This window comes from Chenopodium album, chromosome 26 (assembly GCF_948465745.1).
Source record: "Chenopodium album chromosome 26, dcCheAlbu1.1, whole genome shotgun sequence".
Taxonomy (NCBI): Eukaryota; Viridiplantae; Streptophyta; class Magnoliopsida; order Caryophyllales; family Amaranthaceae; genus Chenopodium; species Chenopodium album.
The window spans coordinates 13,740,415-13,812,503 of NC_137859.1; the positions used below are offsets into that span (position 1 = coordinate 13,740,415).

The 72,089-nt window shown below is 33.1% G+C and overlaps 6 protein-coding genes, 1 long non-coding RNA gene and 2 pseudogenes across 9 annotated transcripts; 4 read left to right on the top strand and 5 right to left on the bottom strand.

Annotated features, from left to right (window-relative positions):
- Window positions 1–939: 939 nt before the first annotated feature.
- Window positions 940–1,489, bottom strand: LOC145618080 (glutaredoxin-C11 pseudogene; annotated as a pseudogene).
- Window positions 1,490–3,434: 1,945 nt separating this feature from the next.
- On the top strand, window positions 3,435–4,969 carry LOC145617945 (uncharacterized). Its single transcript, XR_014107817.1, has 2 exons — window positions 3,435–3,797; window positions 4,123–4,969. It is a non-coding gene; the product is annotated as an uncharacterized LOC145617945 (long non-coding RNA).
- A 5,573-nt stretch (window positions 4,970–10,542) lies between these two features.
- On the top strand, window positions 10,543–11,913 carry LOC145618646 (uncharacterized). The gene is made up of 2 exons (XM_081673420.1): window positions 10,543–10,771; window positions 10,870–11,913. The coding sequence occupies exons 1-2, from the start codon at window positions 10,614–10,616 to the stop codon at window positions 11,351–11,353; spliced, it is 642 nt and encodes a 213-aa protein (XP_081529546.1). The 5' UTR covers window positions 10,543–10,613; the 3' UTR covers window positions 11,354–11,913.
- A 1,150-nt stretch (window positions 11,914–13,063) lies between these two features.
- LOC145617846 (F-box protein At5g03970-like) lies at window positions 13,064–17,746 on the bottom strand. The gene is made up of 3 exons (XM_081672600.1): window positions 17,656–17,746; window positions 15,177–16,530; window positions 13,064–13,922 (listed from the first exon to the last, which is right to left on the bottom strand). Exons 2-3 carry the CDS (start codon window positions 16,452–16,454, stop codon window positions 13,878–13,880), a joined length of 1,323 nt encoding a protein of 440 aa, XP_081528726.1. The 5' UTR covers window positions 16,455–16,530; window positions 17,656–17,746; the 3' UTR covers window positions 13,064–13,877.
- An 11,999-nt stretch (window positions 17,747–29,745) lies between these two features.
- Window positions 29,746–31,310, bottom strand: LOC145616232 (protein NETWORKED 3A-like; annotated as a pseudogene).
- LOC145616231 (F-box protein At5g03970-like) lies at window positions 29,746–36,213 on the bottom strand. 2 transcript variants are annotated; one of them, XM_081670926.1, is made up of 4 exons: window positions 36,191–36,213; window positions 33,717–35,066; window positions 31,842–32,459; window positions 29,746–31,303 (listed from the first exon to the last, which is right to left on the bottom strand). In XM_081670926.1, the coding sequence occupies exons 2-3, from the start codon at window positions 34,992–34,994 to the stop codon at window positions 32,415–32,417; spliced, it is 1,323 nt and encodes a 440-aa protein (XP_081527052.1). In that variant the 5' UTR covers window positions 34,995–35,066; window positions 36,191–36,213; the 3' UTR covers window positions 29,746–31,303; window positions 31,842–32,414. The 2 variants fall into 2 exon arrangements, with proteins under 2 accessions (XP_081527052.1, XP_081527051.1); XM_081670925.1 differs by having other exon boundaries at window positions 31,719–32,459.
- A 9,148-nt stretch (window positions 36,214–45,361) lies between these two features.
- Window positions 45,362–49,426, bottom strand: LOC145616230 (F-box protein At5g07610-like). Of its 2 annotated transcripts, XM_081670923.1 has the most exons (3): window positions 49,296–49,426; window positions 46,799–48,133; window positions 45,362–45,534 (listed from the first exon to the last, which is right to left on the bottom strand). In XM_081670923.1, exons 2-3 carry the CDS (start codon window positions 48,074–48,076, stop codon window positions 45,490–45,492), a joined length of 1,323 nt encoding a protein of 440 aa, XP_081527049.1. In that variant the 5' UTR covers window positions 48,077–48,133; window positions 49,296–49,426; the 3' UTR covers window positions 45,362–45,489. The 2 variants fall into 2 exon arrangements, with proteins under 2 accessions (XP_081527049.1, XP_081527048.1); XM_081670922.1 differs by having other exon boundaries at window positions 46,799–49,403.
- Window positions 49,427–57,863: 8,437 nt separating this feature from the next.
- LOC145616856 (uncharacterized) lies at window positions 57,864–59,342 on the top strand. The gene has a single exon (XM_081671576.1). The coding sequence runs from the start codon at window positions 57,864–57,866 to the stop codon at window positions 59,340–59,342; it is 1,479 nt and encodes a 492-aa protein (XP_081527702.1).
- Window positions 59,343–65,470: 6,128 nt separating this feature from the next.
- Window positions 65,471–70,259, top strand: LOC145616623 (zinc finger protein CONSTANS-LIKE 13-like). Its single transcript, XM_081671378.1, has 4 exons — window positions 65,471–66,275; window positions 67,136–67,345; window positions 68,939–69,219; window positions 69,818–70,259. Exons 1-4 carry the CDS (start codon window positions 65,676–65,678, stop codon window positions 69,921–69,923), a joined length of 1,197 nt encoding a protein of 398 aa, XP_081527504.1. The 5' UTR covers window positions 65,471–65,675; the 3' UTR covers window positions 69,924–70,259.
- Window positions 70,260–72,089: the final 1,830 nt, after the last annotated feature.

Genomic DNA, 72,089 nt, shown 5'->3' on the forward strand with positions numbered 1-72,089 from the left:
TATTTACTATTTACTATTTAATTACATTTCTCAATAAACTTTTATATTTCAGTTACTATTAATTTCAAAAAGCTCAGATCAGAATATATCTAATAATAACTACAATACAAGTGATACAAACATACAAGTGATGAATCACATACACCCATAGTCAAAACTCAAAAGTCCTTTATTCAACATAGAGAATCTCTCCTTTGGCCTCCAAATCCAGATCATCACACGTCATCAAGCTAAGGGGATTCTTCTAAAAAAAAAAAAAAAAAAAAGAAAAAAAAAAAAAAAACCCAAACTTTGTTGCAGCAATTTTCATATTAAAAATATATGTTGGACCATAATGTTTTCTTCTAGTGAAGTGATTCTGAGTGTCACAATGTCTGCGTTTAACTGGTTGATGTTTACGTCCAAATTCTACAGATTCTTTCATCAATAAGGACATGTTTTGTTGACTTCCAATTTACAAGTCAGCTACCAAAAAAAGTCAATTTATTGAACAATGATAAAAATTAGGTTACAATATTTGTACTAATTAGTATCTAATTGACTTATTAGCAATAGAATTACATTATGAAGTACTGCCTCCGATATTCTTTGGTGGGAAGAGAAAAAATGATTGTAGAGAATAATACTTTTTATTGTCGATATCTATTACCTAACGAGCTAAATTAATACATGTGTTGATCTCTATTCGAATTGCTCAAAGTTTCGGTAGTGTTCATATATTGCTTTAATAAGTGAAAACATAGACACTTGTTAACTCGATCAAATTATTATCTCAAAGTAGTTGAATTGAAATTAGACATTAATTAACCCAGCCCAAAGTCAACTCAAAAGACTCATCACCCAAATAAACCAGGATTAAACCCAATTTAATGACTATTTTGCCCCCTCAAAATAATCAAATAAATTTAGGAGATAGTAAATATTTTAAGTGCTCTTGTATATATAGTACTTCGTATATGTAACCGATATTCATAATATGCCTAGTTACATTTCTTGTTCATCTGAGTATATATGCAGCTATATCAAGAGCTTACAAAAAGAAAAGCCCTATGAACAATGCTGCAATTAAAAAAAAAAAAAGGCGTTCGAGTTTTACGAACAAGTAAATATAGTTAGAGCCAAATAGCCTTAGCAGCAATAAGCATTTCTTTGAGGGAGCCAGTAAGATGGGCAGCAAGAACATCCTTAGTAGAACCGACGAATCGGCCTCCAATGAACACTGCAGGGACAATAGGCTTACACCCTAACTTCTGCAATGCAGATTCGAGCTCCCGACCTCTAGGATCACGATCAATCTCGTACACTGCAGGACTTGCACCCATGTCATAGAGTAGTGTCTTGATGCTATGACACATACAATCTGAGCTTTTGACAAGTATAACAACTGCCTTTGATTTTGCTAACTCATTCACTCTTTCCATTGTATTATAGCTTAATTAATAAGATTTTCTTCTCTAAGTAAAGGTTGATATATACTTAGTAGTATAATAGTGTATTATTAGTTGATGAGATGATATAAACAATAAGATTATTGGTTATTTATAGGGAGGGAAGATAGAGGATTGACATTGGATATTGCAAAAAAGGGTAAAGGGGAATTATGATAATTTAATTAAATAAAATGGAGTTTTATTGGATAAGAATATTAAGGAAGAATTGATATTCCAATGGATAATAATTAATATGACTTGTATTTGTATTTGGTCATGGACAAGGAAGATATTATAGTACAATGAATCTGCATGATATGCTTCTTGATCAATAAGATTGCACCTTGTGATATTGTATATATATGTTTATTTTCTCATAATTGTGATGGGTAAAAAGATCGTTGTTTATTATATTGTACAATCGGTTGTATCACGATTATAGTACTACAACTGATTTGTTAGTTGTTTCGTGTGCATAGTATAATTAAGGTTATTTTTAAACTTATTTACTGATATTTTTTTTTTATTGAAACACAACTTATTTACTTAAATAAAGATTTGTTAAATATGCAAATGAGCATTAAATGGTCATAGGTACAATTTGAAGACCATATAAATAAAAGTAAACACTATATTATGATATAGAGACAATAATGTTTATTCGACTTATTATTGATTTTCTTCAAAAGTAATTTATTTAAAAAAATAATATTCAGAAAAAAAAAACCCTAAGCTATGTTGCCTAAGCTATATATGTAAACTAGATGAAGCCCGTGCGACGTACGGTTTGTTTGATTTTTTTTTTTTTTTTATTAATGAGCTAAAATTTGTTGTATATTTAGATAAATTCCTAATATTAAAAGATAATATTTTATATTTAATTAATTTAAACTTAAAAATTTCATTCGCCGATTTTGCTTACATGACATTTGAATTATTTAATTTTAAAAGAAATTATAATCTCTTATTTAATTGGCTACCACTAAGATTTATAATTTTACATGGCGCGCTGAGAAAATTAGATCCTACGTGGCTCTCTAAAAACTCGGGAAAAAACTCTCCTTTAAATATATATATTAGATTGGAGTACAAGTAATTTATGTTAAATAGAATTTTTTTATTTTTTTTTAAACAAAAAAAATTCTTAGTAAAAAACACTATTGTTATTAACCAATTCTTACACCCTTTGCATCTTACAATATTTTTTCTTATAACAATGTAAATTATATTTCCCTAAATTTCTAAAAGGGGGTGTGTAAAGAATACATTTAAGATAAAGTTTGTGAAGAAAGGAATATATTCTATTTATGTTAAAATAAAGAATGTTGCACTAAGAATCTAAGTGGCCCTGGATAAGTTTAGCTCATTGTTTAAATAGGAAAGTAAGCTTTTAGGAGGGTGGTCGACTGGGTCGGTCATCCAAATCTATTGCCATATAGGCCTCAAATCATTTATGTCTTAATTAAGCATGCAAAGCTCTATTTTGTTATCCTTATTTTCACTTCAAAAACTTAGGCCTAAGCGATGTCGCGACTAGAGCTGTCAATTCGGGTAAATGGATCGGGTTTGAGTCGGTTTAGTGTGGGTCGGGTCATATCGGGTCGAGTCAGTAGTACGGGTTAATGTCGGGACCTATACGGGTCGGGTTTGGGTTGGGTCATACATGAGTCGGGTCACGTCGGGTCATACATCTTATCGGGTTTGGGTCGGGTCAATAACAAGTCGGGTTACATTCGAGTCGGGTGAAAAACAGGTCGGGTGGGTTCGGTTCAAGTCAATTATTTACGGGTTATAATCAGGTCGGGTCATTATCGGGTTCGGTTCGAGTCAATAATAATCAAGTCGGGTCATTCTCGAGTTCGAGTCGGGTTCGGTTCGAGTCAATAAATTTTTTTAAATTTTTTTTTAAAGCTCCAAATCAAATTGCATAATTTAAAACATTTAAAAAATATAAAAATAAACAAGTGAATACTAAAATTTGAAAAATAGGATCAATAAAAGGATTATAAGTAGTTAAATGGAAGTTTATTTTGAAGATAAATTTAGAAAAAAAAAAAAAAACAAAAAAAATACATTTAGCTATACATTGACAGCTCACAGACTCACATAGCTCATTGCTCATATAGGAAGTTGAAGATAATTAGGAAAAATAAAATCAATCACAATAGAGATTTCATGGGGGAAAATTTCATCAATCTCGCCATTAGAGTGCAACCTTACTTAATATACTAAGATTCAGTGATTTTCCTATGCCTATAAGTTGTATTCTTCAAAAATCCAGAATTGCGCCTCTGCTGGGCCGCCAACTCTACCACCTCTCATTGTCGCCTTTTCTCTTCAACAAGGAGAAATCACTCCAAATTCCTGGTAATCAATTTTTACAATTATATTAGCTATTTAAATTTGAGGATCTATTCATTATAATTGGCTAATTGGTTTTACATATTTTTTTGCTTAATTAACCGGTTTAATGTTTATAAATTGAAGTTAATTTTAACATTTTAAATTTAATCTTCATATATTAATGTTGAATAATTTTTAGATATTTAATTGGGTTGTCTGTATACAATTTTTAGATACAATTTGAAGTTGATTTTTACAATTTGGTTGCTTGTTGTTGATGTAAATCATATTAATATGCATTTTTTTATTGATCTTACTCCTAATCTTGCTTGATTGTTTGGTGTAGCAGGGGACTTTGAGCTTGAGCAAGCATCAATTACATGTATCAGTGTTGGAAATGCATCAATTACATGTATCAGTGTTGGACTTTGAGCTTGAGCAAGCATCAATTACATGTATCAATCAATATCTCCAATTCAAGGAAAGCGATCTCCTATTTGGCAGAATTTTGAGGTTAATGGTTATTCTTTAAGTATTGTTGAACATGAGGGGTTTAGGAAATTGCATACATATTTGAATCCCAAGGTTAGAACTATTTCTAGAAACACAATATTGAAATGGTGCATGATGTGTTAAAGCAATATGTTCGTAATACGCTTAAGGCCTTATCAAGTAAAGTTTCCTTGACTTGTGATGTATGGACATCTTGTACTACTCGTGGTTATTTGTCTCTTACGGCCCATTTTGTGGATAATGACTGGAAATTACAGTCTAAGGTACTCAACTTTAGGCATTTTCCACCTCCCCATACTGGTCATGAAATTTAGTTTGATCAAAGATTGGGGTATTGAAAGAAATGTTTGTAGTATGACTATTGACAATGCAAGTAATATGGATTCTATGGTTGGGAAACTCCAAATTGAATTGGATGCAATGGCTAAATTACCTCTTGATGGCAAATATTTTCATGTTAATATCTTAAACTTAATTGTCAAAGAAGGTTTGAAAGTCATTGATGAATCTGTTTCGGGAGAATGTGAAGTATATTGATTCTTCTGAAACTAGACTTAATAAGTTTGAGCGGTGTGTTACTAGTTGTAAGTTAGCTACAGGTGATGATGTATTGCTATCATTTGGTGGTCTAAAATAATTGTAATTGCTATCACTCTTTCTATAATAAAGTGCTACTTCTAATACATCATGGCCTATTTTGGTTAAATTTTTTTTTTCTGTAGTATATTGTTGGATATTTTTCTGTAGTATAATAAAGTGCTCCTATCCCTGTTGGCATACAAAATCGCTAGATCCCCCCTGCTGCAGACACCATTAAGGTGAATACAGATGCTCACATGGCTGCTGGAAATGTCATTGGACTGAGTGTGTGTTTGCGTGATGAGAATGGTGGTCTGGTGGCTGCTGCGAAGCAGGTCGTGTGTGAAAATAGGCTATTGAACACGCTGAAGTTGCTGCTACCAAGTTGCTACTGCCTGTTAGCATTGCTGCACGTTTGGTTTGGGCAGCTGACAGAATTGGTAAATCGGAGATTGTGTTGCTCTCAAAATGAGCTCTTTTATCTCTCCCTTCTTTTTTTTTCTATGTTTTTGTAGTGGTGTAAGAGAATATTGTAGATAGAGTCTTGGTTGGGTGTGTGTTTTGCTTTACATTGATAAAGTCATTTTGTTTTCCAGCATTGGTTTATTTACTGTCTGCTATATCTTGTTGAGCTACCTTGAACCAGTGATTTGTTAGAAGTACTCGTGTCGAGGATGTGGTGTACCCTGACTGTTTGAGTGGCGCACACTTTGGCACCTAGGCACACCTCTTACCTACTTTTTATGTGGGGGACCTGGGCAGCTGATATTTGTTTATGAAGAAGGGAAAATAAAGAGCTACAATAACATTGTCTTGGATAACTGGAGCATCTTTCAGTTCTCATTAAAATACCCACAAAATGAGATCTAGTCCTCACGGCAAAGGAGGCATTTGATATGGTTTATTTCACGCTTTTCTATAGATCATTGTTACATTGTACAGGCTTTTTCTTCTCTTAAGCAGGGATTAATTAGAATTAAATGCATTGTTGGATTGATTTGCTCTTATGCAAACCTGTTACCATGTCATATGCTTTTCTATGAGCAACATGAGTTTTAGATAAAAAACATAAATTGTTGACTAGTTTATTTTCCTAATTGGTTAATTATAATATGTAGTTTTACTAATTGGTTAATTTAGTTTCAAACTTTATTTTAAACATTCTCTTGAAGCAATGGTTTTATTTTGTCTTATATAGGTGGGAAATCATCTTCTTGTTCTACTGTAATTGTTGAATTAATATTTCTCCAAAGTTCTTAATGCTGAAACCTGTTATATGTAAGAGATAAGTTAAGTAAGATGGGAAAGACCATTTTTGTTTTATAATTGGAATCTATGTTAATAAATTGAAAAAAAAGCCTGAAACTAAATAGTCAATACGGAGTACTCTTTTTATCCTAAAAACTCCTAAATCCTAAAATTCGAGTTAGTAATAGGTCGAGTTTAAATTCGGGTCGGGTCAATAACAAGTTGGGTTGAATTTGAGTCGGGTCAATAACAACTCGGGTTGATTTTGGGTCGGGTTTGTAACAGGTAGGGTTAGTAACATGTCGGGTTGAATTCGGGTTTTGACGGGTTAAATCGGGTTTGGGTCATTCTTGGGTCATTCGGGTCGGGTCCTCTCTAGGTCGGGTCATGGTCGGGTTCGGGTCTCAAATACTCTGGTCAACTTGGGTCTAGGGTTGGTGTTAGGTCGGGATCGGGTCACCATTTTTCCCGGGTTCAGATGGGTTAGGGTTAGGGTTAGGGTCGGTATTTCGGGTCGGGTTAGCTTTTGATAGCTCTAATTGGGACTAAAAAATTTTGTTATATCACACGTTTTTTTTTTTTTTTTTGAAAATTAAGTCACAATTCCAATATAATTAATCAATCCAATATTGTCAAAAATAGATTGATTAAGGGTCTGTTCACATTTACTTAATTTCAGTTCAGTTCAGTTCAGCTCAGCTCCAATCAGTTCAGTTCAGTTCAGTTCAGTTCCAATCAGTTCAGTTCAGTTCAGTTCAGCTCTTAATTTCCCTCTCACATAAAATATTCATTTCAGCTCAATTCAGTTCAGTTCAGTTCAGTTCCAATCAGTTCAGTTCAGCTCCAATCAGTTCAGTTCAGCTCAATTTAGTAAATATGAACAGGCCCTAAATCTTTTTGCAACTTGTCCATTCTACACTCAAGTTAATTTTTTTATACAAAAATAAAATACCCAATCTAATTATACAAATATAATATTAAAAAATTCATACAACACAAATTAAAAGAAAAACCACTTAATGTAATTTCTTAACAGCACAAAACATAACAACATAACAATATTGAAGGATAATCAAATTAATCACATGATAATCAAATAATCATAAGTTCTTAACTAGGTAATGCTGCTATAGTAAATAATATGAAGAAAAAAAAAATTCAAATAATCACATGAAAATTAATAAATCACATAACCATAGGGAAAAAAAAAAAAAAAGAACAAAAAACCACTAAACTAAACTAAAAAAAGAAAATAAATTGTTTTATAAGTATGCTAAAGTGGAAGAGAGAGAATGACAGGAAGAAAGAGGAGTGTGAAAATAAATTCATAACCATTTAAATAATAATAATAATAATAATAAGATTGAAGGAATAAAAAAAAATAAAATAAAATAAAATAAAATAAAATAAAAAATAAAAATGCAAGCAACCATGCTTGAACTATACAATCTATGTATCTATAAATAAACTAAAACAACAACCGCTGACATCATCACTTTTTAAAATTGTACACATGTCAAGCTGTTGTTAAAATTCTTCCCGTCTAAATCAATTGCTGACATCATATTCTTATTTATTTATTTACCTTAAATTATAACAATATTTTTGTAAGACAATTATTTTTATTATTATATTATATTATACTCCATATTTTATATTATGAATTTATGAGTGACTATGTGGCTTCAAAATATAATTACTCTCGGTTATAGGGTACCCCATAATGCATAGTTTGCTTAAGTTTTTTCTCTTCTACAAAATTAATAGGATCTAAATATCATTGCAAATGGCAATTAATGGTTATGTTTCTATAATTTATATCATATGAGGGACATATATAAAATATATATTTATTTCAATGAATTTTTTTATGTCGTGCATCGCACGGGGCTTATCTAGTACTTCGTACAAATTAAAAGAGAAACCACTTAATGTAACTTCTTAACAACACATAACATAACAACATAACAATATTAAAGGATAATCAAATTAATCACATGATAATCAAATAATTATAATTTTTTTTCTTTTTGACACAAAATAATCATAAGTTCTTTATGAGCTAATGCTGCTATATATAGTGAATTAAATGAAGAAAAAAAATTCAAATAATCACATGAAAATCAATAAATCACATAACCATAGAGAGAAAAAAGAAACTAAACTAAAAAAATAAAAATAAAAATAAAATAAAATAAAATTGATTTATAAGTCTGCAAACAACCATGCTTGAACTTACACGATTGATTTTTTGGCTTTGTCTCAATCACTCTAACCAGTACGCTATAAGTTTGCATGTTAAATTATATCTTGAAATAATCTTTATATCTTATTTTCTTATGGGAGCCTCTTTTTTTTTAAATTAAGATTTTTTTAAAAAAAATTTTCTCTAGGTCATGTGACCCTGCATGACCAATGCTGGGTCCGTCACTACATGAAGGACAATGAAAATGCAATTCCATGAGAATAGTAGTTCAGAGTCTTAGTAGAAATTAATTTGACCATATCGACAAAAGTCAAAGGTAATACACGAGATAAGAAATTGGATTACTAGTATAAAGTGGTCGACAAGAGTTACGAAAGCATAGAGAAACTTAAGAAATGACAAAGAGTATTATGTTCTGCTTAATTTCAGTTTTGTTCAGTTCAATTCGATTCAACTTTAATCAATTTGTTCAGTTCAGTTCAGTTCCTACTTTCTTTCATAAACAATTCATTTCAGCTCCATTCATTTTAGTTCAATACAGTTCAGCCTTAATAAGTTCAATTTAGTTGTTTTTTCAGTAAATAGGAACAGACTTAAGATATAACAAAATAAGCAATACATCCAACCATCACCACAACACACGGTGATAAGAAATGACATGAGAATAGGCAAATAAAAGAACATTTTACCAACATATTATCGAAATTAAATAGCTTAAGAAATGACACGTAATTGAAAAAAACAAAGACATATACTCATAATTTTCTTCAAATTAACTGGTATAATATCGAGTCTTATACAAGTAATATACTAGGAGTACAAAGTAAAAATCTGGTAAAAAATGGATAAATTTGAATAAAAAATGGATGAATTTGAATAAAAAATGAAAGAGGATAAAAATAAATTATAAAAATAAGTTGTAAAAGTAGAAGAATTACTACTACAATACTACTATATATACAAGAAAACGATTTGGCGCCATTGTAACTCTTTTAAACATTACTCTTATTCACAGGTTCAATTTTGCTCTCTCTTAATTCATCATATTTCAGTTTTCTCTCTCTTAATTCATCATATTCAATTTTCTTGATAATTCTTGCTTCATTCATCTCAATTAAATCAACATTTTTCATCAGATTTTGCAGAAATTGAAAGAATCGAACAACTTTCTCGCGCTCTAATATCAATCGAGGTACTCTTTTCACTTTCTAATTCAGTTGCATTTGAAGTTTAATTTCTTTGATTTCATGTTGAATTGTTGCAATTCATCTCAATTAAATCAACATTTTTCATCAGATTTTGCAGAAATTGAAAGAATCGGACAATTTTCTCGCGCTCTAATATCAATCGAGGTACTCTTTTCACTTTCTAATTCAGTTGCATTTGAAGTTTAATTTCTTTGATTTCATGTTGAATTATTGCAATGCATATCAATTTAATCAACTAATCTCATCATATTTTGCAGGAATTGAAAGAATCGAACTACTTTCTTGCGCTCTAATATTTTGCGAGGTATTCTTTCACTTTCTCATTCAACTGCATTTGATGTTTAATTTGTTATTCAATTTCAACCAAAATTTCCTAAATTAAAATTTGCTGAAATTTCTACTGTTCGCGTTCATTATTTCCTCTTAGTGATGGAGATTGTTGATGCAATGACTAATAAAGTTGTACAAGAAATGAAAATTGGACCTAGCGGATTCGTATCACGATTGAAGACTGATTTTGAAGAAGTAGAGCTGCTTGGGTTCGGTGGGTATGGATGTGTGATTTTGGTGCGAAATAAAATTGATGGAGAATCTTATGCGGTGAAAAAAGTCAAGCTCAGCGTCGTCTCGGAAATATCATATGATGAGGCCGTCAGGTATTGTGAATCTTATTCTTGTTAAATGGCATTGAGAATCAGTATTTGTTAGAATATTTCCTCAAACAATATACTGTATTATAACTTATAAGGGAATTTGCTAGATATATTTTTGATATCTTGAATGAATATTATTGATCGACACATTGATGTATATATATATATATATATATATATATATATATATATATATATATATATATATATATATATATATATATATATATATATATATAGTACAAGTAAGGAAACACCTACTGAGATTAGAATAGCCAAATATAGATTGTCAAAAAAAAAAAAGGACATGATGTATCTATAGTACAAGTAAGGAAACCTAATGAGAATCTACTTTACAGGAGAATCTCAAATTTATCTTCAGTTCATATGATAGATAGTCTATACCTTGGTATTATGCAGGGAAGCTCGAACTATGGCCAGATTAAACCATCCAAACGTTGTTAGGTATTATGCAGCTTGGTTGGAAAAGGACATAATTGGATTTGGCAATGATGAAGAGGGTAATTTTGTAGTGGCTGATGGCGAAGAAGCCGGCTCCATGTTATGCATCCTTCAAGAGTTATGTTATGGGTATGGAAATCATTTACATGCTATAATTCTACAAATTAATATTATTGATTATGTTTGTATTGAATTACTGACCTTTTTCTTTCTTGAATTTGGCGAAGGTCGCTGAATGATATTATTAAAGACTTGACAGCAGAAAAGGCTCACTCACTGTTTAGGCAAATGTTAGAGGCTGTTCAATACATACACAATGAGGGCATAGCTCATGGTGATTTAAGTCCATTAAATATTTTCTTGAATTCAACCAAAGAGATTGTGAAGATAGGTGATTTTGGGATTGCACAGCTATCAAACGAGTTACATCAACGTCCAACAACAATCTACCGTGCTCCAGAGTTGAGTGATCCTTGCAAATTTACTGCCAGCAGTGACATCTATAGTTTAGGCATTATTGCTCTCGAGATGTATGCTAGGTTTGGAAGTGATATGGAGAAATACAATGATTTGCAAGAATTCAAAAAGCACAGAACCTGGCCAAAGTCAATCACCAATTCTATTAAGATTCTCATCAACATCATGACAAGAGATAGCCCAGAGGAGAGGCCTACAGCAAATACCATTCTCGGAGAGCTTGATTCCATTTGACTTGCTGTTAAGTGAAAATAATGGGTTGTGCACGAATTATGATTTACTTCTCAGTTTCTGAAGTGTTTCCAATTACAATGGCTTAGCAGATGTTGTGATCCTTCAAACGGCAGCCATGACACCAGAGGTCAAACTTAGATCCAATACCAGATTTTGCAAATTGCTATATACACATATAATATGCAGTTTATGGTGAGTTTTCCTGTTTCAATTTCATTCCTTGGTTAACATAGTTAGGAAAGTGAAGCTGCTTAGTGGCACATTGAGACATGTATTGTCATGGATGTGATTCTGTAGGTATTATATCATTTCATGTTTGTCAGCTTGCAAGAGCAATACTTCAAAAGATACTAGTACATAGATAAGGGAAGAAAATTTTGCTTCAAGACAAGAGGCTGCATCGCTGCATCATGGTATTATTAGTTAGTGTACATCGTAACTGAATGGTTGTCTACCTTGGCTACTTATCTTTCTGTATATGTTGTGATGTTGAGATGTAACCTTCTGTCCTGGTCTTTGCTCCTTACGATCATAGTAGCATTATTTCTCTTCTAAGTGAATATGACAGTAAATAATTTTTGACCTGTACAATCTGAATTAATGGATTGTCAGAAGTTCTACAGTACTGAATAATCTTCTTCTGAATGGCTCATCTTAGAATTTATATGGAAATTTTCTTAAATTTTGATATGGGTTTCCTCTTATATGATTTTGGCATCTATACATGAGAAATAATATATCTATGAGAAGTCATATTAGACTTGAGTACTTCATGGCTTAAGTAACAAGATGGTTAACCTTGAAAGGCTTATTTCTTTCTTTTCTTTTTGTTGAAAAACACTTTCAAATCAGAACCAATACAAATCATGAGAATTCTTATTGTGCAAAAGATTATCTGTCAACCAAAATTGAATTTTGTCCTTCGACTAGCTTTTTTGTCTGATGTAGTTACTAATCTCTAATCAATGAGTACTAGAATCGATCTTACTGAAAACAATTGTATAACATGAGTCGATCTTACTGAAAACAATTGTATAACATGAGTACAGGACCTTGTTCAGCTCTACACAAATATGATGGTACTGCACAGGTATACATATTTACAACATAATATGAATTGGTTATGTACCAATCTAGAAACTACATGATAAACTTGACAAGCAAAAACATAATTATTACGAAACATATCTATTATTCAAGATAATATATGGAAATACAAAGATTATGAAATCGATTTTATAAATAAATTATAAGTACTTTGTATAATAAATCTTATTGCCATATTGCTAGCTATGTTTGCTCGTACTATAGCGACTTGCTTGCTTTCTTGTTTACCTTCATGTCACAACATTGTAATGTTTTGAGAACGTGAAAGGGGTTCTTTCAAGCTCCAACATCGCGGTTAGCCATGTGCAGACTTCTGCAGTTTCTTAGTGTAAGGACCTAAGCTTGTATAAGCACCACTCTGTGAGACTTGAGACCATATGTAGTCACATATATACTATCTTTACCAAGTGTTTTGAAGCTTGAGTTCTTAGCACAGGGTAACATACCCATTATAGCCCCTGAAAGTAAGATTCTGGAATCCAAGTGAGGTAAGGTTTTTTACAGTTTGCCCTCCATGACCATTCGCAACAACTTCATCAGCCGAAAGCTAAATTAAAATTAAAAGAAAATTAAGAGAGGTTATAATTCCTCAGTAAACAAGGGAAAAGAAAATAAACAGTTGAATTGAAGAAAGTAAGCAGTGTTGTTTGCACTTGATGAGCCATTCGCAGTGTAGCTGATGCAAAACTTATAAACTGAGGGGAATAAAATGGAACAGAATGCTTTAATAAATAAAATCTTGTAGCAGCAAGTATGGTTAGATTCTTTCATTCTTATTCAAGACACAATCTCCTCAACCACCTCAAGATCAAGTAACATTCAGGTACTTAAATAAGAATCTAACCTTTGCCACCATTCCACTAAAACCAAGCTAGGCCTCTGACACTATCATAGCTAAAATTGAGCATAGATATTTTCTGCAAGAAACTTAAGCTCGTTGAAATTGAGCATAGATGGTGCCTCCAAGTTGGTGATTGAAACCGAGATGGTACTTTTGCCTGCACCCTCACTATGAACAGCAGAAGTCGCTCCTTATTTCAAACTGAACTGTGTCACTCTCTCAAGTTTGAAGGTAGTCATGAACTTGCTATGCCCACTGTAGGTACTTGGATGTTTTCAAAACAAATTAGAGGTTTTCACCCCAATTACCCCACTATTATTCTTCTCTTGAGTACCAACCATGAAGAGGTCAAGGTCAATCAAAATACTATAAAGTAATAAAGAGCTCATGAGCTTCCAAATAATATTCATCTAAACTGAGATAGAAGACTTCTACAAGAAGAAACACATTTCATGTCAAACATTATTGTTGAATCTAAAGCAATGCCAAAACACTAGTAAATCGCCTGTGGCAGACAAACTGAAATAAACCATAAGCTTCATCTCATTTTTATTCTTTTTTTGCTTCAATAAATGATCACTGATCTGTGTAACACCAACGGTCATGTATGTCTTCATAGTTCTGTCCATCATAATCAAGAAGGTAACATTAGCAAAACAGACATAAGCACACAACAAAACAAAAGTTCACTTGGTTTAGTAACAGTAAATGAAGATAAAATGCAGTAGAAGGTTTTATATATATTATATGAGAGGAAAATAAACATATTAGTTTGACTCTAAACTAACGAATAGAGTATCAAACGAGTATGTGCAGTCCAAGCAAGAGACATGGCGGCTCAATTTCCGGGTCAGGGAGCTCAGAGATGGACCAAAAGTTTGTGGGTGAGAAGGCAAATGTCAAGTCAAGTTGTAAACTGATTTTTAGTTTAGGAAAGACAAACATACAGTTCACCCAGGCCTTTCAGTTCTACAAATAGTAAAAATAATGGCAAGAGTTTGATTTATATCTGATAACAGCGCCTCAGAAATAATATCAAACGATCAAGAACACAACAAGCAATTACATTTAATCATTTTCTGTATGTCTTACAAATCATGGAATGCTCAAATTCATTCACAATGCACGTAAACAAGGATGCTCAATGTTTGTTACAGATGAGTCAACTGTATGACCACTAAAAAGTCTCAAGAAGAGTAATGTACAGACGAAGCAACTTTACACAAGACGGTGAAAGGCCCTCTTCAGCTGTGCGACAATGTTCTTCACATTTGACACAACAGCATGAGTTCGTTTCACTCCTAAAAATGACAATATCGGTTCTATTACATCCTCTAAGATAATTATTGAGGAAAAGAAACCAGAATGACAGCATATGCAAGCATACAAAATATAAATTGCACCACCGACATGCCTGATGTCACACAATTTGTGATGCACTCCCATACCATACAAAATAAAGAAGAAACACAAGGCCAACACCAACTGTATGCTTTCAAAAAACTAATAGTCCTACATGTAAAATGGTCAGCATTCACACTCTGATACAACTTTGTTTTCTGGACATTATTGACAAAAATTAGACAGATATGCATCCTACTAGCGACAACATTCAACCCATAACGTGTCACAGCTACATGAAATATATTATGTATCAGAGGAAATAAGACCTTTAATTAGATAAAATCTACACCATGAAGAACATGGACAGTGATGAAGCAGCAACCCAAAACAGAAAAGAATCAATCATGAATCAGAATATAACAAAAAAAGGCATGTACGATAAGCCTAGAATTAATTAATTAAACTCACTGCAGATTTGTAGAAAAGTGGGAGATAGGCCATAACAAATCAAATGAAGTAGTGAATATTTACATCGATAATGTTGGTAATACCTCTGGACCAGTCCTTCAACGTGACAAATACATTTTTGTGCAAAAAGAGAGGGAAAAAGTCCCCACAATGTGCTTCAGTAAGGTTTAAATACCGCACTCCTTCAAAGCGATCACTTCCGATATGATACATAAAGATTGAACATGCAGAACCCATAAATAAGATGTCAGAGGTAGGATGAAAAGAACAACATCGCAACCAGACATAACGCGAAGACCAGTCATTTTTTCGTGCATACTTCCAAAGGTATTGCAAGCAAATCTTATGCTTCAAACTCCATTCACTGGAGTCATTGGGATAGTCAAGCAACCACACACACACATACCCATCTTCATTCCTGACATAACAGAGAGATCCATTCGACACCCCAATACATCCTGGCGGAGGTTGATCTTTTTCATTTGTTGGATGTGCAGGAGGACTTTTCTGACTTGGGCAGTTAATTACACAGGCTTTCATACATTTGAGGTCAAAGGATATTATCACAGCATACATGGATAATCTATGCACTACACCTCTCAAGTAAATAGAGTGCCTGAGCAACTTAAAACACTCAGCAAAAGGAGGCAGCTCTATTTTCACCTCATACGACTTCCAGTCTCCAGTTTGGGAATCAAATAAATGGATACACTGTGGCTGGTTGCTAAGAGATGAAATGACCACTCTGTAGTGAATGGACTCGGAAGGGTCAAAAGCTAATGATGCGTAGAGGGTCGACAACTGGATTGAAGGAGGAGGTGGAGGGACAGGCACGCATTGTCCTATTACAGGATTACACACGTAAAACAGGGGTTTAGGACGTTGAACAAACAAAACTAAGCCATTACAACAGTCCAAGAAACTGGCACCACGATGTTCAAATGGCAATAAACTTGAAAGTGACATTCCATATGAATCAGCTTTTTCATCAGAATAGCTTCTGGCGCTGGTAAAAGGCATGAGGTGTGGTTCCAGAGGAGCGCTGTCAACATAATGAATAGAATCACTATAGGCCACCAGGTGCTGCAAATATTCTTTTGTGTCTTGAGGACAGGTTGTTGTTACATAAGGCAAGCCATGATCTCGAATAGCACGATAATAAACTCCAGAAACAGGAGGATCCTCAGCTGACAACATGGGAATACAAACTTGAGAGACTACTGTCAGCCATTCTTTTGACACACACTTGCACTTCAGAAGATCTTTCACATGGAGTCTGCAGAAAATGTTAACCAACAAATCCTCGCATAATAGCCCAAAGTTCTTTTCTTGATTAACCATCCTCTACGACACCAACAACTAACTTTATACTCTTCAATCCCTTGAGATTTTAAACTTACTTTTTTTCAAAAAGCACCTGTAGGTTAAGGTGTACACGTTACTACTTACTAGGACACATTACAAACTGAAAAATGTATGCATATTGTATAGAATTTACCGAAACAGTGAAGCTTAAGCACGGTGTCATTTATAAACATATCGAAAAGATTGACATATATGACTGTTTGCAACGGATAATGAGATAGGAAAGTTATACAATAAGCATGTCTTTACTAAATACGAGTAAGTAATTAGGATACATAATACTTCCTCCGTTCCAAATTTTGTGAGCAAACTCCAGTTAGGGTGGCAGAAATTGTTTCTTTACTCATTAGACTGCCATCTCTCTCCCCTCACCTTATCACATGCCTCAATTCCTCTCTGTCCTATTCACACTCATTCACTAACAACTACAATTAGCCTAGAAATCAGTGACAACTTGAAACGAAAGAATCAATTAATAGACTAATCTAAAGGAATAACAAAATGATCCTGAATACTCGGAAAGAGTTGGCATGCATTATAGTCATGACATGAAAGTTAACAAGCATAAGCAATCATTGGTCATAAACATGAAAGTTGACAGAGATATATTAATACAAACCATACAATATGAATAGTACTCTAAGTAGCATGTCAAAAATATCAAAGAAAGATCCATAAAGATCAAATCTTTTTGCTTGGAAAACAATTATACAATAGTTTTTCGATCAAAGCTACAAAATTTTTTACCCAAACTGCCAAAGCTGAATTCTTTACCAATAAATTCAACTCAAAGATGTGAGCTTTGGGAGAAATTCAGCAACCATACAAATTGAAATCAATAAGAAACAACACTAACACTAATAAAATTTTAATTAACAACACTAACCAAATTATAGAGATCAATGCTTCTGCAGGGCAGGAGGGGAAAAGAGATCTAATTTCATATTCAATTATCTCGAAAAATACATAATTTTAGGGGTATTTGATTCACTAATCAAATTAGGCTCATAATTTTCTATTCTTTTGGTTATAATCTTTTCGTAATCTAAGAATTTAGAACCAATAAGTGAGATTTACGAACCCCAAACTTAAAGCACTGATAATTAAATTAAATTGGATAAAAAATAAACCCTAGATTGTGAAATTGATATGATGATAACAACAATAAACAACTTACCTTAGAAGCTGCTTCAATGGGGGGTACAAGAATCAACGAAATAACTAAAACTGACTGAGAGAGGTAGGATTTGATGCCGTTTAAAAGCGATGAACCGCCACAATTATAATACGGGTTAGATCCGTCTAATAAATAAATAGGCGGGTCTTCGTGTGATTGTCTAATTATGGGAGAGGGTGGATTACTCAAAAAAAAGTAGAGGTGATCATTTGCGGGCTTGGACAGGTAGTGGGCCGGGTCTATGTTTATTTTTTGTCCAACGGGCTTTATATAGCAAACCTGTACAAATTTTTACCTAGACTCTACGGCAGGGAAAACTGCCTGCACCCCCCACCCCTACGTGCGTGCCCCACTCCCGCCCCTTTTCATTTATGAATTTTCTGTAAATTTTTATAATATGTTCATTTTTATATTGGTAAATGTTCATTTATAAATCATTAGATGTTCATTTATATAATAAGGAATTTTTGTTCAAACTAATACGAAGTACATTTCATGAATTGCATTTTAAGAATTTTTTATCAATAAAAATGAGAGCAAATTTATTTATTTATATGGATTGCTGCGTTCAAATCATTTTTATTATTAGAAGTATTGCATCATCCAATGTACATTTTTGTTCATTCGTGTTTCAACATATGTTCATTTTTGTATCATTAAATGTTCATTTCAAGAGCCATGTGTAAGTTTTATAGTAAGATGTATAAAAATACATACGTCTTAGAATTGTATTTATATAAATAAAGAGTTGTTAATAATAATTTCCAATATAAAATAAATTCAATTTAATTACAATAATAATGCATTTCCATACAGCTATACTATTACATGTAATTGTTTCATAAACACGAAAGTGAACCTTTCCATCATCCAATGTTCATTTATGTTTAATGTTTGTTTTCAGTAGTTAACTATAGGTTTATTGTAGTTGTATTTGAATATAAATGTTGTACACGTGAATTTCAATGATTTTTATTCTTTTAAAGACGCTCATACATATTTTAACTAGTGAACATATTTTAATATTTATTCCCTAAAAAAAAATAGTTTAACATTTGTTATTCTGTTTTGTTGTAATAATGTTCAATTATGCAATTATAAATGTTCATTTATATATACACTTGTGTTTATGGAATTATAAGTTGTACATGCAGCTTTTAATAATTATCACTGTTTTGTAGTTTCATTAATAATGTTCAGTTATGTAACTATAGATGATCATATATATTTTTACATATGGTAATTTTACTGTAATTGATCAAATGCATTATTGTAATTGACCATTATTGCTATTGTATTTGTTCATTTATTACATGTTTAATTATTGCAGTGGGAATAGAGGATGCTGTTATTTTTGAAGAAGCAAGTCACTTTGATTTTTGGAGGAAACAATTTCCTTCGGTAGATGATGCTTATGAAATGTATAATGAGTATGCTTTTATGAAAGGTTTGGGATCAGAGTTAGGAGGAGTAAGAGGCGAAGGGATGGCTCATTTTTTATGAAAGGATTTATTTGTTCTAATAAGGGGTTATAAAGATAATAAGTGTAGAAATATTAAATCCTATGAGTGACTTGATACAAGAACTTAGTGCTGTCAAATTTCAAACCGAAACCGTTTAACTGCCCGATACCGACCGACCCAAATGAGTACCGAACCGATTAAAAACCGATTTTTTTGAAACCGAAAACCGACCGCAACCGTATTTAATAAACCCGAAACCGAATCGACCCGAATAATGTTAAACCGTATAAGAACCGAACCCGTTAACAAACCGAACCAAATATAAACCGAACTAAAAGAAAACCGAACCGAAAAAGAACCGAACCGTATCTAACCCGAAACCGTTTAAACTAGCAAAAAAAAATGTTTACACCAGACCGTTAGCAAACTGCTACCCGTTTGCACTGAACCATTTGAAAATGAACTGATTGTAAGCCGAACTGGTTATAAACCGAACCGTTTATGAACCAAACCGCTTCTAAATCGAACCGTTTACCACTACAAGAAATCAGGCAAATAACGACGTCGGAAAACACGTTTCCGACGGAATTCCGTCGTAATCGGTTGTCGCAATACCCTTTGTTGGAAAATCAGCCTTTTCCGACGGAAATTCCGTCGGAAATACTATTCCGACGGAAAAGGGTTTGTCAGAATAGATTTTCAAGCTCAACAAAGTCCGTCGGAAATTTCCGACGGATTGTATCCGTCGAAACATTTTGATAAAAAAACAAAAAAAAAAGGGTCTGCCGCGCCACCACTCCCTTCTAAAATCACCTTAACACCTCCTCAACAAACCCCGCCCTCCACTAAAACCACCACCGTGATTCACCCTACCCACCACCGCAATTCTCCACAACCCGACTTACAAAGACCCACCACCACAACCCATAACCAACCCAGATCCACCTACCTAACCCTAACCCAAAGATAGATCCACCAATCTAAACCTAACCCAAACCGTAACCCACCCACCTAACCCAAACCCCAACTCAGATCTACTCAACTAAACCAGAACCTGATTGAACCATAACTAAAATATCACAAAAATTCCCACCAAAAAAAAATAAAACACAAAACATCAAAAAAAATCCCCAAAACCCAAACTTCAACAGTGACCACCATAGATTTCTAAAAAATCCGAAAAGGACAATTAAAATAAAAATTAAGAAAAAAAATAGATACATACTTGAATTTGATCACTCAAAACCTCGGAATTGGGTTTACAAGGCCAAATTCGACCATGAAAATTCTAGATCTAGAGTTTTCATGGTCGAATTTGACCTTAAAACCGTCGTTTTGCACCATTGATGTTGATGTAGAGTCTGTGTTGGTGTTGTTCACGACGGTGTTGTGGCATCTGGTGGTTGATAGAGTGTGCGGTGGTAGTATAGTCGATGGCGGCGTGGTAAATCAAAAGAGGGGGGAAAGAAGATAAGGAAGATGAGAGGCGAGAGAGGCGAGAAGAAGAAGAAGATGAAAGAGAAAGGGTTTCAAAAGGGTTTCATGTAAATCTAACCATTGATTTTTTAACCTATGGTTTAGATTGGTGATCTGTGTGTGTTATGGGAGAAAGAATCTAACCATCGATTTTTTTTAATCTATGGTTGAGAGTGGTGATCCGTGTGTGTTGTGGGAGAAAAAATCTAACCATTGATTTTTTAATATATGGTTGAGAGTAGTGATCCGTGTGTGTTTGTGTGTTGTTCATTCATCTACAAAAATATTATTCCCTCAATTCTTTAGTATTTTTTTGCCCCATTTGATCGGGATCAGTGCCCAAGACATGTATTAAAACATCTACTAGTATATCTTTATTTTCATACACGTAAAAATTATAAAAACGTTATATTAATAAAATGTATAAATAGATAAATTTAAAAAGATCACTAATGAGTCTATAACTTTGTACTAATACATACGAATAACGATGATACGAATATTTAACTATGAGATGGTTAGATGCCATGTGTTGCCTGTTCTCTTACGTTGAAATTCAGTTCAGTTCAGTTCAGCTGAGTTCAGTTCAGTTCAGTTCAGCTCAATTCAGTTCAGTTCAGTTCAGTTCAGTTCAGTTCAGTTTAGTTCAGCTCCTAATTTCCTTCTCTTATAAAATATTCATTTCAGTTCAGTTCAGTTCAGTTCAGTTTAGTCCAGCTCCTAATTTCCTTCTCTTATAAAATATTCATTTTAGTTCAGTTCAGTTCAGCTGAGTTCAGTTGAGTTCAGTTTAGTTCAGTTCAGTTTAGCTGAGTTCAATTCAGTTCAGCTCAGTTCAGTTCAGCTGAGTTCAGTCAATGAGAACAGGCCCTAATAATGTGTACATATGATCAATTGAACTAATCAATATTACCTTGTTAATTAGTCATTAGTGTTTTCTTTCATTATACAAATCAAAGCACTTTGTAATATCTTCATAATTTCATGAAAATATGTAATGATAAACGAGTCATAATTATCAGTCTTGTTGACTAATCAAGTATCGAATTACCAAATTGCGAATTTCCATTTCACAAGAAGTCAAGAACTCATCAAATCATGATTATGATACTATGCGTAGTATATAAATGATTAAATAAGAAGCATATAATAACCTAATTGTAAAACAATAATACATTAATACACTAACTCTTATAATCTACTTCGTAATATACTAGTAAAATCAGTATGACTAAACTTGAAACAGAACATAATATGTATTTATAAAATCAATGAGAAAATGTTTATAATATGATGCCTAAATAAGAAATGATTCGCGACTTGCCGACTTTATATAAAACTTGTGAACGCAAAAGGTTAGCAAGTACTATCAAATTTCAAACCAAAACTATTTAACTGCCCGAATCCAAACAACTCGATAAACAATTTATTTTTTGAAACCGAAAACCGACCTGAACCGTAATTTAGTAAACTTGAAATGGAACCGATATGAATAACGTTAAAGTGGTTAAACCATCGAAGAACCGAACCAGTTATAAACTGAACCGAAAAAGAACCGAACCAGTTATAAACTGAACCAAAAAAGAACCGAATTGTTTCTAACCCGAAACCATTTCCAACCCAAACCTGTTTGAATCGGGATAAAAACCGTTTACACCGCACCGTTAACAAACCGCAACCCGCCTGCACCGAACCGTTTACTACCCGGACTGTTTGCAACCCGAACCGAATCAAAACCGCTTAAGAATAAATCGAATCCGAATCGAACCGATAACTATTTAAACCGAACCAAAACCGACCCGTGAGACAATTAAACCGATTCCAAACCGACCCAATTAACTACCGAACCGATTTCAAACTGAACCGAAACCGAACTGTCAAACCGTTTTGACAGTGCTACAAGAACTGAATGTTTAACTTTTGTACAGTTTCCTATTGATCGTTAAGGTGTGTTTATAAACATATTCTAATATAGTTAGTTAATGATGGTTCAAAGTCGTCAAAAAAATATTAGTATTATATATATAGTGTTTAAATGTTTGCTTTTGAATGATGTGATTTGTAATAATACTTTGGGAAACAAAAAGTTTATATCCTTCTTATTAAAATCAAATAGAAATTGTATATCACCAAAAACTAAACTATTGAATATTAAATATACAATTCAATTCTACACATATTGATGTTGCGCGAATCCATGCATTCTTGATTTCCTTATTTTTTGTCGTCTGATCTTCCTTTTTTTTCCTTGCTAAATATCCACGATTCTTTGTTTAACTAATAGCTAGGCAAAAACAAGATTTTTTTTAGTTAGATTTGAGCAAAAATAAGTGTTGAAATGAACCAATTTTCATATGAATATGAAAATATAACAATTGAAATGATCGATATGGAAATGAACATATATTAATATATAAATGAACATATATATTTGTAGAATTGATCATCTATTAATATGGAATGAACAACTATTAATACAATAATGAACATATTCACATAATTGAATATGAAAATGTACATCTATTAATATATAAATGAACATGCATTAGTTTAAAAATGCCTATGAAAGATATCAATCAAAGAACATGAAATACATACGTAAATAACACTTGAAGCTATCAATATGTGATTTATCATACATCCATCTGAAAAAAAGACACATGTTGAAACTCAAAAGTTAACCGAGCATGAAATATTTGAAGAAGATGACCAAAATATAAATATTTATCAAAATTCTAGTAATCGTATACTAATATGTGAAAACCATATACTTTTATGCGATTGAACATCTACCAAAAAACAAATGAATATTCATCTAAAATAACTTTCCACTCCAAACTATGAAAAAAGAATGAACATTTATATATACAATGACTATGTAGTAATAATTTTCCACTCCAAACTATGAAAAAGATTGAACATTAATACAATGACTATGTTGTAATATATAAATGTAGTAATATATTTATATTAATCTTCTATTAACATGTGAATGATTGTATACTAGTATGTAAATGAACATTTATTGAAACGGAAATGAACATTCAGTAAAAAAAGAAACGCTACGAACTAATTCAATTAATGCTTACTTTTCTCCAGATTCTTTGATGTTCTTCTCTAAAACTATTTCCTTCAACTGCCCAAAAAAAAAAAAGAGAATACTTCATAGTTCATACCCAAAAATCAAAAGCTACTTGTTCAGATTACTAGTTTTTAAACGAAAATTAGTAAAAATTACTAAAATGCAATAGTTTATAATCTTTTTCTATGTTTTATACTTCGATGATGATCCTGTAACACAATTGCAACAAAAAAATTACTAAAACTAGGGTTTATACTCTTTTTTGAACTAAAAATGAACAAAATCACTTACTCCTTTGAATTTCGACCTTGATTAGTTGAATTATGTAGTAACTGGACATTTTTTTTTTTTTGATAATTTGTCATAAATTCATAGAAATTTCAGATTTGAAAATGCAAAAAATAGATGTAGAGAGAGAAAATGTAGAAAATGGGTGAGGAGAGAGAAAGTGAAATGATAATGGTTTTTTTTTTCCACTGTATATATGGGGTGGGGGAAATAGTATGGATATTATAATGTAGTTACTGTAAAAGTGAGTATTTGGGGAAGGGGTGTTAAACGATGAGTTTAGGAAGGGGTGTAGGCTAAGATGCCTAGACTAGAGTCTAGCCATATATAATTAGCAAACCTAAACCCTTTAATTTTATGCGGGCTTGATACTTTGTCCATGCCCGCTTGTTAAACGGGCCGGGCTTGCCCACTAGCTAACGGGCCTTAAATTTTTGTTTTGTTTTTAATAACACTAACTAATCTTTTTATTATTTATTTGTGCTAAAATTATTTTGGTATAGTTGTCTTATAATTTTTTGTTCGCAAATGGTAATAGAAATAAAAAAAAGGTTAAACTTATGACATATGTTATAAATATATGTAAGATAAAACTTATTTAATAAGTGTTAATGATAAAATATAAAATTAAAATGAATAATTGTAACTAATAAAAGCTTATAGTTCAATATAGTCTCTTTGTATTTATTTTCAAAAATATACAAAGTATGTCATAACTAACTAACTAAATAAAATTATTAAAATAAGAATGTTATTATTATTATTATTATTATTATTATTATATATTAATAAACGGGCCGAGCGGGCTAGCCCGCGATACATATTTCTTGTCCATACCCACCCATTTATGTTAACGGGCCGGGCCTAGCCCGCCCAAATATCCAATTTTTTTCGAAAAGGTTGTCCAAGTCCGCCCTTTTTGCGGGTCGGGTTGGGCGGGCTTAGCGGGCCGTCCCGCCCATGAACAGCTCTAATTTTAAGTAAATTTTTTTAAAAAGTATTGGGTTATTTGATTCGCGGAGTATACGTATGATTTTTTTGTATTTCAGAAGTTGGTTAACCTTCACTTATTTTCATTTTTTTTTTCATTTATTTTTTTTATTTAAGTCTTCCATTTATATTTTTTCATTTAAGTATTTCTTAACCTCCACTAATTTAGGGGGCGTTTGGTTCGCGGATTATAGATATAAGGTATGGGTTTAGAATGACCAAAACCCATACCATATGTTTGGTTGTCAAAAATATGATTTTTAAACCCATACCTCAAACCCATGAGGTATGGGGTTTAGAAACCTTGGGCGGGAGGTGAGTTTGGCTCTATCCATTCCCTTAGGTATCAAATACATGAAATTAAAGGGATGATATTTCATTCCAGAATTGAACCAAACGCATGGTATTAAGTATCAAGTTCCAACCCGATACCACCTTGACCCTATTCCTGATTCCAAACCTATACTACTCTCCGAACCAAACGCCCCCTTAAGTGGATTCCTTCAAAAAAAAATTGTGCTATTATTGTTCCTTTTTCTAATATCGATCTCATCACATGATTGTCTTAGTTTCCTTTCCCTTTTCACTTAGTTAAATATTAAGGGTCTGTTCGGCAAAAGTAGTTGTAGCTGATGGCTGTTAGCTTTTGAGCAGCTGTTAGCTGTAAAGGTAGCTGTGAGCTGTCAATAGGTAGTTGTCAGCTGTCAAGGTAGTTGTTCATAATATGAATGTTTTGCAAAACTAGCTGTTGAATTTATTATTATTATTATTATTATTATTATTATTATTATTATTATTATTATTATTATTTTTTGAAAAAATTATTATTATTATTATTATTATTATTACTATATTAATATTTTTTATTTTTCTTATAATTATTATTATTATAATTATTATTATTAGTGGTGGTAGTAGTATGATATATCTTATTTTAATATTTTTAAAATATCATGGACGGTAGGTATGATGTTAAAATTGTTAATTAAGACAAGGAAGAAACAAGATCAATGGCAAGTAAGACAAGGATGATTCGAAAGCATTATAGACAAAAAAGATAAAATTTTTGTTTTTTACAAGTAAGACAAGGATGATTCGAAAGCATTATAGACAAAAAAAAAATAAAACTTTTTTTTTTTTTTTAAAAAAAAATAATAAGAAAGATAATAAAACCTAAAAAATAGGTTGAACACTAGTTTTTTTTTTTCAACGCTATCTTTTCTAGCTTTTATTAACAGCTACCTAAAAGCTACCTCCACCTCTAACAGCTACTTAAATCACTACTTCACCAAACAGTAGTAATTTTTATAGGTAGTGTTTGAATTAAGTCCAAAAGCTACCGCAGAACAGGCCCTAAATTGATTAAATTTAAAAAAACAAATCATTTGAATACCTTTAATCTATAAGATTTCAGGATACATAGGTAACTTTCTAATACCAAACCCACAAAATGATTTATACTTAATTCAAAAAATAATTTTAGAATTGGATTTTAGGATATGCCAAATTGATTTCTTGTTTTTGATGTACAACACTTAAAATGTGGAGGTTGAGAAAGAATAAATTAAAGGGAAAAAAATTATAATGAAAGAGAAAGTAAGTCAATCATCACATGAGATTTAAATTTTTTTTTTTTTCAAAAAAAAAAAAAAGTAATGAAGAAACAAACTATAAATAATAATGGCAAACTTTTTGAAATAATTCAATTTAATGGTTACTTAATTACATGAGATAAAAAATTAAGTAGAATAGAATTAAACAAAATATATTTAAACAAAGAAGTATTAAAAATATTTAAGATTTCACTATAAAAAAAAAAAAAAAAAAAAAAAAAAAAAAAAAAAAAAAAATCTAAATTTTGCCAATGTCATTTATGTTGTTATGTGCACCCAAGTGCATAGTTTGTGATGTTGAGTACACCCTCAAAAGGTTGTACTGCTACACGCACATTTGTCATAGTTAGTGTTGTTGCGGTCAATTTTTCCTTTTTTTATGGGAGGTATGAATTATAGGTTTAGAATGATTTTTTTTTATTTTTATTTTTTTTTTAGGAAAGGTTTAGAATGGTCAAAACTCATATCATATGTTTGGTTGTCTAAAGTGTGAATTTTAAACTCATACCTCAAACCTATGAGGTATGGGATTTGGAATTCTTGGAGGGAGGTGGGTTTGGCTCATTTCATTCCCTTAGGTATCAAATACGGTTTCAGGAGATCTTGGAATCAATTCTCACTCCCGCTCTTGTGGGCTCTATAAACACCAAAAAAAAGGTATCAAATACTGTTATACGGGGGTGTTTGGTTCATTATATTGGAATGAAACCTCATAACTAGAGAGATATGGATTTTAAAACCCATACTACCCTAAAGTTGTTTGGTTTAATGTTGGAATGGATTGTGAATCTTAGGGGGAGGTGGGTATGAGATTCCATAGGCATGGGTAGAGTTGGAATCTCTTGGGTGAGGGATTCCAATACTAAAAAACTCAACCAAGCAAAAAAATAGATAGAATGGATTCTTTTGCTTTCCGAAGACACAGTGCTCACAAAATTCTAGCTTACCCGTGCCGGGTGAGCCAAGAAGTCCACGTTATGTCCATTCCTTTTTCACTAATATGGCCAAGGCGTTTATGCCATAATTGAGTAAGATGAGAATAAGAAAATGATGATGAAATAGCTGCTGAACCTGTCACTGTATGACCCTATAAGACATACAAACTGCCACTTCTCGTGGCTTTCATGACAACGAGGGCACCTTTGGTGACCTTCAAAACTCCACCTTCAGCCGAGAATCTATATCCAAGTGAGTAGTGACTCAAGAGTGATAATTCTACAAATTAATATTGTTAAGTATGCTTGTATTGAATTATTGACCTTATTCTCTTTCTTGAATTTGGGGAAGGTCGTTGAAAGATATTATCAAGGAATTGACAGAAGAGAAGGCTCACTCACTATTTAGGCAAATTATGGAGGGTGTCAAATATATCTATGAGAAGTCATATTAGACTTGAGTACTTCATGGCTTAAGTAACAAGATGGTTAACCTTGCAAAGGCTTATCTCTTTCTTTTCTTTTTGTTGTAAAAAACTTTCAAATCAGAACCCATACAAATCATGAGAATTCTCATTGTGCAAAAGATTATCTGTTAACAAAATTGAATTTTGCTGTTCGACTAGCTTTTTTGTCTGATGTAGTTACTAATCTCTAATCAATCAGATTAGGGCCTTGTTCAGCTCTACGCAAATATGATGGTACTGCACAGGTCTACGTATGTACAACATAAAATGAATTGGTTATGTACAACATTGTAATGTTTTGAGAACGTGAAAGGGGTTCTTTCAAGCTCCAACATCACGGTTAGCCATGTGCACACTTCTACAGTTTCTTGGTGTAAGGACCTAAGCTTGTATAAGCACCACTCTGTTAGACTTGAGACCATATGTAGTCACATATATACTATCTTTACCAAGTGTTTTGAAGCTTGAGTTCTTAGCACAGGGTAACATACCCATTATAGCCCCTGAAAGTAAGATTCTGGAATCCAAGTGAGGTAAGGTTTTTTACAGTTTGCTCTCCATGACCATTCGCAACAACTTCATCAGCCGATTGCTAAATGAAAATTAAAAGAAAATTAAGAGAGATTATGATTCCTCAGTAAACCAAGGGAAAAGAAAATAAACAGTTGAATTGAAGAAAGTAAGCAGTGCTGTTTGCACTTGATGAGCCATTCGCAGTGTAGCTGATGCAAAACTTATATACTGAGGAGAATAAAATGTAACAGAATGCTTTATTCAAAGTGTAGCAGGAGAAAGAGACGTCATGAAGAAAAGGAAACAATGAGAAAGGAATGGATATACCTGATCTATGACAGAACAAAATCAGCAACAGTGCTGCACGCTGTTAGGCTTCTTGAGATTCCTCCATCCATGTTCTTAATAAGTTGAGAAATTGAGACTGCGAGTAGTGAGTTAGCATATGTTATTGATGAAAATTAATCCACTTTCACAGAAATTTAGATTTAGATGATAAGTGATAATCAGCTTCAAAAACTAGGCCTCTGTCTCAGGGATACAACTACGATGAATATGAAGCACTAGAGATCGGAATCATATCACAGTTCCTAATCTCACACCTCTGCACTGGTTCACATTAGCAATTTACAAAGCTCAAACATGACAACCATCCACTGGGTCCCACAACTATGCTTAGGTTGTTGGGATAGGAATTCCTATTGCTTTATTGCCCTAAAACTTGGTATACCATAGAATAGAGAGCGACTGCAGCAACAATGTTCAAACCCCTAAGCCCGAGCTTAAGTGCAAGAAATCACTCAAAAATCATCACCAACTAATAAAAAGAGGTGCTGAGCTTACAAATACTTTTGGAGAAGATATAGATAGGTAGAAAATGAGATCTCATGAATAGCCTACAGATAAAAGTTGTACTCACCAAGCTGATTTGGACTAAATTTACTAGATGACTAGAGTTCATTAGAATACATACCAAGTTCATAGTGAAGTAAGCTAAAATAGTGAATATGAGAGCCTAGAAAAATAAGCATACAGCAAAATTGCACTAATTAATAGCAGCCAAATAAAACAACCTTCTTTTCAACATTATTGTTACAATAACAATCAAGTACTTCCTCCGATCCAAATTTATTGCAACAAAATGATTGACACTAAAAGAGCATGGTTTCATGAAACAAAGTAATTATTGGTTTTTATTGCCTCCATACCTTACATTGAAAAGAAATAAATATAACTATCTTACATCCCCTAGAACCTTAATCATTGTTGCCAAAAATATACCATATTATTATATAAAGATAGATGAATACAAGCTGCAATTTTACAATCTGACAATATTCGAACATATGTACCCTACAGTAACATATTATACAACCTAGTACCATAATCCCTATCCTTAATCTCGATTTCAGATCAATCCTATGCCTGCTGGAACAAAACTGTGTTATAAATGTGCTAATATGTTCAAACGATGTCAATTTACTTCAGAGGTACAACACTAACTTGGCTGCTCGAAGATAAGTTGAACAATTTGCCCAGATTAACACCCTTGAATATTTAGTAGTCAGCATTCTTTTTCTTGGGGAAAATGTCAACGATTGACTTCTTAAGCAGCTTAATCTCATCCCTGAGGATTTCCCTGGCTACACTTAGCTGCCTAATCGCCTCACATTTCCGCTCATCTTTTTCTGCAAGTGCATCCTTCAGCTGCCTAATTACCTTTTTGTTCTCGGTAACTTTTTCTATTAGTGCATCAGTCAGCTGCCTTATCGTGTCCCTTTTCCTCAAGTCTTTTTCTGTCGGTGCATCCTTTAGCTTCCTATTTGCCTCACGTTTCTCCTCATCTTTTTCAACGAGTGCATCCTTCAGGTGCCTGATTGCCTCTTGCTTCTCTCCATTCTTTGTCTGTCCATTCTCTTTTTTTATATCTTCTCTCAACTTCGCTAAATCAGACTTTGCCTTCTCAAATTGCCTCGCAACTTCTATATTTTTCTTCTTCTTTTAGAACAAGTGCATCCTTCAAGTACCTATATTTAGTCTCTCTGCTTCTTCCTCAAACTATACTAACTCAATTATTGCCTCCTCAAACTTCTTCGTTACCTCAATTACCTCGTTCGCTTTCTCCTCCACCAGTTCCTTTTGACTCATGTTCTCTACCTTTAGACTCCATTTCGTCCTTCAACTTTGTCACTTCGTCAAATGGTGCTAATACTTCACTAGTTTGCTTCATCACAACAAGCAAATTGTCTTCCTTAACTGCAGCCACTTCTTCCCTCATCTCCCGGAGCTTACTGATGTTGTCTGACAATTGCTTTACTAACTCCTCTTTTTCCCCATCTTTCTGCTTGATAATGTTCTTCTGATTCTCATTATCTTCTCGCAATCAATCCAATTCATCCCACAGTTTCATCATTTCATCATAATTAGGCCCACCAGAAAATGGCTTTTCGGCCTCCTGATCAATTTGCACAACTTCATCTTCATGATCAGGAGATCATCTATTTCAGACTTAGCAGAGTCCTCAGAACTGTACGCCGCCTCAGCAAAGCTATCAAAAGATTTAACTGAGCTAGTAGCAGAGTCAAGCATAAATTCATATTCCCCCTTTGGTAGAGAGTGAACTTTTCAAGGGGGACCTAGCACGAGCACCACGATCACTCTTAAGCAGATCTATCGTTCAGCTAGTGATCTGTGAGCTCGATAAAAGTCCTCCGTCATGCTGATAAGCTCCGGCCTTTTCTTGTAATCTCTGCACGCTGTGCAAAGGAATCTGCATCTTTCTCTATTTGTTTCAGCATTGAATCTGTCTTCTCATTGAGCTCTGTCATATTACAGCAATACAAATAAGAACAACAAATTAATTCATAGTATATATTCTACAATATGCCATATCACTAAATACAAAAGTAACAAGACTATAACATCAAATGTAGCACAAGGATCTGATAACGTCGATACACTGCTTTAACTTGCAACTGCTGATTAAAAGAGCAATTAACATGCTAATAATCAAACACGTTAAAAAAAAAAAAAAAAAAAAACAACCTTTACAGCATACATTTTCATGTGAGACTCCATGTACAAACTCACTCCATTTACATTTCTAGTCATGACACACACAAGACGTCGTTCTATCTTGTGTGATATAAACTTGTATGAGTAATTAAAATGCTATTAATCAAACGCGTACAAAAAAAAAAAAAAAAAAAAAAAAAAAAAAAAAAAAAAAAACTAACCTTTGCCACCATAAAATCTTGTAGCAGCAAGTATGGTTAGATTCTTTCATTCTTATTCAAGACACAATCTCCTCAACCACCTCAAGATCAAGTAACATTCAGGTACTTAAATAAGAAACTAACCTTTGCCACCATTCCACTAAAACCAAGCTAGGCCTCTGACACTATCATAGCTAAAATTGAGCATAGACAGTGTCTGCAAGAAACTTAAGCTCGTTGAAATTGAGCATAGATGGTGCCTCCAAGTTGGTGATTGAAACCGAGATGGTACTTTTGCCTGCACCCTCACTATGAACAGCAGAAGTCGCTCCTTATTTCAAACTGAACTGTGTCACTCTCTCAAGTTTGAAGGTAGTCATGAACTTGCTATGCCCACTGTAGGTACTTGGATGTTTTCAAAACAAATTAGAGGTTTTCACCCCAATTACCCCACTATTATTCTTCTCTTGAATACCAACCATGAAGAGGTCAAGGTCAATCAAAATACTATAAAGTAATAAAGAGCTCATGAGCTTCCAAATAATATTCATCTAAACTGAGATAGAAGACTTCTACAAGAAGAAACACATTTCATGTCAAACATTATTGTTGAATCAAAAGCAATGCCAAAACACTAGTAAATCGCCTGGGGCAGACAAACTGAAATAAACCATAAGCTTCATCTCATTTTTATTCTTTTTTTGCTTCAATAAATGATCACTGATCTGTGTAACACCAACGGTCATGTATGTCTTCATAGTTCTGTCCATCATAATAAAGAAGATAACATTAGCAAAACAGACATAAGGACACAACAAAACAAAAGTTCACTTGGTTTAGTAACAGTAAATGAAGATAAAATGCAGTAGAAGGTTTTATATATATTATATGAGAGGAAAATAAACATATTAGTTTGACTCTAAGACTAACGAATAGAGTATCAAACGAGTATGTGCAGTCCAAGCAAGAGACATGGCGGCTCAATTTCCGGGTCAGGGAGCTCAGAGATGGACCAAAAGTTTGTGGGTGAGAAGGCAAATGTCAAGTCAAGTTGTAAACTGATTTTTAGTTTAGGAAAGACAAACATACAGTTCACCCAGGCCTTTCAGTTCTACAAATAGTAAAAATAATGGCAAGAGTTTGATTTACATCTGATAACAGCGCCTCAGAAATAATATCAAACGATCAAGAACACAACAAGCAATTACATTTAATCATTTTCTGTATGTCTTACAAATCATGGAATGCTCAAATTCATTCACAATGCACGTAAACAAGGATGCTCAATGTTTGTTACAGATGAGTCAACTGTATGACCAATAAAAAGTCTCAAGAAGAGTAATGTGCAGACGAAGCAACTTTACACAAGACGGTGAAAGGCCCTCTTCAGCTGTGCGACAATGTTCTTCACATTTGACACAACAGCATGAGTTCGTTTCCCTCCTAAAAATGACAATATCGGTTCTGTTACATCCTCTAAGATAATTATTGAGGAAAAGAAACCAGAATGACAGCATATGCAAGCATACAAAATATAATATTGCACCACCGACATGCCTGATGTCACACAATTTGTGATGCACTCCCATACCATACAAAATAAAGAAGAAACACAAGGCCAACACCAACTGTATGCTTTCAAAAAACTAATAGTCCTACATGTAAAATGATGAGCATAAACACTCTTATACAACTTTGTTTTCTGGACATTATTGACAAAAATTAGACAAATATGCATCCTACTAGCGACAACATTCAACCCATGTCGTGTCACAGCTACATGAAATATATTATGTATTAAAGGAAATAAGACCTTTAATAAGATAAAATCTACACCATGAAGAATATGGACAGTGATGGAGCAGCAACCCAAAACAGAAAAGAATCAATCATGAATCAGAATATAACAAAAAAAAGGCATGTACGATAAGCCTAGAATTAATTAATTAAACTCATTGCAGATTTGTAGAAAAGTGGGAGATAAGCCAAAACAAATCAAATGAAGTAGTGAATACTTACATCGATAATGTTGGTAATACCTCTGGACCAGTCCTTCAACGTGACAAATACATTTTTGTGCAAAAAGAGAGGGAAAAAGTCCCCACAATGCGCTTCAGTAAAGTTTAAATACCGCACTGCTTCAAAGCGATCACTTCCGATATGATACATAAAGATTGAACATGCAGAACCCATAAATAAGATGTCAGAGGTAGGATGAAAAGAACAACATCGCAACCAGACATAACGCGAAGACCAGTCATTTTTTCGTGCATACTTCCAAAGGTATTGCAAGCAAATCTTATGCTTCAAACTCCATTCACTGGAGTCATTGGGATTGTCAAGCAACCACACACACACATACCCATCTTCATTCCTGACATAACAGAGAGATCCATTTGACACCCCAATACATCCTGGCGGAGGTTGATCTTTTTCATTTGTTGGATGTGCAGGAGGACTTTTCTCACTTGGGCAGTTAATTACACATGCTTTCATACATTTGAGATCAAAGGATATAATCACACCATACATGGATAATCTATGCACTACACCTCTCAAGTAAATAGAGTGCCTGAGCAACTTAAAACACTCAGCAAAAGGAGGCATCTCTATTTTCACCTCATACGACTTCCAGTCTCCAGTTTGGGAATCAAATAAATGGATACACTGTGGCTGGTTGCTAAGAGATAAATTGACCACCCTGTAGTGAAAGGACTCGGAAGGGTCAAAAGCTAATGATGCGTAGAGGGACGACAACTGGATTGAAGGAGGAGGTGGAGGGACACGCACGCATTGTCCGATTACAGGATTACACACGTAAAACAGGGGTTTAGGACGTTGAACAAACAAAACTAAGCCATTACAACAGTCCAAGAAACTGGCACCACGATGATCAAATGGCAATAAACTTGAAAGTGACATTCCATATGAATCAGCTTTTTCATCTGAATAGCTTCTGGCGCTGGTAAAAGGCATGAAGTGTGGTTCCAGAGGAGCGCTGTCAACATAATGAATAGAATCACTATAGGCCACCAGGTGCTGCAAATATTTTTTTGTGTCTTGAGGACAGGTTGTTGTTACATAAGGCAAGCCATGATCTCGAATAGCACGATAATAAACTCCAGAAACAGGAGGATCCTCAGCTGACAACATGGGAATACAAACTTGGGAGACTACTGTCAGCCATTCTTTTGACACACACTTGCACTTCAGAAGATCTTTCACATGGAGTCTGCAGAAAATGTTAACCAACAAATCCTCGCATAAAAGCCCAAAGTTCTTTTCTTGATTAACCATCCTCTAAGACACCAACAACTTTATACTCTTCAATCCCTTGAGATTTTAAACTTACTTTTTTTCAAAAAGCACCTGTAGGTTAAGGAGTACACATTACTACTTACTAGGACACATTACAAACTGAAAAATGCAGGCATAGTGTATAGAATTTACCGAAACACTGAAGCTTAAGCACGGAGTCATTTATAAACATATCGAAAAGATTGACATATATGACTGTTTGCAACGGATAATGAGATAGGAAAGTTATACAATAAGCATGTCTTTACTAAATACGAGTAAGTAATTAGGATACATAATACTTCCTCCGTTCCAAATTTCGTGAGCAAACTCCAGTTAGGGTGGCAAAAATTGTTTCTTTACTTATTAGACTGCCATCTCTCTCCCCTCACCTCATCACATGCCTCACTTCCTCTCTATCCTATTCACACTCATTCACTAACAACTACAATTAGCCTAGAAATCAGTGACAACTTGAAACGAAAGAATCAATTAATAGACTAATCTAAAGGAATAACAAAATGATCCTGAATACTCGGAAAGAGTTGGCATGCATTATAGTCATGACATGAAAGTTAACAAGCATAAGCAATCATTGGTCATAAACATGAAAGTTGACAGAGATATATTGATACAAACCATACAATATGAATAGTACTCTAAGTAGCATGTCAAAAATATCAAAGAAAGATCCATAAAGATCAAATCTTTTGGCTTGGAAACAATTATACAGTAATTTTTCGATCAAAGCTACAAATTTTTTTACCCAAACTCCGAAAGCTGAATTCTTTACCAATAAATTCAACTCACAGATTTGAGCTTTGGGAGAAATTCAGCAAACATACAAATAGAAATCACAAAGAAACAACACTAACACTAATAAAATTTTAATTAACAACACTAACCAAATTATAGAGATCAATGCTTCTGCAGGGCAGGAGGGGAAAAGAGATCTAATTTCATATTCAATTATCTCGAAAAATACATAATTTTAGGGGTATTTGATTCACTAATCAAATTAGGCTCATAATTTTCTATTCTTTTGGTTATAATCTTTTCGTAATCTAAGAATTTAGAACCAATAAGTGAGATTTACGAACCCCAAACTTAAAGCACTGATAATTAAATTAAATTGGATAAAAAATAAACCCTAGATTGTGAAATTGATATGATGATAACAACAATAAACAACTTACCTTAGAAGCTGCTTCAATGGGGGGTACAAGAATCAACGAAATAACTAAAACTGACTGAGAGAGGTAGGATTTGATGCCGTTTAAAAGCGATGAACCGCCACAATTATAATACGGGTTAGATCCGTCTAATAAATAAATAGGCGGGTCTTCGTGTGATTGTCTAATTATGGGAGAGGGTGGATTACTCAAAAAAAAGTAGAGGTGATCATTTGCGGGCTTGGACAGGTAGTGGGCCGGGTCTATGTTTATTTTTTGTCCAACGGGCTTTATATAGCAAACCTGAACCCTTTTATGCGGGCTTGATACTTTGTCCATGCCCGCTTGTTAAACGGGCCGGGCTTGCCCACTAGCTAACGGGCCTTAAATTTTTGTTTTGTTTTTTATAACACTAACTAATCTTTTTATTATTTATTTGTGCTAAAATTATTTTGGTATAGTTGTCTTATAATTTTTTGTTCGCAAATGGTAATAGAAATAAAAAAAAGGTTAAACTTATGACATATGTTATAAATATATGTAAGATAAAACTTATTTAATAAGTGTTAAAATGAAATTAAAATGAATAATTGTAACTAATAAAAGCTTATAGTTCAATATAGTCTCTTTGTATTTATTTTCAAAAATATACAAAGTATGTCATAACTAACTAACTAAATAAAATTATTAAAATAAGAATGTTATTATTATTATTATTATTATTATTATTATTATTATTATTATTATATATTAATAAACGGGCCGAGCGGGCTAGCCCGCGATACATATTTCTTGTCCATACCCGCCCATTTATGTTAACGGGCCGGGCCTAGCCCGCCCAAATATCCAATTTTTTTCGAAAAGGTTGTCCAAGTCCGCCCTTTTTGCGGGCCGGGTTGGGCGGGCTTAGCGGGCCATCCCGCCCATGAACATCTCTAATTCTAAGTAAACTTGTTTTAAAAGTATTGGGTTATTTGGTTCGCGGAGTATAAGTATGATTTTTTTGTATTTCAGAAGTTGGTTAACCTTCACTTATTTTCATTTTTTTTTCATTTATTTTTTTTATTTAAGTCTTCCATTTATTTTTTTTTCATTTAAGTATTTCTTAACCTCCACTAATTTAGGGGGCGTTTGGTTCGCGGATTATAGATATAAGGTATGGGTTTAGAATGACCAAAACCCATACCATATGTTTGTTTGTCAAAAATATGATTTTTAAACCCATACCTCAAACCTATGAGGTATGGGGTTTAGAAACCTTGGGCGGGAGGTGGGTTTGGCTCTATCCATTCCCTTAGGTATCAAATACATGAAATTAAAGGGATGATATTTCATTCCAGAATTGAACCAAACGCATGGTATTAAGTATCAAGTTCCAACCCGATACCACCTTGACCCTATTCCTGATTCCAAACCTATACTACTCTCCGAACCAAACGCCCCCTTAAGTGGATTCCTTCAAAAAAAAATTGTGCTATTATTGTTCCTTTTTCTAATATCGATCTCATCACATGATTGTCTTAGTTTCCTTTCCCTTTTCACTTAGTTAAATATTAAGGGTCTGTTCGGCAAAAGTAGTTGTAGCTGATGGCTGTTAGCTTTTGAGCAGCTGTTAGCTGTAAAGGTAGCTGTGAGCTGTCAATAGGTAGTTGTCAGCTGTCAAGGTAGTTGTTCATAATATGAATGTTTTGCAAAACTAGCTGTTGAATTTATTATTATTATTATTATTATTATTATTATTATTATTATTATTATTATTATTTTTTGAAAAAATTATTATTATTATTATTATTATTATTACTATATTAATATTTTTTATTTTTCTTATAATTATTATTATTATAATTATTATTATTAGTGGTGGTAGTAGTATGATATATCTTATTTTAATATTTTTAAAATATCATGGACGGTAGGTATGATGTTAAAATTGTTAATTAAGACAAGGAAGAAACAAGATCAATGGCAAGTAAGACAAGGATGATTCGAAAGCATTATAGACAAAAAAGATAAAATTTTTGTTTTTTACAAGTAAGACAAGGATGATTCGAAAGCATTATAGACAAAAAAAAGATAAAACTTTTTTTTTAAAAAAAAAAATAATAAGAAAGATAATAAAACCTAAAAAATAGGTTGAACACTAGTTTTTTTTTTTCAACGCTATCTTTTCTAGCTTTTATTAACAGCTATCTAAAAGCTACCTCCACCTCTAACAGCTACTTAAATCACTACTTCACCAAACAGTAGTAATTTTTATAGGTAGTGTTTGAATTAAGTCCAAAACCTAAGAGCTACCTCAAAAGCTACCGCAGAACAGGCCCTAAATTGATTAAATTTAAAAAAACAAATCATTTGAATACCTTTAATCTATAAGATTTCAGGATACATAGGTAACTTTCTAATACCAAACCCACAAAATGATTTATACTTAATTCAAAAAATAATTTTAGAATTGGATTTTAGGATATGCCAAATTGATTTCTTGTTTTTGATGTACAATACTTAAAATGTGGAGGTTGAGAAAGAATAAATTAAAGGGAAAAAAATTATAATGAAAGAGAAAGTAAGTCAATCATCACATGAGATTTAAATTTTTTTTTTTTTCAAAAAAAAAAAAAAAAAAGTAATGAAGAAACAAACTATAAAAAATAATGGCAAACTTTTTGAAATAATTCAATTTAATGGTTACTTAATTACATGAGATAAAAAATTAAGTAGAATAGAATTAAACAAAATATATTTAAACAAAGAAGTATTAAAAATATTTAAGATTTCACTATAAAAAAAAAAAAAAAATCTAAATTTTGCCAATGTCATTTATGTTGTTATGTGCACCCAAGTGCATAGTTTGTGATGTTGAGTACACCCTCAAAAGGTTGTACTGCTACACGCACATTTGTCATAGTTAGTGTTGTTGCGGTCAATTTTTCCTTTTTTTTACGGGAGGTATGAATTATAGGTTTAAAATGATTTTTTTTAATTATTTTTTTATTTTTTTAATTTTTTTTTTTGAGGAAAGGTTTAGAATGATTAAAACTCATATCATATGTTTGGTTGTCAAAAGTATGAATTTTAAACTCATACCTCAAACCTATGAGGTATGGGATTTGGAATTCTTGGAGGGAGGTGGGTTTGGCTCATTTCATTCCCTTAGGTATCAAATACGGTTTCAGGAGATCTTGGAATCAATTCTCACTCCCGCTCTTGTGGGCTCTATAAACACCAAAAAAAAGGTATCAAATACTGTTATACGGGGGTGTTTGGTTCATTATATTGGAATGAAACCTCATAACTAGAGAGATATGGATTTTAAAACCCATACTACCCTAAAGTTGTTTGGTTTAATGTTGGAATGGATTGTGAATCTTAGGGGGAGGTGGGTATGAGATTCCATAGGCATGGGTAGAGTTGGAATCTCTTGGGTGAGGGATTCCAATACTAAAAAACTCAACCAAGCAAAAAAATAGATAGAATGGATTCTTTTGCTTTCCGAAGACACAGTGCTCACAAAATTCTAGCTTACCCGTGCCGGGTGAGCCAAGAAGTCCACGTTATGTCCATTCCTTTTTCACTAATATGGCCAAGGCGTTTATGCCATAATTGAGTAAGATGAGAATAAGAAAATGATGATGAAATAGCTGCTGAACCTGTCACTGTATGACCCTATAAGACATACAAACTGCCACTTCTCGTGGCTTTCATGACAACGAGGGCACCTTTGGTGACCTTCAAAACTCCACCTTCAGCCGAGAATCTATATCCAAGTGAGTAGTGACTCAAGAGTGATAATTCTACAAATTAATATTGTTAAGTATGCTTGTATTGAATTATTGACCTTATTCTCTTTCTTGAATTTGGGGAAGGTCGTTGAAAGATATTATCAAGGAATTGACAGAAGAGAAGGCTCACTCACTATTTAGGCAAATTATGGAGGGTGTCAAATATATCTATGAGAAGTCATATTAGACTTGAGTACTTCATGGCTTAAGTAACAAGATGGTTAACCTTGCAAAGGCTTATCTCTTTCTTTTCTTTTTGTTGTAAAAAACTTTCAAATCAGAACCCATACAAATCATGAGAATTCTCATTGTGCAAAAGATTATCTGTTAACAAAATTGAATTTTGCTGTTCGACTAGCTTTTTTGTCTGATGTAGTTACTAATCTCTAATCAATCAGATTAGGGCCTTGTTCAGCTCTACGCAAATATGATGGTACTGCACAGGTCTACGTATGTACAACATAAAATGAATTGGTTATGTACCTATCTAGAAACCGTATGATAAACTTGACAAGCAAAAACATGATTATTATGAAACATATCTATTATTCAAGATATATGGAAATACAAAGATTATGAAATCGATTTTATAGATAAATTATAAGTACTCGTATAATAAATCTTATTGCCATATTGCTAGCTAGGTTTGCTCGTACTATAGCGACTTGCTTGCTTTCTTGTTGACCTTCATGTCACAACATTGTAATGTTTTAAGAACCTGAACTCCAACATCGCTGTTAGCCATGTGCAGACTTCTGCAGTTTCTTAGTGTAAGGACCTAAGCTTGTATAAGCACCACTCTGTTAGACTTGAGACCATATGTAGTCACATATATACTATCTTTACCAAGTGTTTTGAAGCTTGAGTTCTTAGCACAGGGTAATGTACCCATTATAGCCCCTGAAAGTAAGATTCTGGAATCCAAGTGAGGTAAGGTTTTTTACAGTTTGCTCTCCATGACCATTCGCAACAACTTCATCAGCCGATTGCTAAATGAAAATTAAAAGAAAATTAAGAGAGATTATGATTCCTCAGTAAACCAAGGGAAAAGAAAATAAACAGTTGAATTGAAGAAAGTAAGCAGTGCTGTTTGCACTCGATGAGCCATTCGCAGTGTAGCTGATGCAAAACTTATAAACTGAGGAGAATAAAATGGAACAGAATGCTTTATTCAAAGTGTAGCAGGAGAAAGAGACGTCATGAAGAAAAGGAAACAATGAGAAAGGAATGGATATACCTGATCTATGACAGAACAAAATCAGCAACAGTGCTGCACGCTGTTAGGCTTCTTGAGATTCCTCCATCCATGTTCTTAATAAGTTGAGAAATTGAGACTGCAAGTAGTGAGTTAGCATATGTTATTGATGAAAATTAATCCACTTTCACAGAAATTTAGATTTAGATGATAAGTGATAATCAGCCCCAAAAACTAGGCCTCTGTCTGAGGGATAAAACTACGAATATGAAGCACTAGAGATCGGAATCATATCACAGTTCCTAATCTCACACCTCTGCACTGGTTCACATTAGCAATTTACAAACCTCGAACATGACAACCATCCACAACTATGCTTAGGCTGTTGGGATAGGAATTCCTATTGCTTTATTGCTCTAAAACTTGGTATATCATAGAATAGAGAGCAACTGCAGCAACAATGTTCAAACCCCTAAGCCCGAGCTTAAGTGCAAGAAATAACTTAAAAATCATTACCAACTAATAAAAAGAGGTGCCGAGCTTACAAATAATAGGTAGAAAATGTGATCTCATGAATAGCCTCAGATAAAAGTTGTACTCACCAAGCAGATTTGTTCATTAGTATAGATACCAAGGTCATAGTGAAGTAAGCTAACATAGTGAATATGAGCGCCTAGAAAAATAAGCATACAGCAAAATTGCACTAATTAATAGCAGCCAAGTAAAACAACCTTCTTTTCAACATTATTGTTACAATAACAATCAAGTACTTCCTCCGATCCAAATTTATTGCAACAAAATGATTATTGACACTAAAAGAGCATGGTTTCATGAAACAAAGTAATTATTGGTTTTTATTGCCTCCATACCTTACATTGAAAAGAAATAAATATAACTATCTTACATCCCCTAGAACCTTAATCATTGTTGCCAAAAATATACCATATAAAGATAGATGAATACAAGCTGCAAATTTACAATCTGACAATATTCGAACATATGTACCCTACAGTAACATATTATACAACCTAGTACCATAATCCTTATCCTTAATCTTGATTTCAGATCAATCCTATGCCTGCTGGAACAAAAATATGTTCTAAATGTGCTAATATGTTCAAACGATGTCAGTTTACTTCAGAGGTACAACACTAACTTGGCTGCTCGAAGATAAGTTGAACAATTTGCCGAGATTAACACCCTTGAATATTCAGTAGTCAGCATTCTTTTTCTTGGGGGAAATGTCAACGATTGACTTCTTAAGCAGCTTACTCTCCTCCCTGAGATCATCCATTTCAGACTCAGCAGAGTCCTCAGAACTGTACGCCGCCTCAGCAAAGCTATCAAAAGATTTAACTGAGTTAGTAGCAGAGTCAAGCACGTATTCGTATTCCCCTTTGTTAGAGAGTGAACTTTTCAAGGGGTACCTAGCAAGAGCACCACGATCACTCTTAAGTAGATCTATCGTTAAGCTAGTGATCTGTGAGCTCGATAAAAGTCCTCCACCATGCTGATAAACTCCGGCCTTTTCTTGTAATCTCTGCACGCTGTGCAAAGGAATCTGAATCTTTCTCTATTTGTTTCAGCATTCAATCTGTCTTCTCATTGAGCTCTGTCATATTACAGCAATACAAATAAGAACAGCAAATTAATTCATAGTATATATTCTACAATATGCCATATCACTAAATACAAAGTAACAAGACTATAACAACATCAAATGTAGCACAAGGATCTGATAACGTCGATAAACTGCTTTGACTTGCAACTGTTGATTAAAAGAGTAATTAACATGCTAATAATCAAACACGTTAAAAAAAACAACCTTTACAGCATACATTTTCACGTGAGACTCCATGTCCAAACTCACTCCATTTACATTTCTAGTCATGACACACACAAGACGTCGTTCTATCTTGTGTGATATAAACTTTTATGAGTAATTAACATGCTAATAATCAAACGCGTTAATAAAAAAGACAAACCTTTACATCAAACATTTCATGTACTAACTCACTCCAATTACATTTCTAGTTATGACACACATATTACAAATTCACTATCCTTTTCAAATAGTACCAAGTGATCACGTTGGACCCCCATTTAAATCTCACTATCATTTGTGAGTAAAGATGACAAATAACTCATTCGGATCAAATTCACTTCAGGTCATATTCATGTACTCGTAACAATTACTACTTTGACTATTTGTGAGACAATCCTCATCCAACCAAGAATTTATTTTAGAGTCGGCGAAGTGTATATTTTAAAATATGTAAGGAAAAACTCCTATTCCTAAACAATGAACAAGTTCGCACAATTGCTAGTGAATAGTGAAAACTGAAAACAATAAAAGTGGAAAAAAGATAAGAAAAAGAAAGAGTGGAAATACATAATGCACAATCCTTGGTTTAAAAGTTTGAAGCAGACATGACAGTTACATCATTTTTTTTGTACAAAATAACAATTTTAAACAACCATACTCCTATTCAAATTCACAATATAAAGTCAACACTTCACTAGTCACAATTTTTAAATTCACAACTTTTGTACATCTTTTTAATAAAGCCTCCAACGGTGGAATTCAACATTCAATTATACTAAAGTAATATTCTGTACATAACTTGTTTGTAACACAACATTTGTGTGCTATGATTCATGTGGATTGTGGAATGTTAATCTACAGTAACACTACTTATTTGGGTATAGGTAATGTTGGAATGTGACTCGAGAATCAATCGAGGCTTGGCATATAAGCTAAGGGGAAGAATTGCTTGTGTTAAGCAAGGAAGCATTGGATGGGTCAACTTCAACTGGGCATATCTCTCAAATTACTTAGAGTTTTGAGGTGATTCAAGTTGGAGGTGAAAGCTTGTTTCAAGAGCTTTCCAATGATAGGTCATAAGCTTAATTCCGATAAGAAACGAGGAAGTTATAGCTGTTTTACTACGGGCTGTCTGTGCTGACGCGAACAGGGGAAGCACGTCAGTGCCAAATATGGCACGTCCGTGCTGCTGCAGTTCCAGACGAGCAGTAGCTACTGGAATGAGTTATCTGGGCTTGCACGTCCGTGCCATATTTGGCACGTCCGTGCCTACCTGATACCCTGTCCAAATCTGTCGAGGGTATAAATACCCATTAAGGGTTATTTTGTTAATTATCCCCAAATTGAGTGAAACACAATTAGAGCTAGGGTTCTTGTTCTTGAAACCCTTGTGCTTTAGAGTGGAAATTAGTGAGAGATTACTCTTATAAACACTAATTGAAATCAATACAAACATTCTCCTTGTTCTTGGGTGGGTTTTATAGTCTTCAAGTAATTGCTTGAAGGATTTTCCCACCTTCCAATTTCTTGTCTCTTTTACTATCAAATTTCCTTATTGTTCTTTGCTAATTACTTCAATTATCAACCATTTGCTCCAACAGGTAACCTTATTGAAATAGAATGTGAAGAAAGATTAGTAAGAGTAGGTGTAATCTCATGTTGACACCCAACCACTACCAACACCCCACCCTCCCTCCCTTATATAATACGGAGTAGTGAATAAAGAGCAATCTAATATGAAAAACTACAGCGATGGCTTACAAATTTACAATGCATATAACTAACTCATTGAAAAAGAACACATAAACACAGGGGATTTTTTTTTTTAAATAATTAATAAATGAAATCTTGTAGCAGCAAGTATGGTTAAATTCTTTCATTCTTATTCAAGACACAATCTCCTCAACCACCTCAAGATCAAGTAACATTCAGGTACTAAAATAAGAATCTAACCTTTGCCACCATTCCACTAAAACCAAGCTAGGCCTCTGACACTATCATAGCTAAAATTGAGCATAGATAGTGTCTGCAAGAGACTTAAGCTCGTTGAAATTGAGCATAGATGGTGCCTCCAAGTTGGTGATTGAAATCGAGATGGTATTTTTGCCCGCACCCTCACTATGAACAGCAGAAGTCGCTCCTTATTCCAAACTGAACTGTGTCACTCTCTCAAGTTTGAAGGTAGTCATGAACTTGCTATGCCCACTGTAGGTACTGGATGTTTTCAAACAAATTAGAGATTTTCACCCCAGTTACCCCACTATTATTCTTCTCTTGAATACCAACCATGAAGAGGTGAAGGTCAATCAAAATACTATCAAGTAACAAAGAGTTCATGAGCTTCCAAATAATATTCATCTAAACTGAGATAGAAGACTTCTTCAAGAAGAAACACATTTCATGTCAAACATTATTGTTGAATCTAAAGCAATGCCAAAAAACTAGTAAATCGCCTGTGGCAGACAAACTGAAACAAACCATAAGCTTCATCTCATTTTTATTCTTTTTTTGCTTCAATAAATGATCACTGATCTGTGTAACACCAACGGTCATGTATGTCTTCATAGTTCTGTCCATCATAATCAAGAAGATGACATTAGCAAAACAGACATAAGCACACAACAAAACAGAAGTTCACTTGGTTTAGTAACAGTAAATGAAAATAAAATGCAGTAGAAGGTTTTATATATATTATATGAGAGGAAAATAAACATATTAGTTTGACTCTAAGACTAACGAATAGAGTATCAAACGAGTATGTGCAGTCCAAGCAAGAGACATGGCGGCTCAATTTCCGGGTCAGGGAGTTCAGAGGTGGACCAAAATTTTGTGGGTGAGAAGGCAAATGTCAAGTCAAGTTGTAAACTGATTATTAGTTTAGGAAAGACAAACACACAGTTCACCCAGTTTCAGGCCTTCCAGTTCTACAAATAGTAAAAATAATGGCAAGAGTTTGATTTACATCTAATAACAGCGCCTCAGAAATAATATCAAACGATCAAGAACACAACAAGCAATTACATTTAAATCATTTTCTGTATGTCTTAAAAATCATGGAATGCTCAAATTCATTCACAATGCACGTAAACAAGGATGCTCAATGTTTGTTACAGATGAGTCAACTGTATGACCACTAAAAAGTCTCAAGAAGAGCAATGTGCAGACGAAGCAACTTTACACAAGACGGTGAAGGACCCTCTTCAGCTGTGCGACAATGTTCTTCACATTTGACACAACAGCATGAGTTCGTTTCACTCCTAAAAATGACAATATCGGTTCTATTACATCCTCTAAGATAATTATTGAGGAAAAGAAACCAGAATGACAGCATATGCAAGCATACAAAATATAATATTGCACCACCGACATGCCTGATGTCACACAATTTGAATTGCACTCCCATACCATACAAAATAAAGAAGAAACACAAGGCCAACACCAACTGTATGCTTTCAAAAAACTAATAGTCCTACATGTAAAATAATGAGCATAAACACTCTGATATAAGTTTGTTTTCTGGACATTATTGACAAAAATTAGACAAATATGCATCCTACTAGCGACAACATTCAACCCATGACGTGTCACAGCTACATGAAATATATTATGTATCAGAGGATATAAGACCTTTAATAAGATAAAATTTACACCATGAAGAATATGGACACTGATGGAGCAGCAACCCAAAACAGAAAAGAATCAATCATGAATCAGAATATCACAAAAAAAAGGCATGTACGATAAGCCTAGAATTAATTAATTAAACTCACTGCAGATTTGTAGAAAAGTGGGAGATAAGCCATAAAAAATCAAATGAAGTAGTGAATACTTACATCGATAATGTTGGTAATACCTCTGGACCAGTCCTTCAACGTGACAAATACATTTTTGTGCAAAAAGAGAGGGAAAAAGTCCCCACAATGCGCTTCAGTAAAGTTTAAATACCGCACTGCTTCAAAGCGATCACTTCCGATATGATACATAAAGATTGAACATGCAGAACCCATAAATAAGATGTCAGAGGTAGGATGAAAAGAACAGCATCGCAACCAGACATAACGCAAAGACAAGTCATTTTTTCGCGCATAGTTCCAAAGGTATTGCAAGCAAATCTTATGCTTCAAACTCCATTCACTGGAGTCATTGGGATTGTCAAGCAACCACACACACACATACCCATCTTCATTCCTGACATAACAGAGAGATCCATTCGACACCCCAATACATCCTGGCGGAGGTTGATCTTTTTCATTTGTTGGATGTGCAGGAGGACTTTTCTGACTTGGGCAGTTAATTACACAGGCTTTCATACATTTGAGGTCAAAGGATATTATCACAGCATACATGGATAATCTATGCACTACACCTCTCAAGTAAATAGAGTGCCTGAGCAACTTAAAACACTCAGCAAAAGGAGGCAGCTCTATTTTCACCTCATACGACTTCCACTCTCCAGTTTGGGAATCAAATAAATGGATACACTGTGGCTGGTTGCTAAGAGATGAAATGACCACTCTGTAGTGAATGGACTCGGAAGGGTCAAAAGCTAATGATGCGTAGAGGGTCGACAACTGGATTGAAGGAGGAGGTGGAGGGACAGGCACGCATTGTCCTATTACAGGATTACACACGTAAAACAGGGGTTTAGGATGTTGAACAAACAAAACTAAGCCATTACAACAGTCCAAGAAACTGGCACCACGATGTTCAAATGGCAATAAACTTGAAAGTGACATTCCATATGAATCAGCTTTTTCATCAGAATAGCTTCTGGCGCTGGTAAAAGGCATGAGGTGTGGTTCCAGAGGAGCGCTGTCAACATAATGAATAGAATCACTATAGGCCACCAGGTGCTGCAAATATTCTTTTGTGTCTTGAGGACAGGTTGTTGTTACAAAAGGCAAGCCATGATCTCGAATAGCACGATAATAAACTCCAGAAACAGGAGGATCCTCAGCTGACAACATGGGAATACAAACTTGAGAGACTACTGTCAGCCATTCTTTTGACACACACTTGCACTTTAGAAGATCTTTCACATGGAGTCTGCAGAAAATGTTAACCAACAAATCCTCGCATAAAAGCCCAAAGTTCTTTTCTTGATTAACCATCCTCTAAGACACCAACAACTAACTTTATACATAAACTTATTTTTTTTCAAAAAGCACCTGTAGGTTAAGGAGTACACGTTACTACTTACTAGGACACATTACAAACTGAAAAATGTATGCATATTGTATAGAATTTACCGAAACAGTGAAGCTTAAGCACGGTGTCATTTATAAACATATCGAAAAGATTGACATATATGACTGTTTGCAACGGATAATGAGATAGGAAAGTTATACAATAAGCATGTCTTTACTAAATACGAGTAAGTAATTAGGATACATAATACTTCCTCCGTTCCAAATTTTGTGAGCAAACTCCAGTTAGGGTGGCAAAAATTGTTTCTTTACTTATTAGACTGCCATCTCTCTCCCCTCACCTCATCACATGCCTCACTTCCTCTCTATCCTATTCACACTCATTCACTAACAACTACAATTAGCCTAGAAATCAGTGACAACTTGAAACGAAAGAATCAATTACTAGACTAATCTAAAGGAATAACAAAATGATCCTCAATACTCGGAAAGAGTTGGCATGCATTATAGTCATGACATGAAAGTTAACATGCATAAGCAATCATTGGTCATAAACATGAAAGTTGACAGAGATATATTGATACAAACCATACAATATGTATAGTACTCTTAATAGCATGTCAAAAATATCAAAGAAAAATCCATAAAGATCAAATCTTTTGGCTTGGAAAACAATAATACAGTAGTTTTTCGATCAAAGCTACAAAATTTTTTACCCAAACTCCCAAAGCTGAATTCTTTACCAATAAATTCAACTCATCACTTCTTTCCAAAATAGTGTGTTTGAGCCAAAGATGTGAACTTTGGGAGAAATCAAATTCACCCAGCAATTGCAATCAATAAGAAACAACACTAACACTAATAAAATTTTAATTAACAACACTAACCAAATTATAGAGATCAATGCTTCTGCAGGGCAGGAGGGGAAAAGAGATCAAATTTCATATTCAATTATCTCGAAAAATACATAATTTTAGGGGTATTTGATTCACTAATCAAATTAGGCTCATAATTTTCTATTCTTTTGGTTATGATCGTTTCGTAATCTAAGAATTTAGAACCAATAGTTGAGATTTAAGAACCCCAAACTTAAAGCACTGATAATTAAATTAAATTAAATTAGATCAAAAATAAACCCTAGATTGTGAAATTGATATGATGATAACGACAATAAACAACTTACCTTAGAAGCTGCTTCAATGGGGGTACAAGAATTAGATTCAACGGAGAACTTCAATGGAGAACGTTGAGTGCGCGGTTCAATAAATAACTGAAACTGACTGACAGAGGTAGGATTGTATGCCTTTTAAAAACGATGAGCCGCCACAATTATAATACGGGTTAGATCCGTCTAATAAATAAATGGGCGAGTCTTTGTATTATTGTCTAATTATAGGAGAGGGTGGATTTTTTTTTGATTCATATGAGCCACAAGGGCGGGTACAACGGAGGCGGGGGAAATTCCTGCATATGTTGGGGGGAAGGATCGATCCCGTAGTAAACCTGTTTTAAAAGTATTGGGTTATTTGGTTCGCAGAATATAAGTATGATTTTTTTGTATTTTTTTTTAAACCATTTTTTTGTATTTTAGAAGTTGGTTGACCTCCACTTATTTTTTTTTCATTTTTTTTTTATTTAAGTCTTCCATTTTAGTGGATTCCTTCAAAAAAAGCAATTGTGCTATTATTTTCTTTTGTTCGCTTCTCCAATTACTTTTTATAACTAGAGTGTATCCGTGCAAAATGCACAGGATATATATGGTTGATTTTGGACTGGTCGGCTCTGTTCAACCTTGCTTAGCTCTGTTCTACTGAGTATTAATAATTTGCTGGCACTTGTTCTGCCCTGCTGATATTGCTCTGCTGAAATATGATATTCTCTGCTTTGCTTAGAAGCTTAAAAAACAAGGTCTTACTCTTTTATGTCGGTGGCCACACAATGTAGCCAGCTATTATGGGGGTAGACTTTGTCAAACTTATAGAGGTTACCCGTTCAGTGTTATAGGGGTTATTCGATTAGTGTCATATGGGTTAGTGTCTTACTCTACGAGTTACATACTTTGTTCTGTTGCAAGTAGTTATTCGGTGAGGCCAATTGCGCAAAAACGTGTTGTACACTTTTTTTTTTTTTTTTTTGATGAATATAGAAGTGAAAATTGTTTGGAGGGTAGTTCCTAAAAAAAAGGCATATAGTTGAAGGCTTGGGGATTTAGAGTACTATAGTGAATTGTTGATAAAGGAACTATATGCTCGAGCTAATGCAAAACATATATTATAATACGTACCAAAAAATAATACGCGTAAAACAAAGTGAAATGTTAATGAGTGATTTCCCACAATAATGTTAAAATGAAAACAAATTCCCTTTATACGTCGCTTTGAAAATAAATTCCCCAAATACCGTCCATGTAGGATTGGTGTGGATTTTATTTTGATTCACCATAAACCGCTAATAACAACAGCGGTTTTTGTTTTAGAACCGCTACTCGTATTAGCGGTTTTTAAAAGAGACCACCTTTTTTTAGTAATTGGTCTCTTTCCTTCTTTAAATGCATTGAACACTATATATGTGCAAAAAGAGACTTTATTTTGAAATAACAGGTACAAACCCGCTTTACTTGGGTGTGTGTGTCCTTTTCATAATACTAAGAACAAAGAGACCTGCTTTTTGTAACAACAGGTCTCTTTGTATTTTTAAAAAAAAAAATAAAAAACCACTAATGTCATTAGCGGTTTTATTTATAAAACCGCTAACGATATTAGCGGTTCTAAGCTGAACTAAGCACCGATCCTACTTGGACGGTACCTTGGGAATTTATTTTTAAACCAATGTATCATGGGAAATAATTTTTAATCCAACTATATTGATGGAAATCACTCAATGTTAGTACGTAGTGTTAAAAAAAAAGTGAAATGTTGGGGATTTTGAGTGCTATAGTAAATTGTTGATAAAGGAAATGTGTACTCGTGCTAACACACGGAATATACGTATGTCGTATGTATATGTAAAAGGAATTATGTGGAAGTAGTTATAATGTTATATGTTTTTTTTAAAATAAATAAATAAATAAAAAAAGAGAAGTGGAACTGTGGAAGTGATTAGTGATATGGTTAAAGTAGTGGGAGTCGAAGAGGAAGTTATCCAAAAAAAATAGAATGCATAGAATTGCTCCATTCAAGAATTAGAGTGTTGTGGTGAGAAGTTGTAAAAACGACTCTACAATTACATATTAGATATCGATCTCATCACATGATTGCCTTAGTTTCCTTTCCCTTTCCACTTAGGGCCTGTTCACATTTACTTAATTTCAGTTCAGTTCAGCTCCAATCAGTTCAGTTCAGTTCAGTTCCAATCAGTTCAGTTCAGTTCAGCTCTTAATTTCCCTCTCACATAAAATATTCATTTCAACTCAGATCAATTCAGTTCAGTTCAGTTCAGTTTAGTTCCAATCAGTTCAGTTCAGCTCCAATCAGTTCAGTTCAGTTCAGCTCATTTCAGTAAATATGAACAGGCCCTTAGTTAAATAGTAAATTGATTAAATTAAAAAAAAAATCATTTGAATACCTTTAATCTATAAGATTTCAGGATACATAGGTAACTTTCTAATACCAAACCCACAAAATGATTTTAAATACTTAATTCAAAAAATAATTTTAGAATTGGATTTTAGGATATGCCAAATTGATTTTCTTGTTTTTGATGTACAACACTTAAAATGTGGAGGTTGAGAAAGAATAAATGAAAGGGAAAAAAATTATAATGGAAGAGAAACAAAGTCAATCATCACATGAGATCAAAAAAAAAATAATAAATAATTAAAAAAAAATTAAAAAAAAATTAATGAAGAAACAAACTATAGAAAATAATGGCAAACTTTTTGAAATAATAATTTACTGGTTACTTAATTACGTGAGATAAAAAATTAAGTAGAATAGAATTAAACAAAATATATTTAAACAAAGAAGCATTAAAAATATTTAAGATTTCACTATCAAAAAAAATCTAAATTTTGCCAATGTCATTTATGTTGTTATGTGCACCCAAGTGCATAGTTTGTGATGTTGAGTGCACCCTCAAAAGGTTGTGCTGCTACACGAACATTTGTCATAGTTGGTGTTGTTGCGGCCAATTTTTCCTTTTTTTTTTAACGGGAGGTATGAATTATAGGTTTTGAATGAATTATTTATTTATTTATTTATTTATTTTGAGGAAAGGTTTAGAATGATTAAAACTCATATCATATGTTTGGTTGTCAAAAGTATGAATTTTAAACTCATACCTCAAACTTATAAGGTATGACATTTGACCTTGTGATAAAGTATAGAGGAAATTGTTGGTGTAACAGGGATAGAAGCGGTGAATTATGGACAATGCATTAGTTGTCATTTAAGGTCTTTAAGTTGGATAATGGGGGTGAAAAAGGTCTACGAGGGATTTTCAAGTATAATAGACAAGTGAATATATTAATGGAGAGTAAAAGAATGTTTATGGGGAATATAATGTGAAACAAATTTCGTATAGAAACATGATTATTTGAATGAAGTTTAAAGTTTGAGATAGACTCTCACACACAAGGATTTAATTATGTAGCAAAGGAATGATTGGAGTAGATAAAGGAATATGGGTGAGGCATTCAATGTTATGAAAGGGAAGGTAATGTGGTGGATTGATACAAAGTAGGAAAGAAGGAAATTAACCCCCTCAAAAGTGTTGGAAAAGAAAGTAAAGAAAATGTTGGGATAACTAGAGTTTGAGATTAACGATATTCGAGGAAATGCAGGAAAATCAAGAAGAGAATGTGAATTTGGGTCGAATTCGTAGGAGGATGTGCTATTTTATTAGTCATGGAAATAAGCTTAAATATGCATTTAAGAGTAAGAAGTTGAAGTGAAATGTAATGGAAGGAAGGTGAAATACACCTAGGAAAGAACAATTTGTAAAAGGATTCGGTAAAGGCGTATTAATGATTAAGAGCGATCGTTTCATTTGTATTGTGATGGATAGATTGTCTAAGTCCACAATGTCTGAAACTGATGAAGGTGACTTGGAGAAAGGAACAACTTGCAAAGGCTTAAATCAAATTTGTTGTGAGATTACATGGAGTTCCTAAAGATATCATTTTAGATTGAGATTCCTAGTTTCTTTCAAGATCCTAGGAGGTATACAGGAGAACTGTGGTGATACATTGAGGACGATTACTACAACCTTCAAATAATAATGGACAAACAAAAGGAATATTTGACGTTGGAAGTTATTAAAGAGCATGAAGCATTGGAGAGGAAACAAATGAAAGATAACCATGCAAGGCCGCATTGGCATGGCAACATTTCGAGGTTGGTATAGAAAGTTCACTATGTCGGGGAACATTAGTGAGAAGATCGTCTTAGGACTTCAAACGAGTAAAGTCATGGAGAAGCAAGAAAAGTATCCATGAACGGATTAAGTGGTGCAAGTTAAAGTATGGAAAGAATAAAGAGAATGAGCCAAGGAATTTAGAAATATATGAATTTGCATAGAATTGGTAAAGTGGCAAATAACTTGTATATTATTGGACCTTGGTAAGGTATAGACATTTTTCATGAGTCATTGTGAAAGAACATTGACTAAAGGTATGAATTACAAAGGAAACTATTGAGGGTAACCAATTTAATCAAGAGAAAGCTTGACAAAATCAAGGTTTTAAATAGCAATCGTGCTTCATACTTTTACTAGAGGATTGGTAAAAGAGAGTATAGAGGGTATTGATTAATTTTTGGCATAATGAGTACGGAATTGATGAGACTTTTGGTACTTGCAACAAGAATGAATATAGAGAAGTATTATACCAAGGATGGAAAGAGAAAGAGAACACCATAACTCTAAAGTTGAATTAAGTGGAGTTACGGGGGCGTAACTCGTTTTCTTTAAGGGGGGTAGAGTGCGATAGAATTGCACACTTTTCCCTCAATTTTGGCATTTTAAGTGCTTTTTCGGTTAGTTTTACACTGATTTTGTTATTTAGTTTATTTGCTTTACACACAAGAATGTGTAAGTTTATTACCAAAGTTGAATCTTACACTAATAGTAGTGTGAAGTAGTGTGAGTTTGTTAGATAGTCTAATAGTTTACACGTTATTTTGTAAGTATGTAAGTAAAGTTGTTATCTTATACACTAGTGTGTGTAAGTTGGTTAATAAGTTGGTTACTTTACACCCTAGTTTGTGTGTGATTGAATAGATGAGGTAGAAAGTAAGTGTCACAAAAGTACAACAACTAAAAATATTAAGGATATTTTCAGATTTACAAGCACTTATTCGTTTTCAAGCGAACCTTTTCTTGTTTTCGTACCCAAGTTTCGGGGACGAAACTTCTTTTAAGGGGGGTAGACTGTAATACCCCGTATTTTTAACGTATTTTATATTTTATTTATTTATTTATAAAATATATTTTGGGTAAAACTATTTTAATTATTGGATTATAGATTAATCAAGTATTTATATTTGGGCCAACAAGTATTTAATCCAAATGTAGCCCATCTTCATTATAAACCCAACCATCCTATTTTTATATTTGGGCCAACCCTTTTATCATCTAAGTTTATTATTTTTATGAAGCTCAAACCTACACTAATTACCCTACACTATATATATCCACTAGATCCCCAAAATTTCCCACACAAAAAGGTTAGTCTTATTTTCTTCCTTTTTCTCTCCTCTTTTCATTCTAGCTATTTTGATGATTTTATTTATGGGTTTTGGTTTTAATTATTCAAAGTATGTTTAATTAGTATCATAATTATGTTTTGATGATTAAAGATTGTAAATTTTAAATAATAAAGTGTTTTATTTTCAGATTTCATAAAATTATAAGTTAGGGTTTTAAAATTATTAAAGACTTGATTTTTAGGGTTTTCATGAACAATTGATTTAGGGCTTTTATAGTAATGATGTTTTGAAATTTTGGTGATTATAGCTACTAATTAATTTAACTTAATTCTAGATTATTTTGAACATATAAATTCGTGTTTTAATTTATAGATTCTCGTTCGTTAATATTAATCCCGTTTTAATCCCGATCAGGTTCTAAACTCATCCGATTGTGACAAAAAAGTAGTGTTTTCCATGTGGAAACAATGTTTTAAGAAAGACTCACTACCTATGGTAGTGAGCACCACCCTCTCGTGGCCAAATTCAGCCTCTAAGTATGATTTTCGGGCAGTTTTTTATTTTTAACGAAGTTTTTTTTAAATTTTATCCTTGAGTTTAAAGGGTAAGATATAATCTTATTTTTCTATGGATAATTTAAGTATGAAAATATATTTTGATGAGGTTTTGAAGTGGTTTTTGGTTAGTTTAAAATGCTGGAATTTTATTTAGAGTACCCACAGCCATTAACCATTTGGATGGTTATTAAGAGAGAGAAAATGAAAATATTAATAAAATATTGAGGAGAGAGAAATTATTGGGGTATCAATTGAATAACCAGGTTATTCAAATAACCGGTTATGTATATGGTCATGCAATTTTTTTTTTGCTTTTTGGTTGACATGGATGGCTAAGATTTTGACACGTAATACAAATATCAATGGTTGAGATTTGCTCTGAATTTATAACCGTTGTAATTTTTGTAACGGCCATAATTTTTAAAATACAATTCTAAAAAAAAAAAATACACCAACGGCTCTATTTTATTTTTCTCTATAAAATGAGCCCAATATTGAAGTATTTTGAAACAACTTTTTTTTAAGTGAAAATTACTCTTCTTATTAGCAAATTGTGTTAAGATGAACATTCCAAAATCTAACAGAAAAAAAAATCCACAAAATCTCATAACTCATCACAGCCCCAAAATAATCCAAATCCTCAACCTTACTATTCTAATCTTCCAATTGATCTCAACTCAGATTTAGATACAAATTTTCAAAATTTTCCGAATTACGGTTCACAAAATCTCAATTTCTCAAATCCAAGTACTTTCACTCCGTTTCCTTTTCAACCACCACAAAATCCTAATTATTCAAATTCTCCAAATGTTATCCCATCTTTTGAAAATATTCAAATCTCTCAAATTGATTCAACATTTCCCATGTCTCAACATTTTTCTATGTCACAAGGTGATGGTGCATTTCCGAGTTTCGATTGTTCATACACATCGAATGCATCAGATGACGAAAATGAACCAGAAGTTGAAGAAGGCGAAGGTAATGAAAGAGGTAATGAAGGAGGCAATCAAGATGGAAGGAAATTTTTTTGGTCAAAAGCTGAAGAAGTGGTTCTTGTGAAGGCTTGGCTTGAGGTTAGTCAAAATAAAAAAACTAACACTAACCAAAAGGGGGATGTTTTTTGGAGGAAAATTGAGGAAATGTATAATAATGTTAGACTATACAAACAAAGGTGTTTTGAAGAAGGTACTGATCGGGTAACACGAGAAGATTTGTTGAAAATGAGGGGTACGGAGCAACTTAGAAACCGTTGGAGAAGGATTAATGCTTCATGTTCTAAATTTTGTGGCTCACATGCTCATGTTGAATCAAAAAAGGGAAGTGGTATGAATGATAAAGATGATATGAAATTAGCATATAGTATATATGCTAACGACAAAACAAAGTCTTCATTATGCTCTAAAACCTTTCAAGACAAGCATGTTTGGGACATCTTAAAACAACATGAAGCATGGAAACCAAGTGAAGATGTTGTTAAAAAATGCAAGGAAAAGACATCCACTCAAGGAAGTGACTCAAAGAGATCTCGTATCCATGAAGCTGGAAACTACTCCTCTTCATCAAACCCAGAAACACCAACCAGTGGTGATATTGGGTATTCAGGCTTTCCTTCTAGCAACGAATCTAGCAAAAATAAAGGAAAGAGCAAGGTGCCAAACATGCCAAGTGGAGCATGGCAACAATGGTTGGACACTGCCCAGAACATGAACCTTATAAGGCAATCAGAAAATGAAGTTGAACTTACAAGGTTGCAACTAGAAAGGGAGAAAGAAGCAAGGAAGCAAAGAAAAATTAATATGGAGTTATTTAAACACCTCGATTCAAAGCCAAACTTATCTTCGGAAGATCAAGAATTAAGGAGCACTTTGTTGAAGAAGTTGTTCCCCTCAGACTAATGTATTAGTGTATGGTTGATTATAGTCGTAATGTTGGTTGATTTCAAATAATTCCTTTTTTATTGTTCTTTTTTATGTACTTAAGGTCTGATTTGTAGTTTGAATTTTTTTAATAAGTTGTTGTTTGAGGATGTGAATGAATTTTATATTGTAATGTCATTATTAACAAAAAAATTAAGTTAAATTACATGTCTCTTCTTATAATCGTATTATAAGCTTAATAATATTATTCAATACATTAAAGTTTGTATATAATAACATATAATTATTATTGATCTGACTAAACCTATTGATTCACTTTGATATATCACTGCAAAAGATGTACATTGATTTACATTACACTGTAAAGTATTTGATGTACCCAACACTGAAAAGCAAATATTAAATACTAGACATTGATGTACTTAACACTGAAAAGGTAATAGTGAATTTTGTTCACTGATGTACTTAACACTGAAAAGGAAATAGTAGCATGCATCACTATGCTTTGACGTACATAACAATGTTAAGGTGATAGTGACAATGCAAAGGCATGCCTCTCCATTACTTTTAAAAATTATTAACTACTTTATGAATCATTGCATGCATGCAAGACTTCAAATTTACCATATAAGACAAAAAAATTACTACATATCATACACACTTGTTCTATAAGATGGATACATCAGAGTGGGATTCCCTTGAACAACCATCCATTTCCCCCTATTGTACTTCTACCTTCCATTCTCATATCAAATTTGGTTTTAAAAACATGTCATCTGACGATAGCTCCAACTCTTCTAATTCCTCTTCCAATTCAGAAAATTGCCAAACCCAACGATATGAAAGACGAAGGCAAGCCAATCGCCAGTTCGATCGAATGATGGATGAAGTTTTTATGTCCAATCCAGTTGAAGTATATCAAATGTTTAATCAAGTGCCAAGGCCACCAAGGGTTCCCGTTCCAAGGGATCGTGAGGATGGACACAGTCGTTTATGGAATGACTACTTTACCGACCATCCTGTGTTCCCTCCCCAATTATTCCGTCGGAGATTTCGCATGAACAAACATATATTTCTCCGAATTAAGCAAACTTTAGAAGAACGTCATCCCTTCTTCCAGCAAAGACAAGATGCTACAGGAAGATTTGGTGCCTCTGCATTACAAAAATGCACCGCGGCTATGAGACTAATAGCTTATGGCACCTCCGCTGATTCTGTGGATGACTACGTTCGGATTAGTGCATCTCTTGCAAGAGATTCACTTCAGCATTTTGTGGAAGGAATAGTCTCTTACTTTAGTGATGAATACCTTCGAAAGCCCAATGAAGAAGATCTAGTAAGACTACTAAGGATTGGTGAACGTCGTGGATTTCCTGGCATGTTAGGTTCTATTGATTGTATGCATTGGAGGTGGAAAAACTGTCCACTTCGATTAAAAGGTATGTTTTCTGGAAGACCAGGTAAACCCACATTAATCTTGGAAGCTGTGGCATCATATGATCTTTGGATCTGGCATGCCTTTTTTGGGACACTAGGTAGTCGTAATGATATTAATGTTCTTGATAGATCCCCATTGTTTAATGATGTTTTTGAAGGTTGTGCACCCTCTATTAACTATGTTGTGAATGGTCGCACATACAATATGGGATATTATCTCACTGATGGTATATATCCTAAATGGGCGGCATTCATTCCTACAATATCACTACCACAAAATGAAAAAGAAGGTCTATGTGCCAAAGTACAAGAAGCTAAACGAAAGGATGTTGAGCGTGCTTTTGGAGTATTACAAGCTCGTTTTGCAATAATACAGAATCCAGCGCTAGCTCGTGACGCATCAATGTTAGGAAAAATAATGATAGCGTGTATTATTATGCACAATATGATTGTTGAGGATGAAAGAGATACATATAAAACGTATTACGATCCAAATGAATATGATCAAGCTACAAATGCGTCTTCAAGTAATGAAAATAATGAAGAGCCTTTTCAGTTCCAAAATAGCAACAACCGAATTGCAAGTTTGGAAACTTACATGTCTAATAGAGCACGTGTTCGTGATGAAGCTATGCATAAAGCATTGAAGAAAGACTTAGTTGAACATATGTGGCTCAAATTCGGTGTTCAAAGTAGGGACAATAATATGCATTAATAGATGTGTAATCGCAATATTATGTCATTGTGTTTGTACTTGTTCGCGGTTCGTTATTATCTTTCAAAGACTTTTGTCATTTGATAGAATATATATGTATGATTTTTATTATTGTGGAATGTAGTAGGGTTACAATTATTGTTTGTGTCTTAATTAACGACTAATTACGTACTAATTAATATCAAAATTGCATTATTTTTAAATTTTTGAGATTTTATCTAATTAATGTATGCTAATAAATAATTATTAATTTTGAATGATTATTACCAAATGCATTATTTAATAATAATAGAATTTAAGTAATAAATTGTGTGGTGGGGTTGGGTAAAAGTAGGAGAGAGAAAATGTATAACCAAAATATTATGGTTAACTATTGGCATACATTGGTTATTAAATGGTTATAAGAGTGGTTATAAGTGAGGTGGAAGATGGATAAAATAATAAAATAATCAATAACCAAGATGGGGTTGGGCAACCATTGTGTATGCTCTTAAAGTAGTATAATTGTGATTTTAATAAAAGGGTGTGATAACCTATTAAAAAAAAAAGGAGTTTAATTAGGGGTTTTTAAATAATTTTCAGATTATTCTAAATAGTTTAAAGTGAGTTTAAGTTGCTGGAAATTGTGTATACAAGAGTAATTAATTTAGTATTATTGTCCCTTATTGTAGGAGACTTGATTCGGGAATTGTTGTAGTATTTTCGGCCACTTTATGGGCTTAATTGAGGTATGTTCGCGTACTTAGCATATTTTGATGATGTAGAATCATGCTAGGCTTAATTTCAATCAATTACAAGTAGTATCATGCTAAGGTTCATGTATTGAATTGTGAATTATTGGTGTTGGTGATTGAATTGTGAAGCATGAATTATTTGTGATGATCTATGGATTGGAAAATTATATTTTGGCATGATTATATGGATGATAAGTCAATTTTATATATATATTTATTCCCCGTCCCATGGTCATATTTGTGCTTATTTGAGCTCTACGGAGCTATTTTTATTATTAATATACGTTTTCTAGTGTTTTTGTAGAGTTGGTATTATTTTGTAGGAATCTGCAGATTTATGACGATTCCCGAGCTTATTAAACCACTATGAAGATATTGAAGAGGGATCGTATTTTTATGACCGTATATTTAAAGCTCCCCAAGAAATTACGAACCAAGGTCATTGAGAAATTGGGCTCAAGTTAACAAGATCCAACTCAAAGCCCAAGTCCCACAAGAGAAGTCCAGCTCGCTGCTATGATTGACGGGCCCGGTCGGGCAATAGCTGGCCCGATCGTATACGCTGGTATTTTGGTGAATCATAGTGGGCTATGTTATTTATGCCCACTTGATTGTTGTTATGTCGGTGGGTATTGTTATAAAAGGGGGAGAGTAGTATGTAGTTAAGGAGGTTAGCTTATTACTTTTCTTTAATTTTTAGTTTAATATTTCCGTAACTTCATTCAGCTAGGATATTAGTGGAATCTTTATGCTTTTTAGTTTTCTAAGTTGATTTTAGTTTTTTTTTTTTCAGTTTCTTTAATCCTTGAGTCTTTAATTTATTGTTTTCGTATTACTCGTAGTTCGTCACTTTGCAATTTCTTCGGATATAGTTTTACTCTTACTTCTTTGTTTGGTTTAGTTTTAGTTTATTTTTATTGCTTTCATACTAGTTTTAATATTATTGCTTTAATTTAAATATGCTTATTTTAATTGCTTTGTTTAGTTTATATTTAATTATGCGTGAGTAGTTTTCTTTCTAGGGTTTATGGGGATCCATAAATAATATGAAGGGGTAATTTTCTATTGTTGATTGTCAATGCTAGATTAATTTCCTATTGATTGATTTAATACTATGCAATTAGATTAGCGCTGGTTTAATTGTATGAGTTTAGCAATATTGATTCGAGATTCGAGAGATGAGAATTAATATTTAGGCTAAGTTTCAATTGGCGGACTAATTTATAAATGGTTAGGTCGAGATTCGAGAGATGAGATTTAATACCGGTAAATTAACTCTGTGATTGTAATACGTAGCGAAAGCCCTTTATGATCTGATTAATTGATACATTGATGATTGATTAATATGTTTTACCCTGGAATATTATTTATTGGTGAACCTATGCCCTAGGTCTTTAATTCACTGTTTTTCCTCCTACTTTTATCTCTCCCTACTTATATTCTTCGTAGTATAGTCCCTTAAACAACAACTCTTGGTTACCCTGATAATTTAGATTATAATAATTAATTAGGAATAGAAAGACTTGTTTCCCTGTGGATTCGACCCTACTTCCCTATCTATTTTAGTTAGCGGTTTTAGGAATTACTTTTGATTAGGTGATACGACTTTAGCCTGTCAATGGACTACATATTTATTTATGGCATGATAGAGAGCATGTTTAATCAAACTAATTGTTTAATTATGTTTGGATTATTGAAAAGGAATTTTATTATGGTTCACATAATTTTTATTGATGTTTTAAGCATGAGGAAGAAGCTATATAAGTGTCTATAAACACAAGGAATAAATTGTATGTTGGTGCCTTTGTGCACTTAAGGTGTTTTTAACACCGAGGGATAGGATTGTTGGCGCTTTATGCGTTTAAGGTGTCTTTGACACTGAGGTAGAATTAAAAAGGGTTCAACATTAAATATTATGTGGTCACTAAATATTCAAGAATTAAATTGGTATGTTTGAGTGATTGAATGGTTATTGATGATTGAATTGTTATGCTTTGAGAGTCATCACCAAGTCTAATAATATGTAAACAACGTAAAGTGAAAGAGATTACGCACCAAAACTCTTGGAACGTATATACCTTGAGTATGAACATATGGGGGGAGTTATGGGGTTTTATATTTAACCATAACTTCTAATGGAGTACAGGACGCTGTATATTCCCTTTTATTATTATTATTATGCGCTGGAATTCCGCCACCAATGTGTGGCATAGGTAATGCTTGCACGGTTAGCTCCCGTGTCAGTGGTCCTCAATTTATTGAGGAAGGTTTAGTTGGAAACCCGTTCGATGCGTAATCAACGCTAAATAAATTATTTAGTGTCCAGTTAAAGAGTCTTGTTGTTTGTTGTGTGTGCTTGTAAACAGGTGCAATGAGGTAAGTATGTGTGATCCTAGGAGTTGCATGTTAGTGTGTTTAAATACGCTTATGTACTCAGCTTTGCTGATTGTGTGTGTTGTTTGTGTCTGGCTATGTCTTTATCTTGGCCCTACGATGATCCATTTTAATGGAGAGTAGTGGGGACAAGTGGAGATAATCTTTTCAGGTGTTGAAACATATTCATGACGGGGCATGAGTGAAGAGCGAATCATGCTAGTTTATATTAGTTGAGATATGGTTTATTTCTTTCAAATATTATATTATGTTATGCTTATGAGACTAACGCAAAGGTTTTCATAATTTAATTGGTTTTGATAAGGGCCTTCAATGGTTCCAAGTTGTAGGTTGGTTTTATTTGACTTCGTTTGACTTTGGTTTTAATATTTACTTTCGTTTGGTTGACTTTTAAGTTGACTCGTTTTTGAATGGTTTTGAGTTAAGTCTTCCGTTGTGTGTCTTTGATAATTGCCTTAGCCGTATCACGGTGGCGGTAATGTCTTAGATATTCCTAAATCGTATTTTAAAAAGAGTAAAGTGTATTTTAAAGGAAAGGAATTTCTAGGGTGTTACAATTATTGTTAAAAATATTAATTTTAATAATATTATTATATCAAATATTAATTTTTAATAATAATATTATTATTAAATATTATTTATTTATTTATTTATTATTATTATTATTATTAAATATTAGTTTTTAATATTATTATTAAATATTAATTATTTATTGTTATTATTAAATATTAATTATTATTACTATTATAAGACAAAAGCTAAGAAGCACCCTTGGGGCGTTAAATAAGATAATTAAAAGTGGAAATATTAGAGTAAAACTAACACTAATTGCACCGAATGACGCGTGATTTTGTTATGAATTCGTAATTTAATACTATTTCAACCAATATAATTATTCCTTATATAACGCCCCGGGGTGCTCGTTAGCAAGATCCTTATTATAATAATTCAATATTAATTATTATTATTATTAAATATTAAATAATAATAATAATTATTATTATAATTAAATATTAATTATTATAATAATTCAATATTCAGTATTATTTTTAAGCAGAGTAGAGCAGAACAGGGCAGATTGAACCAGAGCAGAGCATAGCAGATTTCAGCAGAGCAGAGCAGAGCAGAGCAGATTTCATTATTATTATTATCGTTGTTGTTGTTGTTGTTGTTATTATCAAAAATTATTATTATTATTACTATTATTAGGAAATTTTGTTAGAAAAAAATTTTTAAATGCCTCATTTTGCAAGAAAAAACCTTTTAAAGCATTCTTTGTTAAAAAACCACGATCATTTTTTTTGTTGAAAGAAACCTGAGCCTTCTTTTCCGGCATTGACTAGCACTTTCAGGCGTTTCTTTTACTTCTTGCTGCCACTTGTTTTGATAATTGCACTTCCCCTATTACTTGTTCCCTTTGTTTTCCCTCCAATGTATTTCCTCTCTATTCTCTCTCTCCTTAATTTCCTCCATGAATGCTCTACAACACTATCACATCAAATTGGGTTTTTCTATCCCTCTCTCAACTCACCATAAATACTTCAACAATAACTTGAGATAAGTGTTAAGTAATTAGTTCTATACTCGAAATTCGCCAAAAAAATTGGGGTTTTATGTAGACAAGCAAACGAACTCATTTGACGAAGGAAGACGGCGCTTGGATGCAAAACAACATTTCCCAAATTACGTAGTGAAGTGCAAACCCAGCTATGTTCTTCATTTGCTCAATCTGTGTATAAATTGCTAGGTTTTATATATCACCGAAAATTGACATAAAACAAACATAATTAACCTAATTGCTGTTGGTTGTTTGATGATTTTGAGTTGTGATGGGTTAAATAATACATGCAAATTGGTTTGCATTGCTGAAAATTTTGTTTGGAATTGTGAAATTGTTGCCCTAGATTGTTGAACTTCTGAAAATTTGTTTTTGTTGGTGTAAGAATGAGGGAAAAAACGTAAATGTGGGTTGCAAATAGGAAAAGAAGTGAGTCAACGCCTGAAAGTGTTAGTCAATGCCGGAAAAGAAGGCTCAGGTTTCATTCAACAAAAAAAATGATCGTGGTGGTTTTTTTTAACAAAGAATGCTTTGTTAATGTTTTTTCTTGCAAATTGAGGCATTTAAAAGGTTTTTTCTGACAAATTTTCCTTATTATTATTATCATTGTCATTATTATTATTATTATTATTATTATTATTATTACTATTATTATTATTATTATTATTATTATTATTTCTACAACAATTACTAATACTACTACTACCATTACTATCATTAATATTATCGCATTATTATTATAATCATTAATCTTTATTATTAAATATTAATTATTATTATATTAATTATAATAATTATTATTATCAAATTTTATTTAATAATTATTATTATTAGTATTAAAAATTAATAAATATTATTATTATTATTTAAAATTAATAATTAATAATAGTATTATCTTTAAATATTAGTTATTATCTTAATATTAATTATTATTATTAAAAATCAATTATTATTATTATTATAATTAATAATATTAATTTTAAGTATTATTATTAATTAATATTATAATTATTAAATATTAATTATTATTATTAATATTATTATTATTAAATATTAATTATTACTATTATTATTGTTTAATATTAATTTTTAACAATATTATTATTATTAAATATTATATATATTATTATTAAATATAAATTATTATTATTATTATTTTTTGAGGGCAATTATTATTATTAATTATATATTATTATTATTAATTATGTATTATTTATTATTATTATTAAATATTAATTATTATTAATAATTCAAAATTAAGTATTAATTTTAAGCAGAGCAAAGAAGATTGAAGCAGAGCAAAGCACAGCAGAACAGAGCAGCTCTAAAGAACGGGAACGGGGCCTAAGTCGGTTAATGGAACGATCGATAATATCACGACAAAAAGTCACACATAAAAATCCAAAGCAAGTCTTTATACGTGACTGCTTCCATAACCTTCTACCTGCTTTTCCCCCTTTTTCTCATTTTCTCTATCTTATCCCATTTATTTCTCAGATTTCATTGGATTTCTTTGACAATTATACAGATACACTACCCAATTAGGGTTGCTTTTCTAACACCTAAATCCTACATTTTCTAGCCTTTTCCATGCTCTAATCATAATCAAAATCCCACCTAAAAACCCACCAAAAACCCACAAAAATCATGCCAAATTCTCCCTCAAATCATCACACAAACCCAGAAAATCCCCAAATTCCAAACACCCAGAAACGTCTCTGTGATTTTTGCTCAGAATCAGTAGCACTAATCTACTGCAGAGCAGATTCTGCAAAGCTATGTTTATCTTGTGACAGAGAAGTTCATTCAACCAACCAATTATTCACAAAACATACTCGATTTCAGCTTTGTGATGCTTGTGATTCATCCCCTGCATCAATTTTCTGTCATACTGAACATTCTGTGTTGTGTCAGAACTGTGATTTTGAGCGCCATAGCCGCCATGGAAGCTCCCTTGACCATGACAGAAGGCCTCTTGAAGGGTTTAGTGGGTGCCCTTGTGTTTCTGAGCTTTCTGTTGCAATTGGGTTTGAAGGGTTTGATTCCAAGTCTTTGATTTTGGGTGGTGAAAGTGGTGTTAATAAGGGCTTTAATGGGGGTTTATTTGATGGGTTAGATGAGGGAAATGATGGGTTTTCTGATTTGTTTGTTTGGGATGTTCCTACTATGGTTAGTCTTGATGATTTGATTGTTTCTACTGATAAAACTCATAGTTTTCAAGCTATGGTGGTGCCTCCTTTGCCTAAGGTTCGTGTTTTCTCTTTCGATTTTAATGAATTTTGTTGATCGATTTTGGATATTGTTCAGACCTTTTTTGTTGGGTTTATGGAGTAATGTTTTGTTCAATTGGTGTTTCCCTTGATTTGTGCATGTTGATTTCATGAACTTTATTGGTTGAATGTGTGATTAATGCATGAACCTTTTGGATTTGTTTGATGTTTGTTATATGTTGTTGATTCATACTTATAACAGTTGTTCCATTTTTGTGAATGTAATCATATGAGGTTTTTAGGAGTATAGCCTTCAAAACCCTTGGTTGGTCTAGCCTTTAACCAATAAAGCTGCATGCGCCTTGACCGAACACTGACTCTTTGATAGGGGTTTTGTTTGGAATTTGGTTAGCCTTCGACCAGTAAGGAAGTGTACATAGACCAAACCCGTACGCCTTGATAGGTTTTGTTAATGAGACTTTAATCGAAAATGGCGCTTAAACCTAAATCATGTGCCCCTTGATAGGTTTATTTGGTTTTCAGGTTAATGAAGTATGCCAATGGTTTAATTGTCTTGTTTCTAGTTATAATTGGTGTGCTAATTATATCAGGTTTGGATTAGTGTGCATTAGTTTGTGGTGTGTTTTATAGATTAGGAATCTGTTGGTTGAAAGACATTAAAATCACTCATCATAATAACTAGGGAGTGATTATTTGATATATATTACAATTGATTCAAGCATTAGGAGAAATAATTATATAATGCTGAGCACTTGAGCATCGAAGAAAAAATGGTTGGATGGGCAATATATGAAACATATGGTTGTCCTTATGATTTAGGCTTTTTCAGTGTTGTGAAGCTCTTAATTTGATTGAGAAAATCTCTTTTATCTGCAGGATAGGAACTTATCCTGTGGGCAGCACAAGCATGAGATTCTTCATCAGCTTCGTGCATTAGCTAAGTTGGAGCCTGGTATAAAGCAAGATGTGAACCCCCTTTATATGCACCAGTTTGTTGCTGATGAAGATGAGAGAGACTCCATGTTACAGCATAAGATTCAAGCTCACCAACGTGATGAAGAACACTCCACATTTCAAGGGAATGAGGTATGACCAACTTCTGAAATTGTCATCTGTTAACAATTTCTGCTGCCATTCTATTGTATGTTATATGACATTTCAATTATGACATTCTGTATCCTAGCTTCTTGGAGTAAGAGAGGCAGATAATATTGGCCAGTCAGTCAGTGTATAAATTTAAATGCTAAAGCATTCTGTAGAGCTTCTATGCTCTCATCAACATCTATATCACCCAGTGCAGCTACATTTTCTGTCTCTGTGTTACTTCAGGATAGATAAGAAACACATACAGATAGTTTATTCAGATTACAAATCTCTTAATGCTGATGACCAAAAGCTGGTAATGTTTGTGGACCTTTTAGTCTCTTTATATGAGCAATCATGTCCTGGCTGTATGACTAATATGAGGAACCCAACTAATAGGATTTGAGACCGCAACATTTTTTCATCTCCAAAGAAAAACCTTGCTCCATGCCTCCATTGCTTTGTTATCTTCAAAATTACTCTTAAATTTCTATTTTAAAGTTGTAGATGCTTCTCTTTTTTAGTAGTAAAAAAACATTTATTATCGTTGAAGGAGACTGAAATTTGTAGATGCATGTTACATAAGTTTTTCCATTTTCTTCGTGCCAGAGATTTTCTAGAAGACAGGTTGAGTTTCCTTTCATTATGCTACAGCTCATTTGAGTTTCCTTTCATTATGCTACAGCTCATTGAATGTCGGATCATGAGTAAAATCCCATGTAGTTTAGAATCAAGTCACTGCAGCTGTGAATAATTGTGTAATTTTTTTTTCTATAATGTAAAAATCTAAAAATTGTCTATACAACATTACAACATGAGTAAAAATTGTGAGGTTGAAAGATGTCAAACTTTTTGGGCTTGCTTTTCTTGGGCATGCAGTTTAAAGAAAGTTGATGTAAGAATTCTTAATTTTAAGTCAGGGATATCTGCATCATTCTACGGCTGCCAGCTATCTCAGTCAGTTTGGACCTTCCAATCCCGTGCCAGCGGCAGGAGCAATACTTTGTCATTGTTTTTGCTGCTTTGGCATGATACGAGTCTCTAACTTACTATGTACAGGTATCTTAAATCTTGAAACTTCTCCAGTCATGCTAAAGAACTGCATTCTGTGATCTGTCAAATATTGGAGAACATAATCAAGGAGAGGTGAAGAATGTGAGGCGCCGCACTACAACCTGAATCGATGAAGGCATTATAGATGCTTCAGTGTGTCAACCTCATCTCTCATTCTTTATAATGAATCTTCACTTTTTTATTTCGAGCACTTAATTCAACCTCATAATATAGAATTTCATTGTCTGTGATGTGATTTTAACTAGTGTTTCTTAGAAATTCCCAATGAAAATCAAAGATCAACAAAGCATCGGTATCAGTATGTGTCAACATTCTTAATTCGCCACCATATTTAGTAAAAAGCTCCATATATTTAAGTACAGAAACTAAAAAATAATCAACGCAATTAAGCAAGCTGGCAAACATATTTTTTTTTCCTCTGTCCTGAGTGATTATCTGAAATTAGCACCCGTTGATGATATTTTGATTGATGCATGATTTGACAAATATGATGGATGATCCTCTAGTTTTCTTCTTATACAGGCAAGCCCATATAATTGGTGCTACGACACAGGTGAAGATGCCAATGACATATATTTTTCCTCTGCCTTGTTGGGCAGCCATAATGAAGATAGTGTTCCAAATCCGGGTACTCCTTCGGGAATGTGTAGCAGTGCAAATCTCATCACTAATGGATGTAATTTACAGAATCCCATAAAAAATGAATCACTCGGGATCCCTCAGAATGTTTCCTCACGTGAAATCACTAGTGTAGATCGGGATACTGCATTATCACGATACAAAGAAAAGAAGAGGACTAGGAGGTAATATTTTAAGTATTGCCCTTTGATTTTCTTGAGTCAAAATTTGTGTATGTTCAGAGAAATTATTTATGGTGGGTTGATGATTGATTTAATCTCAATAATCTACTCTCAAGCCTTACAAATTACAACTGAGAAAATGTGAATGTGTGAAAGAGATTTTGTCTTTGCCTCCTTGGCTAAAAAAGTTTTGTTTTCTTCCCATTCGTTCTATTAGTTTAAACAAATTTCATGGTCATCTGGAAATAGTGGCTACAGCTTTTCATTGGTTCTCTTCACCATTTTTCAATCAATATGAATCAAAAGATGTATATAAACTAAATCTGGGGGACGTATTCATGTATAAACGATGATGGTTATGGATATAAATAGAAACATACTTAAACTACAATCATTATATAGAAGCCTTACTAATTGAGTAATTGAAATATTTAGTTATGTTTCAAGAACATAGAATGAGTCAAAACTGGCAAAAATGTATGTGCTAGTTATATAATTCTACCTGTTAAACTATTAATTACTCCGTACTTTCCTCATGATCAAGTGACATGGAATAGATGTATGTTTTATTGGGAAATGACATTTTATATGAATGTATCAGGTTTGAAAAGCATATCAGATATGAATCGAGAAAGCTTCAAGCAGAAAATAGAGTAAGAATCAAAGGTCGCTTTGCTAAGGTAGATAACCGTACGAATCAGTCTTGAGACACGGTTGTGTAAGAGTCAAAGAAAGCTCCAGCTCCAAGTACCTCAGGTTATTGCCAATGAAATAAGTCATTTTTGCACCAGGCTGTGTTACAATCGTTCGTGTGTCCGTATAAGCTTCTGTAAACTACTGTAAAAGGTGCACAGTCTTGTATATTATTTTTTGTTTATATTCTTCTATAAATGGTGTGTAGTGTTATTAGTGAGCTGCTGAAACTTGGTTAATTATTATGAACGTGATATTTCAGCTTTCCTGCTTTGATTTCAGAGGAAGAAATAAATAAATTGAAAATTGGGAAAAGATGGAATTTTCAAGATTAGAATGCTTTATTTCTACTTTACTGGCACAATCTATTTCTACATTGTCTTCAAAAAAAAAAAAAAAAAAAAAAAAAAAAAAAAAAAAAAAAAAAAAAATCTATTTCTACATTACCCTTGTGAATTGGCGCAATCTATTATACGATTTTGCACAAATTGTAGTCCTACATAGTGTATACCTGTGTTGTATGCACGACTTTTATCCTGAGCTCCTGCTAGTATGCCGTACAGATTATTTACAGCTCCTGGGCTCCTACTAGTATGGTGAAATGTAAAATTCAGCTATTTTGCATACTGAACTCTACCTTGATATTTGTTTATTGAACTCTACTCCAAGGAAGCATTCGGAAGCCAAATTAGCAAGACTGGGATTTGAATCCACCCACAGATCAAAACCTCGATATATGCATACTGAACGCTACTCCAAGAAAGCTTTCGAAAAAAATTAGCTGAATCGACCCACATATCAAATTAGCGAACTCTACACCATGGATGCATTTGGATGCCAAATTAGCGAGTCTGCAACTATATTTGTAAATCCACCCGCAAATCAAAACCTCTATAATTTGTTTGTTTCGTGATTTAGTTTTTGAACTATCTATGATTTTATACTCAAGTCACTTAAACACAGCTTAAGTGAATGCACTAATAAGTTGGACTTGGATTTGGATGTAACGCTGGTACAATTTTAATAGCCCAAGAACAAGAAATTGAGGGCTGGTTCAGCAGATCAAGTATGAGCATCTGTCTAGCTAGTGTCTATTATGAGTATTTCTATTAAGGAATACCTCTGTTTAATTTAAATGCAACAATCCGGTCGACGTATCAGAGTGGCGGATCCAGAATTCTCATATACGATGAGCACAATTGAATTTTTTTTACACATTTTAATTATGAATTGGGCGAAAAATAGAGGATCAAAAAGAAACTTCAAAGTAAACATATGATTATACATTTATAAACTTACAAGAATTCCCAAGGATATCACCAATTGCCACTAGTACTCCACTATCTTTTCTTATACTTTTTTAATATTTTAATTATTTCACTTACAACCTTTTATAATTCCTCCGCCTATAATTATATGTAACAAAGGAATATTTTATATATTACAAATAATACTCTTTTATCTATACTTAGTATTTAAAAACTCAAACCAAAAAGACATGTGTCCTCATCCTATTACACTTTTCCATCTTCTTTTCCAAGCCAATGTGCCACATGTCATCTTATATGTTTAATTTTTTTTTTTTTTTATTACAATATCTTTCTTCACTCTTTCATTAAACCCTTCATCTTCATCTCCCATCTTCAATTCTACCTTTCCTTTTCTTATTTAATTTTACCCCTCACCTTCTTTTTTACAAAGCTTCATTTTGAATCAAAGTCTAAAAAGATAAATTTCTTTAATCATGGTTTTTGTTACACATTACACCCATACTAATTTATTGATATTTCCTCACTCATCTCTCAATACAATTATCTATAAACAACCCGTGCATTGCACGGGACAGAAGGCTAGTTGCATATAATTGTAGGCCAAAGGAGTATTAAAGTCAATTGATGACGAATTTTAAAAAATGTACTATTACGATTCTTCAGGCATTTTCTTTACAAAATTGTCAATTAATAATTAATTCTTTTTTACAGAAAGTTGTATTTTCTCATAATGTGAACATTTTTCGCTTAGGTCTAAAATGACGAATTTTGAAGGCCAGGACCGCGAAAATTCTTTTACAACATTTTTTGCTTAGGTCTAAAATTCTCAAAACTTGGTACTTTTACAACATTCTTCAACACGAACTGATGCAAGCTTTGCACCATGGATGTTGTGCCACGGTGTAAAAT

Coding starts and splice junctions, on each gene's coding strand:
- LOC145618646 (XM_081673420.1), top strand. CDS start 10,614: ATGGCCAGATTAAACCATCCAAACGTTGTTAGGTATTATGCAGCTTGG. Junction 10,772..10,869: donor CTTCAAGAGTTATGTTATGG/GTATGGAAATCA, acceptor AATTTGGCGAAG/GTCGCTGAATGATATTATTA.
- LOC145616856 (XM_081671576.1), top strand. CDS start 57,864: ATGGATACATCAGAGTGGGATTCCCTTGAACAACCATCCATTTCCCCC.
- LOC145617846 (XM_081672600.1), bottom strand. CDS start 16,454: ATGGTTAATCAAGAAAAGAACTTTGGGCTATTATGCGAGGATTTGTTG. Junction 13,923..15,176: donor GTATTACCAACATTATCGAT/GTAAATATTCAC, acceptor TATGATGGACAG/AACTATGAAGACATACATGA.
- LOC145616623 (XM_081671378.1), top strand. CDS start 65,676: ATGCCAAATTCTCCCTCAAATCATCACACAAACCCAGAAAATCCCCAA. Junction 67,346..68,938: donor CCACATTTCAAGGGAATGAG/GTATGACCAACT, acceptor CTTCTTATACAG/GCAAGCCCATATAATTGGTG. Junction 69,220..69,817: donor GAAAAGAAGAGGACTAGGAG/GTAATATTTTAA, acceptor TGAATGTATCAG/GTTTGAAAAGCATATCAGAT.
- LOC145616231 (XM_081670926.1), bottom strand. CDS start 34,994: ATGGTTAATCAAGAAAAGAACTTTGGGCTTTTATGCGAGGATTTGTTG. Junction 32,460..33,716: donor GTATTACCAACATTATCGAT/GTAAGTATTCAC, acceptor TATGATGGACAG/AACTATGAAGACATACATGA.
- LOC145616230 (XM_081670923.1), bottom strand. CDS start 48,076: ATGGTTAATCAAGAAAAGAACTTTGGGCTTTTATGCGAGGATTTGTTG. Junction 45,535..46,798: donor GTATTACCAACATTATCGAT/GTAAGTATTCAC, acceptor TATGATGGACAG/AACTATGAAGACATACATGA.